This window comes from Aegilops tauschii, chromosome 3, assembly GCF_002575655.3.
Source record: "Aegilops tauschii subsp. strangulata cultivar AL8/78 chromosome 3, Aet v6.0, whole genome shotgun sequence".
Classification (NCBI taxonomy): domain Eukaryota; kingdom Viridiplantae; phylum Streptophyta; class Magnoliopsida; order Poales; family Poaceae; genus Aegilops; species Aegilops tauschii.
The window spans coordinates 413896238-413968326 of record NC_053037.3 but is presented as its reverse complement, the minus strand read 5'-3'; positions in this window follow the sequence as shown (position 1 = coordinate 413968326).

The window sequence follows — 72089 nt, the reverse complement described above, 5'->3', positions numbered from 1 at the left end:
ACATGCACGCACGCAACACTCACGCATCCATGCGGCACATAGCACACGACGCAACACACACGCTCACGCTCAAGTGCTCAACCCACTCCCTCCATCCATGAAAGACTATTCATATAGAGATTTACACATTGACCAGGAGGAACCGGAACTTCATGGCATAATTAACGCCCAAAAGTAGCAGACTTATGTGTGCATGCGACCATTGAGAGAAGAAGATTAAATGAAGGTTGTTGCATGCTGTAATTAAGGATATAAATGTAGCCTATAGCTAGAGCACAAGGTGGTGCATTAGTCAATCAATATCAATTAGATTAAAGGCTAAGTGCATTGGAAGTGTAGATGTACACTCTTTGTTGGAAGACCGAGGGAGTACACGTGCATGCACTCACATACACAGCAAGGGTGGTTCGCACGCAAGGGTTGGACTCCTGTCACGCCTGTGTAAAGTTTTGTTTAACTGATTTCTTTGCTCTGCCAACTGACAGGTGGGACCCAGAAACCAGGTGTCAATTTAACCAGTCAACAAAGTGCCACGTCGACTATGTGGCCGATCAGTAGGGTGCAATATGGTGCTCTAAAGTGAGCTAGTGACCGTATAATCACCACAAAACTATAGTGACCGTAATGAGCGTATTGTTACATACGTTGACCGCCAGTGTATTTTTCTCATTTCAAACTAAGGCATATTAACCGGAAAGGATGCAGTATGGACTACTACTGCTTTGACGTGTCCGTCGACTCACCGAATGAGGAGAAGCTTGCTTACTACGCCCTCTCCCTCGCCCACGCGCGATGGCTCACAGGACATGGGGAAGCTTGCTTACTACGTACGCCTACGCCCTCTCCCTCGCCCACGCGCGCGGTGGCTTGCGGGACGAGGAGAGGGTTTTGACTACAGTGCCATCTCCCTCTCCGTCGTCCTCGCCCTCGCGGTGGACGTGCAACAGTTCATTCGGTGTCAGATTGCGAGAAGCATATTGTACTATAGTATCATCATTGTTGGACCTTCCAAAGAGGCGAAGAGCCAAGTGCAAGGTTCACACGAGTACGAACTATTGAACCTCCCGAAGAGGCAAAGAGCTAAGCGCAAGGTTTTATAGGAGTTGGCTCCTAGTAGGAGTACTAAAACTATAGTGAACGATGCTACTGTATGATGCCGCCATGTCACCTATATCCAAAGTTGTGCCACCTTTTTTTTCTCAAAGAGCGTGTTGGAGCCCGTGCAACAACCACACAAGTTGCACATACACATAACACACTTACTAGTAATAAATTCTAAAGGACAAATGCCAGTATGCCACACAAGTTCATCTCCACTTCATGTGATGAATTTGTGCACGACTATTCTACATATATTCACAGTGCTACCATTCACAATTTACCATGCTCCACTTACACATTATAGATGGGCTCCAATTCCTCCTCCAGGTTCCAGTCCCAGGTGTCCTTTATGGATGGCACGATCCATAGCGGTGGGCAATGGGAATCATTGGTGCAGCTTTCTAGTCTGGTTCCACACGATGGAGACTCATCCAAGCTGAAGCAGCATAAATCAGGGAGCATGTCCCAACATGTCGTTCATCCAGCGGTGCGCACTGAAGACACAACCATGCTTCATGAATGGAAGGCCTTCGGTGTCGTGCACGGAAGGTGGCATCCGCTTCGCAATGGGGTAGCTGTCCCCAATGAAAAGCGAGTACTCTCCAAGAGTGTTCCACGGCACCCACATAGCACCACGGGGGTCGAACTCGACGCCGTTCATCTGGTACACGCGGCATCTCAGATCTGGACACATGGTGACGTACATTGTCAAGGTCCATGCATAATAATGTTGTGCTCAAATATGGCGGTCAGTAATACTGTGCAGCAAATAGTACAACTCCGGTATAGAGGAAGTAAAATAACTGGCTTATTATATATAGCCACTCTTGGCTACATGGATGAGATAGTAAGACATGGAAAAACAAAAATGGTGGGAGCTACTGGGTTCAAGTCTTCAAGGGCCTAGCTAGCTATACGCGTCCTCCAATGTAAAAAGTACTCCTACTAGTAGTACTAGTAAGTAGTACAACAATGAAAGAGAAGGCGAGAGGGTTAAAAAAATATAATACTAAATTGTACTACCAGTGTCGTGTAAAAAACGTTCTTATATTATGGGACGGAGGGAGTAACAAGTACTACTCTACTACTCTAACACACAGCGATGAGAAAATGGAATACCTGGTGTCGGGGGGAAACGACACCTACGGGATCACGAGGAATCCCTTTTGCTACGGTTGGTGGGCGCGGGGCTGTGGAAAGAGCGGGATTGAGAGATCAACGCGGGGGGTGGGGGGGGGATTATCCATGTTCGGGAGCGATGCGTAATACCCTACTCCGGCTGGTTTCTGTTTATATGGTGTTCTTGGACTAGCTACAAGGCGTGCAGGGTCCAAAAAGTCCAAATCCTCCCCCAGTACGCCGCGGGCCTCCTTTTATAGACAAAGGGGCTACCAAAGTGGCACACAAGAGGTGGAAAGCTATACAGTGGTCGAGTCTATCCTCTGGCACCGTAAGACAAACGCATTTAATGCACTGTCGACGTGCCCTTTTTGCTTTATCGGGGACGGCAAGGAAGCTCATCCCAGCTGTCGCCGCCTCGCCTGGCTTCGACGCGCGTCCGAACTGACGAGGCGTGTAGTGCCACACCGGCTGGCTGGCTGCTGAGTTGGTGGGGTGGCTGAGTCTTCACGAAGATCTGCATGCCACCACGCATGTGCTTGCTGAGTTGGCCTAGAGGTTGCATGTCGCCACGCAGGTGCTCGCCTGGTTGTGGGCTGGCAGCTGTATGGGAACGGTGGTGGAGTCCTGGTAGATGTGGGCCTGGCTGCGGCCCCGCGGATATCTTCGGCAAGGGTCTTGTCGTGGCACCGCGGTCGTCCCCGGCAAGGATCTTGCCAGGGGTCTCGTGGGTTTCCTTGGCAAGGATCTTGCCGAGGATCGTCGTCTTCTGGTTCTCATCTGATCTTGTGTGCTTTTTGATCTTCACAAAGATCTGCATGCCACCACGGAGGTGCTTCCCGAGCCTTGGTTCCAATTTGGTTGATGGTGTTGGAACTCTTGGGCTCAAGGGTGGCGGCTCTGCTGGTGTCGGGCAAGTTGCCCCGGCAAGGCTCTTGCCGGGGCTGTGGAGGTCGCCCCGGCAATGGTCTTGCTGGCAGAGTCCACCTCGCCCCTCTGCTCTTTGCGTTTCTGTCTTGGTGTTGGTCTGGTCGTCTTGTGGTTTTGCTTCCTCTGCCCGCCAAGGGTGGCCAGGGGCGTGGGGCTATGACTACCCGCGCACAAGTAAAGGGGTGCAAAAAGGGACCCCTACTTTTGTACACCGACAGGAGCCCCCGGGCCTGGGCCACATATAAGCGTGGGGTGTTATTGGGCCAGGCCCAGAACGGTGCGTGGGCGTGCGTGCGGCGGAGTTTTTACTGCAGTAACTCCCTCGCTCGTTGCGCTTCCCCACGACCCGCGTTGAATGCACGACGTGGGGGTCGTGCGTGACGTGGGGATCATGCGTGGGTCGGTTGCTGCCCTCATGCGTCACATCGTAGTAAAGAGGCGGCTCGCGCCTTCCCCATAAAAAGAGGAAAACACAGGGGCGCGGCTCATTTACTAGGTGGACTCGAGTCATGGCCTTCAAGGAGCCCGTGTCCCACGATCATGGGGTGGAAAACGGTCGCCTCACCCATCCCCTCGATTTTGGCTTGCTCGCCACGTGTCCCCCATGTCTCGAAGATGGCGGGCGGTGGACGCAGAGGCCACAGGCCTTAAATGACGAGGCGGGGAACTGGGTTGTCGCTGATTGGAGCAGCGGGTCGGTCCTGATTCCCTGCGGCCCTGGTGGCCGGATTGGTTAAGTGGGGCGGCCGAGCCCCCGGCCCCGCCCCTTTATAAGAAGGGAGGGGGATGGCACCCCTCAATCTTTCATCATTCAACTCCTTCCACCTTGGCTTCTTTCTTCTGCTATGGCGAGAGGGCGCGCCGGCACTCCGATGACGGCGACGAGGGTCTCTGCTCGACAACGCGCCCCTCCTTCCCAAGAGCTCATGGCGGCGGAGCCGGCCGTGAGAGGAAGGGGGAGGGGGCGAGGCCGAGGCCGCCGTGGCACTCGGGGAAGAGGAGGACGGGGCGGCGCACCGGCCTCGCCTCCGCCAGCGGCCCCTCCCCCAGTGGAGGGCCATGTCAGAGACCAGCCCTGTGAGTTTGTCATCAGGCTATACCGGCCAGTGCGCCGTTCTCTTCGTCTCCCTACTCCGTTCGTTCGGGAGATGGAGCTCGACCCGCCACAGGCTCTCAGGTTGCATATGAGGGGCTGCAGGAATGGCAGCATGCGGGTCGACGTCAACTTCCCCGCCCCTCACGTCATGTATCTTCGTCGCGGATGGAAGACCTTCGCCCGTGCCCACAGCTTGTCGGAGGGGCTCGTTCTCCACTTCAAATTAATGGAGAAAGGCCTGCTCTCCGTCAAGGTCTTTGGGCACTTGGGAACTCGCCTAAGGTGTTGCGTGGAGAGCTCCTCCGATGATGAAGACTCCTCCTCAAGCGGGAGTGACGAGGAGGACAGCGACAACGACGACGAGGGCGTCAAGCGGGAGGACGCCGATTCCGACTCCGACTGACCGCGCCGCCCTCCTCCCTCGGCCACGCGCCCTGCCGAGGATCTTCCTCGTCAAGCTCTCCATCGGCGCGTTCCCCGTGCCTCCTTTTTGCCTTCACCTGCCGCACCTGGGAGGAAAGGGGCAAGAATGGGGATCATGGGGCGCTTAGCTTTTTTAGTTTTTAAGCCTGCGGGCTCCTGTTAGATTAAAACCTTGTAATCCCCTCGCTCACGTTCAGGGCCGGTCCTGAGATTTTGGAGGCTCGGGGCGAAAGTAAAATTTGAGGCCCCTTAATATAAACATCATAGCAATGATAAATAACGATTCTAAAAAAATAAATGATAAATAATATATGCATCTACAAAATGTTATCAATAATTACTTAAATGCATCCAAAAGCCAATATTTATATAAAATAACTTATACTCCCTCCGCCCAAAAAAGCTTGGCCCTCAAATGGATGTATCTAGCACCAAGTTAGTGGTAGATACATCCATTTGACGGACAAGCTTTTTCGGACGGAGGGAGTACAATTTACCTACAAATTTTGTTGTAAAATTCTTCGATGCAAAGCCACTTACGATTGTGTCGATGTCAATCTCATCCATTGATTTCTTCTCGATACATAATTTGTTCATCAATAATTTCAAGTTGGAAAGCATCCTTTTAGCTGATGCAACAATCACCGATACAGTACGTAAATCTGAATAAATCTTTAAACACCATGAGTTTTTTAAATCCTTTCTTGAAAGAAGTGATCAATTAAAACAAACAAATATTTAACATGAAAATCCTTCCAACTTCTAGAATTCCTTCTTGGCTACTGAAAATTGTAGTATCAAACTATTTCTTCCTCTAGCACGTAGTTTTACTGAAAATTGTAAGAAAATTATAGTATGATATACCTTGGATTGATTAGATCGGCGTCAGTGGCTGGACGCTCGGCGACGATGCGATGGCGTTTTCTGGTGGCAGGCGCTCGGCGATGTGCGTGCTGCGTCGTCGCTGCGTTCAGCGCCGGGAGACCGGTCTGCCCTGAGCGACCTGGGATCTGGAGTTTTGAAACCATGGAACAGAGAATAGGAAATTAGGGATGAACTGATGTCGCACGATCGTTTTCTTTTGCTGAAGGAGAGTGTCTCGTAATAATAATAACGGCACGACGTGATTTACGTGCGTACTTGCTCTTTTTTCCGTCCTGATCGTACGCTGATTCAAACGATTTACATGCGTACGCTGCTGCCTGCTGCCCCTTTCTATTTGGATCTGGCTACTTCTTTTCCTACGTGAAGCTATCGCTTATGGGCTGCTTTACATTCACATAATTACCTAGGAGGGGGCCCCTCGATCCTGGGGGCCCGGGGCGGCCGCCCCTGCTGCCCCCCCTCAGGGCCGGCCCTGCTCACGTTTGCATTCCGTACGAACTGTACCTGTTTGGAATGTATTAATGAAAAAGGGTGCTTGCCGGGTTCTTTGTGCGTGAGCGAGGCCCATGCCAAGGAATAAATCCTTGTTATTTTTAAGATAAACATTGTCGCCCGGCAATAGGCCTTGCCGTCCCTTTACTTCATTCACGACCATACTCACGCTCTCGGCGGATGCAGGGGCGAAGTAGGGTTAGGCCCCTCATTTGCTTTCTTGTCACCGCAGCTACAACCATGTACCAGCCCAGCGAATAGTTCTTGGGCATGGGAAAGGGGGAGCATGGTGACCCATGAATAAACAAGGCTTCATACGTCCCAATTCCATACTAAAATGCATAACAGGGGATAAAGGACTTATCTGGATCTGCAACCCCCGGCAACCTTGGCTTGCCGTGGTCGGGTGCTTGAATCTGTAGCCCCCCGGCAATGGCTTGCCGGGGTCGGGGTCGTCGATCCGTCCTCCTGCCCTTAAATGGCTTAGCAGAAACGCCTGTGCAGCCTGCGAACCAAAGAAAAGACTGGAAAGGACGGAAAGACACACACCCGATCTCTATGCTAGGGGTTAGTTGCCGCCGGGTACTATCAACCCTACCAAAGAGAGAACTAACCTAGCATGCATGTTAAAACTTAGGGCGCCAGCGCTTCATTTATTTATGCTCAGGGTCTGCGCCTGGCTTTGTACAAAGGGTTACATGCCTTGTCGGCAAGGCTTGTACAAAAGGTGGCTTGCCGGGAGGCCCGGCAACTGCGCCTCATGGGTAAAACTTATGAAGATGTTCGATGTTCCAGGAGTTGCTCACTGGGATACCTTCTTCGGTCTCCAGGCGGACTGCGCTAGGCCTGGTGACTCGTATTACCCGATAAGGGCCTTCCCACTTCGGCATCAACTTGCTGGAATTCTTGGCCGACTGAACGCGCCGAAGAACAAGGTCGCCTTCCTCAAGACTTCGGGCATGAACCTTGCGGCTATGGTAGCGGCGCAAGGCCTGCTATAGCGTGCAGCTCGCACAGCCGCCCAAAGACGATCTTCCTCAAGGAGCGTCAGGTCATCTTGCCGCAACTGCTCTTGCTCAAGCTCGTCATAAGCGAGCACTCGAGGTGACCCGTATGTGAGTTCCATGGGGAGAACTGCTTCTGCCCCGTATACCAGGGCAAAGGGTGTCTGGCCGGTGGCTCGATTTGGCGTCGTTCTGATCGACCAAAGAACCACCGACAACTCATCAATCCAGTGCCTTCCACACTTGTGCAGCCTGTCAAAAGTCTTTGTCCTCAGGCCTCGCAGTACTTCAGCATTTGCCCTCTCCGCTTGGCCGTTGCTCCGTGGGTGTACCACTGAAGCGAAATAGACCTTGCTACCGAGGTCCTAGATGTATTGCATGAAGGTGCGGCTTGTGAACTGCGTGCCGTTGTCCGTGATGACTCTATTCGGCACACCGAAACGGCAAACTAGCCCCTTGAAGAACTTGACGGCTGACTGTGTTGTCACCTTCCTTACTGCTTCCACTTCGGGCCCCTTCCCCCGTGCTGTCGGGGGCTTTGAGTACTTGTACGTCGCGATCGACAAGTTCACAAATGTCGGGGGAAACGACACCTATGGGATCACGAGGAATCCCTTTTGCTACGGTTGGCGGGCGCGGGGCTGTGGAAAGAGCGGGATTGAGAGATCAATGCGGGACGGGGGGGGTTATCCAGGTTCGGGCCGCAAGCGATGCGTAATACCCTACTCCTATTGGTTTCTATTCATCTGGTGTTCTTGGACTAGCTACAAGGCGTGCAGGGTCCAAAAAGTCTGAATCCTCTACCAGTACGCAGCAGGCCTCCTTTTATAGACAAAGGGGCTGCCACAATGGCACACAGGAGGTGCAAAGCTATACAGTGCTCGAGTCTATCCTCTGGCACCGTAGGACAAACACATTTAATGCACTGCCGACGTACCCTTCTTGCTTTATCGGGGATGGCAACGAAGCTTGTCCTAGCTGTCGCCGCCTTGCCTGGCTTCGACGCGCGTCCAAACTGACGAGGCGTGTAGTGCCACGCCGGCTGGCTGGCTGCTGAGTTGGTGTGGTGGCAGAGTCTTCACGAAGATCTGCATGCCACCACGTAGGTGCTTGTTGAGTTGGCCTAGAGGTCGCATGTCGCCACGCAGGTGCTCGCCTGGTTGGTGGGCTGGCAGCTGTATGGGAACGGTGGTGGAGTCCTGGTAGATGTGGGCCTGGATGCGGCCCCGCGGATGTCTTCGGCAAGGGTCTTGCCGGGGCCCCGGCAAGGGTCTTTTCGTGGCACCGCGGTCGTCCCCGGCAAGGATCTTGCCGGGGGTCTCGTGGGTTTCCTTGGCAAGGATCTTACCGAGGATCGTCGTCTTCTGGTTCTCATCTGATCTTGTGTGCTTCTGATCTTCACAAAGATCTGCATGCCACCACGGAGGTGCTTCCCGAGCCTTGGTTCCAATTTGGTTGATGGTGTTGGAACTCTTGGGCTCAAGGGTGGCGGCTCTGCTGGTGTCGGGCAAGTTGCCCCGGCAAGGCTCTTGCCGGGGCTGCGGAGGTCGCCCCGGCAAGGGTCTTGCCGGTGGAGTCCACCTCGCCCCTCTGCTCTTTGCGTTTCTGTCTTGGCGTTGGTCTGGTCGTCTTGTGGTTTTGCGTCCTCTGCCCCACCAAGGGTGGCCAGGGGCGTGGGGCTGCGACTGCCCGCGCACAAGTAAAGAGGTGCAAAAAAGGGAATCCTACTTTTGTACACCAACACCTGGGTAGATGGTGATGGTCCGATCGTGGTAGATTGTGTGACCATGTTGTACATCAGTGGTACCATGGGTAACGACTGCTAAGATAGTTGATCCCAATATGCCGAAGTCAGCTACAAGGTTCCAGGTTAGACCGAATCGCGGATGCAAATGCACATCGAGGATCGGCGATCTTATTTTGATCGGGGGACGATTGGTCCCTGCAAAATAATGGAGTACCGTTAGGGATGCAAATGATGGTTTCTGCATTCCGTTTGTAATCTCCCGTACCATAGGATGGCAACCAGATGAAACAAGTCCCCTGGCTTGTCACCGCGAAGATGCGGCCTACATGGCGCACAGTGTCTTCGAACGTGTAGGGGTACAAATCTGCCGTGGCCAACATGTGCCATCCTCTGCCGTTACTGTCTCTTGTATTGATGGCAATCCTTATGTCGATCACCGCAATGAGATAGTAATTCATACGTCGTTTACCATGTAAGCTTACTGCCTGGATCATGCGATAACTATCTCTTACTTATGTCCAGCGGAAACCTTTCAGGATGCTGTTCACACTAGGACACAATGTAGAACCCCAGAATCTATTTGTGGAAGCAGTGCGCCATCCATGTTACCAAATGGTAGCAATTCAGAGGCAACACCGCCGGAGAGCAGTCTGAGCACAGATATTATACTTCTTGAGGCTCTACTAGAGGCAAAAAGAGATGGTGTGGCTGCCATGAATGAGGTAATCTTGATCTTGAGAATGGAAATTATGCAATTAGCTGCACGCATTATGCAAGCAACCCAAGAATTGGAGGAAGTAAGAATGTTGCATTTGAAGACGGAGGTGGTCCTGCTGCTTCTGCTATTTGAAGCCTAGGGTAATCCCAGTTCTTCTTTAGATACCACTTGAAATTGTCATTATATTATTATACTTGCATGTTGTGTCATGTCTCTGAATGGATTATGTTGTAAGACCCCCTATGTTGTCCATGTGTTGTAATGATCTGAATTTTTTAGGAGAGGTAATCCTCAGTACTTGTATGATTGACATAAGGCGAACTGTTTTTTGTGTGCGCATATTGTATTGGATGAAATAACTGTTTGACTCAAAGTGTATCCAACCTACTGAATTCGAAGATCACGACATTTCTAAATCATAATCATATATAAAGGTGGAATAAATCTTTGTCGTGGTTTTGAAGAAATAAATAACAAAACATAGAATGATGTATGGATATTCGTAATCGAATACAAATTGGATTTGATTTTAGTTGCCAGGGCCTAGGGTAAACGTGAATGCTAATTCTCCCAAATTTAGAACGAAGTGGCAAAACACCAACTATCATTTGTCGGCTGCCCGAAGCAAGTGTCTGCGAGATGGAAATTACTGTCTACCCCTGACACTTCACATCCTAATCGACCTGATTTCCACTGTTGTCGATAGGGGTAGACTAGTAACTTCAACCAGACGTGAGACGACCGCCTCTGAGCCCATTCAGACACGGTGGGCGCCAAACGTGGGCGGCAAAACACATTTGATTCAAGCTCGTCCGAAAGACATGTGTCTTCTCCCTCCATTTCCCCATTCATACACGGTGGGCGGCAAAACGAACTCTCCTCGTCCGAAATTGATGTAGGCAAATATTTTTAATAGGGGCAGATGTGTAACTTCCCTCAGACGTGACACAACCGCCCTACTTGTCAGCCCCGTTCATATACCGTGGGCGCCAACCGTGGGTGGCAAAACACCCTCTCCTCGCCCGAAATTGCTACCGGCAAATATTGGGGAGATGCGAGATTACCATCCTATCCCCAACCACGTGATGTCCGAAATTTTAAACGGGGGATAAGTTCATAACTTTCCCACATTTCAGACACGCGCGTCCCAAAGTTTGGGATCCCCCTCCCCCTCCATTTCCCCATTCATATACCATCGGCGCCACAACAACCTCCCCATTGCGGCCAGCCTCCTCCGTCCGCCATCCCATCCTCCACCTTGCCGGAGCCGCTACCCCTACCCTGTCGTCACTACAAGAGATGGACATCTCTCATCCACGGCGCCGGACCAGGATCCTTTCATCGCGTCCTCTCGCTTCATCAGCGCGCTGTCCACCTTGCCATTGCCGCTCCTACGACCGCCTCGTCCACGGCAACATGACTTATCCCCGACCCGGCTGTCTACCGTCTAAAGTCTTCTTCCGCGCCGCCGACAGCCATCGCACCCGCAACACCCTCAACGTATCAGCAGGGGCCTACACGGTGTCGCAAGAGGGGTGGTACTCTTTCATATCTGCTTAAGTTATTGATCTCACTCGGAAAATAGATCTAACTTGTTTACTATACTTTTCTTATCCGTACCAAATCGTAGTGGCTATTTGAAAGCAAACATTGGTTGCGAAGTAGCCTTTGTGTGGTTTGCACCTTCAGATCCGCCATGGCACGGTCACTATACTCGTAAAGCTTATGGTGTTCCCCCTTTATATTCACTACCATCATCGTAGGTGCTTCGTGTCGTGCTAGCACTGCTCTTCAAGACCTCAACCCATCAAGCGAAACAATATGCCACTCATAATTCCAAAGCTTAGTTGTTGAAATATGAATATGATATGATGCTCATATTACTAAAACAGAGAACGTTTAATTTGTCACCTAATGTTCCTATATTCGTTTCGAAACGCATGTGCGCCACACACCGGCGGAGCTACAGTTAAAATATTGGGCGGGCCAGATGGCTTAGGCTACAGGGGATCCCAAATTTTGGTACAAATTTACCTTCACTCCTTTGTATATTGGACTAGGGCTGGGCGGGCCATGGCATTTTTTTGTTCTTATGTAGCTCCGCCACTAGCGTCACATATAGAGAGACAGCAGATATTTGCATTTCTCTGTGCGCTCTGGTTCATCATGGGTGGGCAACACACATTGTATTATCTAACTAGCAACATGCATGTGCGTTGCATGGAACATCAAGATGCATTTGTATGAGTAGCTTATCTTGTGGGAGAAAAGGATGAACGAGGGAAGGCCTTATATGCAAATGTGGAGAGGAGTGCGGGTAAATTGTCATAGTTTCCTTCCTATCCGTTAGATATAGATCAGACGGCCTATATTACAGGATGGCAGGCACACCATCATCACCAACTCTGCTTTTTATAAGAGTGGAGAGTAGAGATAGAGAGATAGAGATAGAGTAGAGAAAAAAGTAGAGAAATCTGCTTGCTCTTTGTTATCATGTTCCTCTTATGTTCTTCTTAATAAGTTTATTACTTCCTCCGTTCCTAAACTGCCTTGGGTGCATGCGTGTGTTGTGGTGGCGTGCGTTTGTACCGGGTGTTGTTCATCGTTGCTTTATTTATAAAGCGGGGCGAAAGCCTTTTTCGGTAAAATATTAGTCTTTTTAGATATTCCAATAAGAACTACGTACGGATGTATAGACATATTTTAGAGTATACATTCACTCATTTTTCTCCGTATGTAGTCCGCATTCGAATCTCTAAGATATTTATATTTAGGAACGGAGGGAGTGGTACAGTATATTCCTTGTCGGGAAGTGGAGCAGGGACATTTGCAGTCGACTAGTCTATTGTGTAGCTTTAGATGGATGCTTTCAACGATTCTAGACGGTGTGCCAGAATATCCGGGAAATGCTGGGAGTTATGTCGTCTTTGATAGTCTAGACTGATAGTAACAGTATTGTGCCTTCAGTTGAATAGAGCTGCCCCTTTTGGGGCCGAAGCCTTTCTGAATCCTTTCTTGCCGTACCGACAATACAAGCCCATATGGTCCAGCTAGTCCCGCTTTCCTGATTTTACTCTTGATTCTTAGGGTTTTCCCCTTTTATCTACTCTAATATGATCTGTGTAGGTGCTTTATGTCATACTAGCAGTACTCCACCCTTCAAGCTAAACAACACAACACTCATAATTCCAAAGCTTAGTTGTTCAAACATGATTGTGATATGATACTGATATTAGTTAACAGATACATTTAATTGGTTAGCTAAAGGTCCTACTTGAGTTTCCAAATGCATGTCGCCACATATAGAGAGACAACAGAATTGCATTTCTTTGTCACTTGTTGACTGTACTTTCTTGCCCATACCAAATCTTAGTTGTTATTTCAAAGCAAACATCGGTTGCTAACTACCCTTTGCGCGGTTCGCAGCTTCAGATCTGCCATCCCACTGCCACGGTCAACACTATACTCATCATGCTTATGGTTTCCCCATTTTATGATGACCACGATAAGCCTACGTGGTTCCTGTCGTAATAGCACTGCTCCACCCATCGAGCTAAACAAGCTTAGTTGTACAAATTCGAATCTCATATTATGCTGATATTAGTAAAACTGAGACACGTTTAATTGGTCAGCTAAATGTTCCTACTTTAGTTTCGAAATGCATGTGAGCCACATATGGAGAGACCAGAAGGAATAGTATTTCTCTGTGCGCTCTGGTTCATCATGGGTGGGCAACAGACATGGTATAGATAGACTTGTAATATCTTCAATCTGCTTGCTCTTCTGCTCTTCTTTAACATGATCCACTTCTCTTCTTTAATAAGTGTGTTCCTTGTTGGGAAGAGTAGCAGAGACATTTGCGGTCGACTGGTCAGGTCGAGTTGTTCTCCCTTAGTATATTTTGAATCTGTCAGGTCAGGTCAACTTGTTCTTCTTTACTATATGTTGAAGCTGTCTTCTGCCAAGTATCATCACTTCTGGAGCTCTCATATTTTGAGTAGTAGGCCACATTATATTAATGCACACACCAAATTACAGCATGCATGGCATCTCTCAGAAGAATTGCAGAGATAGCACAATGGGGTTTACACGGAGGCAGTATTGAATTAGAATCACTTCTACATTACAAAGATAATCTCACTTGTTTTATGTTTTCATGCGTGTCAGGTATTGGACATGATCAAAATGAATATGAGAATGACCGCACGAGAGGAATATTGCGGAACAATCCACTGGCTAACAAACTTGGCATGGAGGATGGCCTATCTTATTCACCCATCAAGTTGCTTGCTCTAACTTGGCAAGGTTGTATTGGTCGCACATATTTTGCATATGACCTCTTGCATTACTTCTACTTTGTTACACCACCACCTGCTTCGTTTAAGCATCATATATGAGTATATGCCATACCTATCCATTTTCTGTACCTATTCCATGTGTCATCATACTATGTTTTCCAGTCAAAATGTTGTTCTTTCGTAATAGATGTCTAAAAGGAAGAGGGTGAGTGCAGATCCTCAAGGAGTACAAACTAGGTATTTGGAAAAGGTAGTGATACCTGTTAAATCAGATAGATCAGCAGCCATAGAAAACACAGGCCCAACTGTACCACACTTTACCCCTACTCCACTGGCCAAACCCCTATTAGAACTGCAGAGAGCCCAGCGTGAGGTACTGTCTATGATATCAATTCAAAATTTGAACTCCTAAATTTCTGCGTGTGCCTTACCTTCTCTCTTGTATGAAAAGTAATTTCAGATGAATCTCCTTGGTCAAAGGTGTTGGAAATATGCCCTAGAGGCAATAATAAATGGTTATTATTATATTTCTTTGTTCATGGTAATTGTCTATTATTCATGCTATAATTGTATTGTCCGGAAATCGTAATACATGTGTGAATACATAGACCACAACCTATCCCTAGTAAGCCTCTAGTTGACTAGCTTGTTGATCAACAGATAGTCATGGTTTCCTGACTATGGACATTGGATGTCATTGATAACGGGATCACATCATTAGGAGAATGATGTGATGGACAAGACCCAACTTAAGCATAGCATAAAAGATCGTGTAGTTTCGTTTGCTAGAGCTTTTCCAATGTCAAGTATCTTTTCCTTAGACCATGAGATCGTGCAACTCCCGGATACCGTAGGAGTGCTTTGGGTGTGCCAAACGTCACAACGTAACTGGGTGACTATAAAGGTGCATTACGGGTATCTCCGAAAGTGTCTGTTGGGTTGGCACGGATCGAGACTGGGATTTGTCACTCCGTGTGACGGAGAGGTATCTCTGGGCCCACTCGGTAATGCATCATCATAATGAGCTCAATGTGACTAAGGCTTTAGTCACGGGATCATGCATTGCGGTACGAGTAAAGAGACTTGCCGGTAACGAGATTGAACAAGGTATTGGGATACCGACGATCGAATCTCGGGCAAGTAACATACCGATTGACAAAGGGAATTGCATACGGATTGATTGAATCCTCGACACCGTGGTTCATCCGATGAGATCATCGTGGAGCATATGGGAGCCAACATGGGTATCCAGATCCCGCTGTTGGTTATTGACCGGAGAGGCGTCTCGGTCATGTCTGCATGTCTCCCGAACCCGTAGGGTCTACACACTTAAGGTCCGGTGACGCTAGGGTTGTAGAGATATATGTATGCGGAAACCCGAAAGTTGTTCGGAGTCCCGGATGAGATCCCGGACGTCACGAGGAGTTCCGGAATGGTCCGGAGGTAAAGATTTATATATGGGAAGTCTTATTTTGGTCGCCGGAAAAGTTTCGCACTTTATCGGTATTGTACCGGGAGTGCCGAAAGGGGTCCGGGGGTCCACCAAGGGGGTCCACCAGCCCCGGGCGGCCACATGGGCTGTAAGGGGTGCGCCTTGGTCTATATGGGCCAAGGGCATCAGCCCCAAGAGGCCCATGCGCAAGAGATAAGAAAAAAGGGAGAGTCCTAAAGGGGGAAGGCACCTCCGAGGTGCCTTGGGGGGGAAGGACTCCCCCCTGGCCGCACCCTTCCTTGGAGGAAGGGGCAAGGCTGCGCCCCCCCTCTCCCTTGGCCCTATATATAGTGGGGGGAAGGGAGGGCAGCACGATCTAAGCCTTGGGCGCCTCCCTCCTCCCCTGCAACACCTCTCTCTCTCTCGCAGAAGCTTGCGGAGCCCTGCCGGAGACCCGCTACATCCACCACCACGCCGTCGTGCTGTTGGATCTCCATCAACCTCTCCTCCCCCCTTGCTGGATCAAGAAGGAGGAGACGTCGCTGCACCGTACGTGTGTTGAACGCGGAGGTGCCGTCCGTTCGGCACTCGGTCATCGGTGATTTGGATCACGGCGAGTACGACTCCGTCATCCACGTTCATTGGAACGCTTCCTCTCACGATTTACAAGGGTATGTAGATCCACTACTTTCCCCTCGTTGCTAGTAGACTCCATAGATGCATCTTGGTGAGCGTAGGAAATTATTTAAAATTATGCTACGATTCCCAACAGTGGCATCATGAGCCAGGTCTATGCGTAGTTACTATGCACGAGTAGAACACAAAGTAGTTGTGGGCGTTGAGTTTGCCAATTCTTCTTTCCGCTACTAGTCTTTTCTTGTTTCGGCGGCATTGTAGGATGAAGCGGCCCGGACCGACCTTACACGTACTCTTACGTGAGACAGGTTCCACCGACTGACATGCACTAGATGCATAAGGTGGCTAGCGGGTGTCTGTCTCTCCTACTTTAGTCGGAACAGATTCGATGAAAAGGGTCCTTATGAAGGGTAAATAGAAATTGGCAAATCACGTTGCGGTCATACGTAGGTAAGAAACGTTCTTGCTAGAAACCTACAAACCACGTAAAAACTTGCAACAACAATTAGAGGATGTCTAACTTGTTTTTGCAGCAAGTGCTATGTGATGTGATATGGCCAGAAGATGTGATGAATGATATATGTGATGTATGAGATTGATCCTATTCTTGTAATAGGAATCACGACTTGCATGTCGATGAGTATGACAACCGGCAGGAGCCATAGGAGTTGTCTTTATTATTTTGCATGACCTGCGAGTCATTGAATAACGCCATGTAAATTACTTTACTTTGTTGCTAAACGAGTTGGCCATAGAAGTAGAAGTAATCGTTGGCGTGACAACTTCATGAAGACACAATGATGGAGATCATGATGATGGAGATCATGGTGTCATGCCGGTGACAAAGATGATCATGGTGCCCCGAAGATGGAGATCAAAGGAGCATGATGATATTGGCCATATCATGTCACTATTTGATTGCATGTGATGTTTATCATGTTTTTGCATCTTATTTTCTTAGAACGACGATAGCAAGTAGGATGATCCCTTATAATAATTTCAAGAAAGTGTTCACCCTAACTGTGCACCGTTGCGAAGGTTCGTCGTTTCGAAGCACCACGTGATGATCGGGTGTGATAGATTCTTACGTTCGAATACAACGGGTGTTGACGAGCCTAGCATGTACAGACATGGCCTCGGAACACACGCAATACACTTAGGTTGACTTGACGAGCCTAGCATGTACAGACATGGCCTCGGAACACGGAGGACCGAAAGGTCGAGCATGAGTCGTATAGAAGATACGATCAACATGGAGATGTTCACCGATCTTGACTAGTCCGTCTCACGTGATGATCGGACACGGCCTAGTTGAACTCGGATCATGTTTCACTTAGATGACTAGAGGGATGTCTATCTGAGTGGGAGTTCATAATCAGATGAACTTCATTATCATGAACATAGTCAAAAAGTATTTGCAAATTATGTCATGGCTTGCGCTTTAGTTCTACTGGTTAAGATATGTTCCTAGAGAAAATTTAGTTGAAAGTTGGTAGTAGCAATTATGCGGACTGGGTCCGTAAACTGAGGATTGTGCTCATTGCTGCACAGAAGGCTTATGTCCTTAATGCACCGCTCGGTGTGCTGAACCTCAGCGTCGTCTGTAGATGTTACAAAACATCTGACATACACGTTTTGATAACTACGTGATAGTTCGGTGCGTTTTAGAATTGTGGCACCAAAGACGTTTCTGAAACGTCGCAGAACATGTGAGATGTTCCGAAGACTGAAATTGGGATTTCAGACTAGTGCCCACGTCAAGAGGTATGAGACCTCTGACAAGTTTCTTAAGCCTGCAAACTAAGGGAGAAAAGCTCAATCGTTGAGCGTGTGCTCAGATTGTCTGAGTGCCACAATCGCTTGAATCGAGTGGGAGTTAATCTCCCAGATGAGATAGTGATAGTTCTCCATAGTCACTGCCACCAAGCTAGTAGAGCTTCGTGATGAACTATAACATATCAAGGATAGTTATGATGATCCTTGAGCTATTCGCGATGTTTGACACCGCGAGAGTAGAAATCAAGAAGGAGCATCAATTGTTGATGGTTAGTAAAACCACTAGTTTAAGAAGGGCAAGGGCAAAAGGGATACTTCATGAAACAGCAAGTCGTTTGCTGCTCTAGTGAAGAATCCCAAGGTTGAACCCAAACCCGAGACTAAGTGCTTCTGTAATGAGAGGAACGGTCACTAAAGCAGTACTACCCTAGATACTTGGTAGATGAGAAGGCAGGCAAGGTCGACAAAGTATATTGGATATACGTTATATGAATGTGTACTTTACTAGTACTCCTAGCAGCACTAGGGTATTAGATACTGGTTCGGTTGCTAAGTGTTAGTAACTCGAAATAAAAGCTGCGGAATAAATGGAGACTAGCTAAAGGTGAGATGACGATATGTGTTGGAAGTGTTTCCAAGGTTGATGTGATCAAGCATCGCATGCTCCCTCTACCATCGAGATTTGGTGGTTGCGCTGAACATGATTGGATTATGTTTACCGCAAAACGGTTATTCATTTAAGGAGAATAATGGTTACTCTGTTTATTTGAATAATACCTTCAATGGTCTTGCACCTAAAATGAATCTCGATCGTAGTGATACACATGTTCATGCCAAAAGATATAAGATAGTAATGATAGTACCACATACTTGTGGCACTGCCACTTGAGTCATATTGGTGTAGAACGCATGAAGAAGCTCCATGTAGGTGGATCTTTGGACTCACTCATTTTTGAAAAGATTGAGACATGCGAACCATGTCTATTGGTATATATGCATGAAGAAACTCCATACAGATGGATCGTTTGGACTCACTTGATTATGAATCACTTGAGACATGCAAATCATACCACATGGGCAAGATGACTGAAAGGCCTCGTTTTCAGTGAGATGGAACAAGAGACCAATTTATTGGAAGTAATACATTTTGATGTATGCAGTCCAATGAATGCTGAGGCATGCAGTGGATATCGTTATGTTCTTACTTCACAGATGATTTGAGTAGATGCTGAGTGTATTTACTTGATGAAACACTAGTCTGAATTATTGAAAGGTTCAAGCAATTTCAGAGTGAAGTTGAAGATCGTCGTGACAAGAGGATAAAATGTCTGTGATATGATCATAGAGATGAGTATCTGAGATACGAGTTTGGCACACAATTGAGACATTGTGGAAAGTGTTTCACAATTAATACCGCCTGGAACACCATAGTGTGATGGTGTGTCCGAACATCGTAACTGCACCCTATTGGATATGGTGCATACCATGATGTTTCCTATCAAATTACCACTATCATTTATGGGTTAGGCATTAGAGACAACTGCATTCACTTTAAAAGGGGCACCACGCAATTCCGTTGAGACGACACCGTTTATAGAAACCTAAGTTGTCGTTTCTTAAAAGTTTGGGGCTGCGATGCTTATCTGAAAAATTTTCAGGCTGATAAGCTCGAACCCAAAGCGGATAAATGCATCTTCATAGAATACCCAAAAACAGTTGGGTATACCTCCTATCTGGAAGAAAAAGTAATTGCTTCTAGAAACGAGTCCTTTCTCGAGGAAAAGTTTCTCTCGAAAGAATTGAGTGGGAGGATGGTGGAGACTTGATAAGGTTAATGAACCATCGCTTCAACTAGTGTGTAGCAGGGCACAGGAAGTTGTTCCTGTGGCACCTACACCAATTGAAGTGGAAGCTTATGATAGTGATCATGAAACTTCGGATCAAGTCACTACCAAACCGCGTAGGATGACGAGGATGCGCACTACTTCAGAGTAATGCGTGATCCTGTCTTCGAAGTCATGTTGCTAGACAACAATGAACCTACGAGCTATGGAGAAGCGATGGTAGGCCCATATTCCGATGAATGGCTCGAGGCCATGAAATCCGAGATAGAATCCATGTATCAGAACAAAGCATGGACTTTGGTGAACTTGCCCGATGATCGGCAAGCCATTGAGATAAATGGATCTTTAAGAAGAAGACGGACATGGACGGTAATGTTACCGTCTATGAAGCTCGACTTGTGGCAAAGAGTATTTTCACAAGTTCAAGGAGTTGACTACGATGAGTTTTTCTCATCCGTAGCGATGCTTAGGTCCGTCGGAATCATGTTAGCATTAGCTACATTTATGAAATCTGGCAGATGGATGTCAAAACAAGTTTCCTTACCAGTTTTCGTAAGGAAAGGTTGTATGTGATACAATCAGAAAGGTTTTGTCGATCCTAAGGATGATAAAAGGTATGCTAGCTCCAGCGATCCTTCCATGGATCAGAGCAAGCATCTCGGAGTCAGAATATACGCTTTGATGGGGTGATCAAAGTTTTTGGGTTTATACAAAGTTTGTTAGAAACTTGTATTTACAATAAAGTGAGTGGGAGCGCTACAACATTTCTAATAAGTATATGTGAATGACATATTGATGATCCGAAATGATGTAAAATTTCTGGAAAGCATAAAGGGTTGTTTGAAAGGAGTTTTTCAAAGGAAGACCTGGATAAAGCTACTTACATATTGGGCATCAAGATCCATAGAGATAGATCAAGACGCCTGATGATACTTTCAAAAGACAGCACACCTTGACATGATTTTGAAAGAGTTCAAAATAGATCAGCAAAGAAGGAGTTCTTGGCTGTGTTACAAGGTGTGAGTATTGAGTGAGACTCAAGACCTGACCACAGCAGAAGATAGAGAAAGGACGAAGGTCGTCCCCTATGCTTTAGACATAGGCTCTATAGTATGCTATGCTGTGTACCGCACATGTAGTGCGCCTTGCCATGAGTTGGTCAAGAGGGTACAATGGTGATCCGGGAAAGGATCACATGACAGCGGTCGAACTTATCCTTAGCACCTAGTGGATTAAGGAATTTTCTCGATTATGGAGGTGGAAAGGAGTTCGTCGTAAAGGGTTACGTCGATGCGAACTTTGACACTAATCCGGATGACTCTGAGTAGTAAACCGGATTCGTATAGTAGAGCAATTATTTGAAATGGCTCCAAATAGTGCGTGGTAGCATCCACAAGATGACATAGATATTCGTAAAGCACACGGTTGTGAAAGGTTCAGACCCGTTGACTAATAACCTCTCTCACAAGCATAACATGACCAAACAGAACACATTGAGTGATAATCACATAGTGATGTGAACTAGATCGTTGACTCTAGTAAACTCTTTAGATGTTGGTCACATGGTGATGTGACCAGTGAGTGTTAATCACATGGTGATGTGAACTAGATTATTGACTCTAGTGCAAGTGGGAGACTGTTGGAAATATGCCCTAGAGGCAATAATAAATGGTTATTATTATATTTCTTTGTTCATGGTAATTGTCTATTATTCATGCTATAATTGTATTGTCCGGAAATCGTAATACATGTGTGAATACATAGACCACAACCTGTCCCTAGTAAGCCTCTAGTTGACTAGCTCGTTGATCAACAGATAGTCATGGTTTCCTGACTATGGACATTGGATGTCATTGATAATGGGATCACATCATTAGGAGAGTGATGTGATGGACAAGACCCAACTTAAGCATAGCATAAAAGATCGTGTAGTTTCGTTTGCTAGAGCTTTTCCAATGTCAAGTATCTTTTCCTTAGACCATGAGATCGTGCAACTCCCGGATACCGTAGGAGTGCTTTGGGTGTGCCAAACGTCACAACGTAACTGGGTGACTATAAAGGTGCATTACGGGTATCTCCGAAAGTGTCTGTTGGGTTGGCACGGATCGAGACTGGGATTTGTCACTCCGTGTGACGGAGAGGTATCTCTGGGCCCACTCGGTAATGCATCATCATAATGAGCTCAATGTGACTAAGGCTTTAGTCACGGGATCATGCATTGCGGTACGAGTAAAGAGACTTGCCGGTAACGAGATTGAACAAGGTATTGGGATACCGACGATCGAATCTCGGGCAAGTAACATACCGATTGACAAAGGGAATTGCATACGGATTGATTGAATCCTCGACACCGTGGTTCATCCGATGAGATCATCGTGGAGCATATGGGAGCCAACATGGGTATCCAGATCCCGCTGTTGGTTATTGACCGGAGAGGCGTCTCGGTCATGTCTGCATGTCTCCCGAACCCGTAGGGTCTACACACTTAAGGTCCGGTGACGCTAGGGTTGTAGAGATATATGTATGCGGAAACCCGAAAGTTGTTCGGAGTCCCGGATGAGATCCCGGACGTCACGAGGATTTCCGGAATGGTCCGGAGGTAAAGATTTATATATGGGAAGTCTTATTTTGGTCGCCGGAAAAGTTTCGCACTTTATCGGTATTGTACCGGGAGTGCCGAAAGGGGTCCGGGGGTCCACCAAGGGGGTCCACCAGCCCCGGGCGGCCACATGGGCTGTAAGGGGTGCGCCTTGGTCTATATGGGCCAAGGGCATCAGCCCCAAGAGGCCCATGCGCAAGAGATAAGAAAAAAGGGAGAGTCCTAAAGGGGGAAGGCACCTCCGAGGTGCCTTGGGGGGGAAGGACTCCCCCCTGGCCGCACCCTTCCTTGGAGGAAGGGGCAAGGCTGCGCCCCCCCTCTCCCTTGGCCCTATATATAGTGGGGGGAAGGGAGGGCAGCACGATCTAAGCCTTGGGCGCCTCCCTCCTCCCCTGCAACACCTCTCTCTCTCGCAGAAGCTTGCGAAGCCCTGCCGGAGACCCGCTACATCCACCACCACGCCGTCGTGCTGTTGGATCTCCATCAACCTCTCCTCCCCCCTTGCTGGATCAACAAGGAGGAGACGTCGCTGCATCGTACGTGTGTTGAACGCGGAGGTGCCGTCCGTTCGGCACTCGGTCATCGGTGATTTGGATCACGGCGAGTACGACTCCGTCATCCACGTTCATTGGAACGCTTCCTCTCGCGATTTACAAGGGTATGTAGATCCACTCCTTTCCCCTCGTTGCTAGTAGACTCCATAGATGCATCTTGGTGAGCGTAGGAAATTTTTTAAAATTATGCTACGTTTCCCAACAAAAGGATCATAGGATCTCACAACAATACTGGGCACTGCATTGCTCTTGTCAGTACGTCTTGCCCTTTGTCAGCATACTTACACTCATTGCTGTTTTATTATGTAGCATCACTGTAAATGTTCGCTTCTTTATCCTGCTCAAAATTATAAGATCTATATTTACTCTTGGATAAATGTAGAATTAACACAATGGTTATGAAGTTTTTGATTGCTCATGTAAGTACCTGTTGTCATGTACTCCCTCTATATCGAATTAATTTTTGATCAGTTGGATGTATTTAGAACTTAATAGTGCTAGATACATCCATTAGAGCGACAAGTAATAACGGATGGTGCTGGTATTACTATACTTGCATCGCGAGATACTTGATTGTCTAGCATTACTCTGCGTCTTATCTGCCCTACCCTCCACTTTCTCCAAATTATCAGATCTACATTTACTCTTACCAAAATGTTGAATAAAGCCAATGCCACTACACACGTTGATGTCTGCATTCCTCTTGTCAGTACCTTTTGCCTTATAACATTGTACTTAATTAATTTCTATTTGATTATGTATCATCAGTCTGCACCTGAGCTTCATTATCCTCTGTTTCTTCCAATATTATTTGATCTATATTTACTCTTTGCAAAATGTAGAATAATGGAAACGCTTATAAAGAAGTTTCTTTGGGGAATTTATTGAATTATCCTTCCATTGACATGGAGAAGGCTTTGTCCAGCCCGTGTTAACATGTAATGTAAGTCCATACTTCTCAAGCCTTCAAACTTTGTTCAAGTATAGATTTGGGTAGGCATCATTTCCTCCACTGCTGTTTACATTGCTGTTTACATCTGATTGGATGTTTGCAACAACTACCAGTTTTAAATTGTAGTTGTAAAAACATGTTCCTTATGGAGAACAGATCCATTTATTTGCTTATATAATTGTGAAACCTGTTACGTGTCTCCTTGTTTCTCTTTTAGAGTCGTATCTCTTATGCTGGCGGAACTTTAGGGAAGATAGTGAGCCAAACCATCTTGAAGAGAGCGAGATGACCCCAAGGTCCTGTCTTGATGAAGACAGTGAGTTGAAGCTACTCACCAGAAGCTATGAGACAACCTCTGTGCAGTCGCTACCTCAATCAGTTCGACTTCTTCAGTCTCAACTTAAAGCGGAAAGGCTTGCTTCAGCTCAGCTCCGACTTGATGTCAATGATGCAATGAAGATCTCAGAGGACTGCCTTGCGTGCTTTGAGGCTATACAGCTAGGGATGGAGCATCTATCGTTGACGCAACTGAGGTCTCATCAGCTTGTTCGGCTGCTTGCGGTGCCCGTCCCGGCCAGGCCTAATGCCTTTTGAAGTGTTCTCAGTTTTGTATATTCTTTTGTCGGCGCGTTTATATGCACTGGTGGCGACCTTTGATGCCCAGTGTATGTAATCCGCGGTCATGTTGCGCTTTATTATCACCGGTGGTGAACTTTGATTCCCAGTGGATGTAATATGCCGTAATTTCTTTATTGTATAGTCTAGGTTTATACTTGATCGGTATGCTGTAATTTAGGCCAGAAGGTTCAATGGATCTCAGTGTTGTCGGTCTTCAGGTCGGCCCGTTACTCATATGGGCCAAAACGTGGGACTATAATCATCTTGGGCCATTAGCAGGTCTAAACGTATAGTAGTTTTCCGCCTTTAACATGACGAGTAAAGTTCTGGCCAGTTGGGCCAGAGAATACCATGGTGCTTTAACAGGCTAAAAACTAGCTTGGGCTAGCGTTGAGCCAAAAAAATCACGGGCTAACACAGGCCGAAACTGCCTAAGGCCCATGTTTGGCCCAAATAGGACGAGCCGTTAACAGTAAAAAATATATCTCGGGCCCTGTTTGGCCCAATAAAATTATGGCCTTTAAGCAGGCCGGTATTAACATGGGCCGTAGGCCCAACAGTGTCACGGGCCATTATTAGATGGGTTGTAAGCAGGCCGGATTCAACGCGGGCTGTAATTAAGCCCAACTGCTACACGGGCCATTAACAGGCCGATAGGCCAGTTGGACTGAAATTTATCCACAAAGACTACGGGCCGTTAAGAGGACTAAAGTTACTTCGGAAAATAAATAGCCCAGTTTCTGCATGGGCCGTTAAATGGCCTAAAGTTAAACCGGGCCGACAACGTCCCAGATGCACCACGGGCCGCTAACAGGCCGAAACTATTATCGGGCCGAACTGGTAAATGGGCATTTAACAGCCTGAAATACAGAACTGGCTTAGAATGGGCCCAAAAGAACAATGGCCTGTTAACGGGCCTGGTCCGATATGGGCCAGAAGTTGGCCCAAAACACGGCAGGCTGTGAATGGGCCTGATCTGATATGGGCCTCAGTTTGACCCAAAACATGGCAGGCTATTAACGGGCCAGCCCACTAGTGTCTGAAAAAAATATGGTGGGCCTTTAGCTGGGCTGGCCTTTTTACCTTAAATGGGCCACTGTTGGGCCGTGCCACGTGTCGATATATCATAGGTGTCTTCCGTCCATTGTAGGGATGACATCTGTCCCAACGATGAGCTGACACGTGCATTATCCGGCGAACGAGAATTTTACACGTGGAAAATCCCCATTGGTCGGGGCTGTTAATGGGTTATCGGATCCAAACCGGAACCCGATAGCTTAACGGCGACCCATTACGGTGGATGCCATGTGTCGGTCACCCTTGACGAAAGCACTTCTATGATGCCCGATTTATCGGCGTGGAAGTGGACACTTCCATGATGATAATTTTGGTAATGTCATGGAACACTTCTACGACAGCACAAGTATGACTATCTTGATTCTATCATAAAATCATCATGGATGTACATGCATGACAGAAAATGTGACCTACTAACAAACGCGTATCATCACGGAAGTGTATTTTTTTGTAGTGAAAGTGGGGGGTGCGGCACACTCATGGGGTTGATCGCTTTGGCGCTATCACTAGGGTTTGCATCTGTTGCGAATAGCCACCTCCACTCGCCACTGACCGTGTGATCGGACCTAATAGTCCGCCACCCCAACTCTTCTTCCGCTGCACGACACCGCGCGTCTAGTGGTAACGATCTGTGATCCATCTCCCGTAGCATGTTCTTGGTTGTTCTGCGCGTAGGAATTTTTTATTTGCAGTCGCACCCTACCGTAGATCCCAACAGTGGTATCAGACTCTCTGCTATAGTATTTGGATTCAGATCATATGCATATTAGATATGTGGAGGCGACAAATGAGATCTGTTGTCGTTTTTTGAAATCATCTATGTGCACAGTTGATGAGATCAACTGCACATGGGGATCGATGTGGCTATGTTTTCCGATGGTCGGAATAGATGAGGTCGTGACATAACCTACCCCTACCGGTCGGTATCCGCCATCGGGGTTAATAGTGAAACATAAATCCAAATCGAATTAGCAGGACCACCGTGTGCGTAGCGCCTTGTATTTCATACACGATCACTCAAACCGGTAGAATGCGATTCTATGTAACGTTGTTTTGCAGGTTTGATGTGAATAGTATGGCTCATGTGTATGTGATGCATGTGTATAAATTATACATGGCCTGCATGTCATGTTTGTCAGCCGACGGGAGCCAAAGTGCTGTCATTATAATGTATAACGACTTGCGTGTTGACTTGTGACTCTATGTAAAATTCATGACTAGTTATAGTAGTTGGATAATAGAGATCAGGTTGGTGGCTTGGCGTCCCGGCATGACACACAAGATGGAGTTTCTAGATGGTCATCGGAGTCGGAGCTGACCTGGAAGAACATCCATGAAGGAGCCATACTATTTCACAATATATGTTTATTTGTGATTGTTATGCTTCTTGGTTTCTATGCATGTTAGAATGATAGAAAGATCCCTCGTTAATATCAAGTGAATTGCCATTCCCGGTGTTGCACCTTCGCACATCAAGTACGTCTAGTAGTGGGCTCATAAAATTGGGGTCCTGCTAGGTGTCCTTGAACTGAAGGGTTCATGTCGGACACGGACATGCACTGCATCAGGTTAACTTGATAAGGCTATCGAAACGGTTTTGGGCCTTGTGGCAAAGAAGGTTGGGAGTCAGAGTATAAGATACCTACCGGACCGACAAGAGTCGTATAGAGATACGATTAGCAAGGAGTTGCTTACCGGAGAGGCATGTTGGCTAGTAGTGATGCTAAAGCTCACTAGTCGCATGCGCTAGTCGGATCCTGAATCATTGAGAGTTTGCGGAGGGATGCTGACTTCAGTAGGATTATTTCTGTTTAGACTTGAATTACTCTACATAAACTCATTGCTTAGTGATTGCATATTTTCTGTTGTAGATCAATGGCACCACCTGCTCAACCCAACTTTGCATTGAAATCAAGTCTGGAAAAGGATAAACTGAATGGAACAAACTTTACCGTCTGGTATAGAAATCTGAGAATTGTTCTCAAGCATGGTAAAAAGGAACATGTTCTAGAGGATCCACTTCTAGAGGAACCTGCCGATAATGCTAATGCCACAACCAAGAATGCCTACCATAAACTCATTGATGAATCAATGGAGATCAGCTGTTTGATGCTGGCTTGTATGGAGCCTGATTTGCAACAGCATTTCGAAAATGTTGAGGCTTACGATATGATCGAGAGTCTCAAGAGCATATTTTAGACACAGGCTAGGACCGAAAGTTTCAACGTCTAGCGATCCTTGATGGATTGCAAGCTGAAGGAAGGTGATCCACTGAGCCCACATGTGATCAAGATGATCGGATACATGCAAGCTTTGGATCAGTTGGGCTTCCCGCTCTTGGATGAATTGGCTACTTATGCAGTTCCGGGTTCTCTTCCGCCCAGCTGTGGGACATTCATATCAAACTATCATATGCATGGCATGGATAAGAAGCTCACTGAATTGCATGAGATGCTCAAAGTGGTGGAGCAGGATAATAAGAAAGGCACGCATCAAGTGTTGATGGTGCACAAATCGGCTCAGTTCAAGAAGAGTTGGTCCAAAAAAAAGGCTAAGGCAAAGGGAACGGAGATGGTAACCTCTGCCGCAGAACCGAAGTCGGGACCGGACTCGAAGACCATTTGCTATCATTGTAAGGAGACCAGTCACTGGAAGAGGAACTGTAGCAATAGCTTGCAGAGCATGGCAAGAAGGCTGGAAATTGTACTTCTAGCAAAGGTACACTTGTTGCATATGTTATAGACATTTACATTGCTGACATAACTAGTAGCTCTTGGGTATTTGATACCGGATTGGTTGTTCATATTTGCAACTCGATGTAGGGGCTGGTAAGAACTAGGCATGTCGCACAAGGGGAGATTTACATCAGGGTCGGCAACAAAGCAAGAGTTGTTGCGTTGGAGGTCAGCACGATGCATCTCCAGCTTCCTTCAGGATTTATTTTGGAATTGAATAATTGTTATTACATACTTGCACTTAGTTGAAACATCAGGGTTATGAATTCAATTTAAAGGACAATGGTTGTTCGTTTTATTTGAATGGTATGTTCCACGGCTATGCACCCATTGTTGATGGGCTATTTATATTGAATCTAGAAATGGAACCGGCCTAGCTATAACGTGAATTTCAAGAGGCATAAGCGAAATGACATAAATCCGACATACTTCTCGCATTGCCGGCTTGGACACATTAGTATGAAAGGCATGAAGAAGCTGCATGATGATGGAATCCTAACTTCGTCCGACTTTGGGTCATTCGAGACATGCGAATCATGCTTTCTCGGCAAGATGACGAAGTCTCCTTTTGCAAAGAGTTGCAAGAGGGCGTCCGAGCTGTTGGAGCTTATACACAGTGATGTGTGTGGTCCAATGAGCACAACTGCCAGAGGCGGCTATCAGTACTTCGTGTTTTTACCGACTACTTGAGTAGATATGGATATATCTATTTGATGAGGCACAAGTCGAAAACTTTTGAAAACTTCAAAGAGTTTCAGAAGGAGGTTGAAAATCAGATCGACAAGACTACAAAGCTTCTACCATCAGATTATGGAGGTGAGTACATGAGCTAGGAGTTTGATGATCATTTGAGTCGAGGTATTGTACCTCAGCTCACACCTCCGGGTACGCCACAGAGAAACGGCGTGTCGGAAGAGAGGAATAGGACCTTGTTGGACATGGTATGGTCAATGATGAGCAAATCAGATTTACCCTTGTCATTCTGGGAATACTCTCTAGAAGCTGCAGCTTTCACACTTAACAGGGTACCATCAAATTCCGTAAACAAGACACCACATGAGATGTGGACCGGGAAGAGTCCCAGTTTGTCTTTTCTAAAGATTTGGAGTTGTGAAGCATTTGTCAAGCGACTTATGTCAGACAAGCTTACACCCAAGTCGGATAAATGCATATTCGTGGGATATCCGAGGGAAACCTTGGGATATAGCTTCTACAGCCGGTAAGAGAAAAAAGTGTTTGTTGCTCGGAACGGGGTTTTCCTTGAGAAAGAGTTTCTAAGTCGGGAAGCCAGTGGGAGGAAGTTCCAACTCGAAGAAATTCAAGGACCACTTGGGGACGACTCGGCTGGTGATGAGATCATACCAGAGTCGGCCAGGGAACTCGAAGTGGAAGTGGCAGCGGAACCACGGATGTCGGAAAGATTGCGCAGAGTGTTTGATGTATTGTTGCTAGAAAGCTACGAGCCGACCACGTATGTGGAAGCGATGGTGAGCCCGGATTCCGAGGCATGGCTACAGGCCATGAGATCCAAGTTAAAGTCCATGGATGAGAATCAAGCCTGGGACTTGGTTGATCCGCCGCCTAGCGTGAAGGGCACACTACTGCAGGATACTGCTAACGCGACACTACGATCAGAGACCCTTTGCCGAAACTGTGAAGCGATGCAATAATCACAAACGGTGGTGTAAAAAACCCGTCAAAAAAGGTGCAAAACGTTTGCGATGGCGAAGCCATCAAACATGGTTCAGATTTTAGTTGCATGTGCGATGCAGGACACACGTTTAATCCATTCAAGCTGTCTGCGATGAGGTAGAACAACAGAAACGGGCAGCCTTAACAATGTGTGTGCTATGCAGGACACACAGTTAATCCATTCGAACTATTTGCGATGAGGTAGAACAACAGAAACGGGCAGCCATATCAATGTGTGTGCGATATACGGATACGGTTAAATCAGACGAAATGTTTTTGATTAGGGAACACAATAGAAACGGTTCAACTTAACAAGATGTGAGTGATATGCGGCATACGGTTCACATGGATGAACTGTTTGGGATGAGCCAAAAGAACACAAACGAGTCATGTAAACAAGATGTGTGTGATACATAGCAAACAGCCGACTCGGATGAACTGTTTGCGATGAGAAATTACAACATAGACGGTCAATACAGTTACTTAGTGTGCGATTCTGTGTGTACAAAAAACTTTGAAAAATGCAAACTAGTTACTTGCGGTGGCGGAGTATCGCACACGATGCGTCTGCGAGTACTCGTGTGTAATGATTAGTATGTTACACATACGTTTCCTTATGTTAACATGTGTGTGAATTTGCAATATGGACAGTTAATATGCAAATGCCTTCTGGACATCGGGAACACGCTTAAACTCAATGAACTGTGTACGATACTAATACTTACCATGAAAATTTATGAACTTGGGTAACAACATTTGAGTAACATATATATAGTGGTTACACTATTCGACAACAGGAGGATCTTCGTAACACGGTTTTGACAACCATATCCATATCTACATACTTAAGATAGTAACAACTATCACATTTTAAGAGGCTAAGGGCCAACAACCATATGGTCCATATCTACATACTTAACATATATAGTAACAACTAGCACATTTTAAGAGGCTGGGGGCCAACAACCACAACTATCCACTGGAACAGCTTGATCACGGCGACTCGGCATCTCGTCAATGAAAAGGAAGAGCCCTCATGTGCCTTGGTAGAGCATGAGTAGAACAGTGTCTCCAATTTTCCAATATTGATGCATTGCCACGAGGAGCGAGAACTTGTTAATTTGAATGGTTCCATTTCTGCGGGAAATGCAGAACCTTGCAATCACTTTAGCGTTATTAGCAGGCACAAGTGTAATTCGACCACGCCAGGAAATCGATCCAGGAACTGCTACAAGGGGCAATTTCTATTGACATGTAGAATAAAAATCAATTGTAACATACCATTGAAGATATATATAGTTTATGAGCATCAACATTAAATTAAGACTTTTTACCAGTGTTTTGTGCACACAATTGGTCTTGTTCAGTGTGTGCACCATAGGTCTAATTAATCCCATCAAAAATCCAGCATTCATACGCTGTGCTATCTCTGTCAGATTATCAACAAAGTTTATGACATGCTTCAAGTCCTTCCAGTGAAATTTGGTACGCTTAGTAACATACAGATCATTCACTATGCATCCAACATATCCTTCTTAAAAGGTGGAAAGGTATTATTTATTCAGAACATGGCAGAAGAATATATAGTGCACATAAATTGGTAAATAGAATTTGTTACTGCCTAGGAACGGAGTCAGAATAATATCACAATTGGTTGCTTAAATAGTGATTAATTGGTTGCTTAAATAGTAATATGACAGCATGGAGAAAGTTGAAAGGACACTAACCACGATCAGACTTTGATCAGCTAATGACGTTGGGGAAGTAAACATCCATGTTAATTAGACCAGGCTGTGGTGAACGCACTAGAATTTTATTGCCAGCTTTCAGTTCATAACACTTAGACATTTTTCTCCAAAGGCCCGCATTAAAATAGGAGTGACCATCTTTATCAAGTTTTACGCTAAACGTCATTGTAAATCCATGCTGAGTTGTCAATATGACATCCTGGGAGTCATCAGCAAAGTAAAGCCCAAGATTTCCTTCTACTCCTGTTCTTGCAAAGCAAGGGATGTACTGCTTGAAATGAAAATTAAGATCATAAATTAGATATATTTAAATAACAGAGCAAGATGCAAATTTGGGAGTAACTGATAGAACAGATCCATATATATAGATGAAAGCAAAGTACAAAAATATAGAATTAAAAATAGATAATGTAACAAAGATTTGATGCAAATATATAGATAATGTACCAACAGACGGTATATGTTCACAAATTTAGGCCATGCCAACCGTCGTAGGTTGAGATTGAACATACCGAGCGCTCCCTGAAGTCATCCGGAATGGTGAGATAGAACTTCGTTTCTGACTGTCCACGACCACAGTGGCCCGATTTGTGCTCACACTATGGACATACGAATGAACACCCACGAATCAGCTAGAACAAAAATGTTTCCACGGCGATTTCCGCCAGTTGAATAACAGCGACGGACGGACTGCGATAAGAGATGAGTGAATATTTCATTAATTAAGTTGATTACCTTCTCCATGAGAAAAATCCCCAGCCTAATCCTGCAGAAAACCCCAGTCGACCAGAGTCTAGAATGTCGGTGCAGATAGGCGGCGGAAAGCGGTAGGGGCGAAATCTGGTGCCGTTTGGAGCGCGATCTACGGCCGCCGCCAATAGCCGTCGAGCTTAGGGTGCAGAGTTGCGGAGGAGTCCGCGGCGAGTGAGTGGGGACGAAGTGGGCGAGGGTTTTCTTTTTTCCTTCTGCATGTGTGAGTGAACACACACGGTTCGCGGAGGCGACGGAGATAAATCATGTGCGATAGTAAATCATCGAGATTGAATGGGAATCCAAATTTCCTTTGTCCTTCATCCATGAGTTTTTTTCTACGATGAACATAAACCCTGGTAATCACCGTGTTCAAATTTGACACTTTTCCGGGTTCATTTACAATATTTAGGGGATTATGTGCATTTTGTAGGCATTAATGCACATAATTCAAATTCAAACAATCGGTGCATGAAAGGGTGCACAAGAACAGTCTGGAAAAACCATACTCGTGGTATTTAGTAATTTCTCAAGCCTTTTAAAAGGAATGGGCAGAGATTTCAATGGTGGCAATAGTCAACCACAAACGCGTCATTTATTGGGTTATCAACTATAGAACAATGAAATATGTGCTTGAAAAACATGACGGCTGGCATGGTGCCATGGTATGGCCTCACCCAGCCCTGGTTAAAAGCTGAGAAGGTTTGATTTATGTCATCATGAACGCCCTTCATAAATTGAACCATCACCGAGGAAGTTCAATGCTTTCGAGAGGGAAATCACCAAGATTGAAGGGGAATCCAAATTTCCCTACTAGTTTGTCATTCAGTTTTTTTCCAACGATCAACATACCGCCTCAAATGCAACATGTTCAAATTTGACATTTTTCCGAACTCATTTACCATATTTAGGGGATTATGTGCATTTTCTAGGCATTAATTATGCACATAATTCAAATTCGATCAATCCGTGCATGAAAAGGGGCACAAGAACGGTCTGGAAAACCATGCTCGTGCTATTTAGTACATTCTCATGCCTTTTACAAGGAATGGGCAGATATTTCAAGGAAATGTGTGGCAATAGTCAACCATAAACGCGTCCTTTACTGGGTTAATAACTATACAAAAATGAAATACATGCTTGGAAAACATGACGCCTGGTGTGTTGCCATGGTATGACCTCACCGTGCCCTGGTAAAAATGTCATCATGCACGCCTTTCATAAAACGAACCATCACCGAGGAAGTTTCATGGTTTCGAGGGGGAAATAACCAAGATTGAAGGGGGATCCAAATTTCCTTTGTCCTTTGTCCACGAGTTTTTTTCTATGATGAACATACAACCTGCAAATCACCGTGTTCAAATTTGGCACTTTTCCGGGTTCATTTGCCATATTTAGGGGATTATGTGCATTTCCTAGGCATTAATGCACATAATTCAAGTTCAAACAATCGGTGCATGAAAGGGTCCACAAGAATGGCCTGGAAAAGCATGCTCGTGCCATTTAGTAAATTCTGATGCCTTTTACAAGGAATAATGGACAGATATTTCGATGAAATGTGTGGCAATAGTCAACCACAAATATTTGTTTGTTGGGTTTTCAACTATAGAAAAAATAAAATAAATACTTAAAAAACTTGACGCCCGGCATGGTGCCATGGTATGACCTCACCATGCCCTGGTAAAAATTTGAGAAGGTTTGGCTTATGTCGTCATGCACGCCCTTCATAAATCGAACCATCACCGAGGAAGTTCCATGCTTTCGAGAGGGAATTCACCAAGATTGAAGGGGAACCAAATTTCCGTCCTAGTTTGTCATTCATTTTTTTTCCAATGATCAACATACCGCCTCAAATGCAACGTGTTCAAATTTGACATTTTCCCGGGCTCATTTACCATATTTAGGGGATTATGTGCACTTTCTAGGCATTAATGGATATAATTCAAATTCGAACAATCGGTGCATGAAAAGGTGCACAAGAACGGTCTGGAAAATCATGCTCCTGTTATTTAGTACTCCCTCCGTCCCAAAATAAGTGTCTCAGCTTTGTACTAGCTCTAGTACAAATTTGTACTAAGCTCAAGACACTTATTTTGGGACGGAGGGAGTACATTCTCATGCCTTTTACAAGGAATGGGCAGATATTTCAAGGAAATGTGTGGCAATAGTCAACCATAAACGCATCGTTTACTGGGTTAACAACTATACAAAAAATGAAACACCTGGTTGGAAAACATGACGCCTAGCGTGGTGCCATGGTATGGCCTCACCATGCCCTGGTAAAAATTGGATAATATTTTCCTTATGTCATGATGTGCGCCTTTCATAAATCGAACCATCACCGAGGAAGTTTCATGGTTTCAAGGGGGAAATCACCAAGATTGAAGGGGGTCCAAATTTCCTTTGTCCTTTGTCCACGAGTTTTTTCTATGATGAACATACAACCTGCAGATCACCATGTTCAAATTTGGCACTTTTCTGGGTTCATTTGCCATATTTAGGGGATTATGTGCATTTCCTAGGCATTAGTGTGCATAATTCAAGTTCAAACAATCGGTGCATGAAAGGGTCCACAAGATCGGCCTAGAAAACCATGCTCGTGCCATTTAGTAAATTCTCATGCCTTTTACAAGGAATGGACAAATATTTCGATGAAATGTGTGGCAATAGTCAACCAAAAATGTTTGTTTGTTGGGTTTTCAACTATAGAAAAATGAAATAAATGCTTAAAAAACAGGACGCCTGGCATGGTGCCACGGTATGACCTCACCATGCCTTGGTAAAAATTTGATAAGGTTTGGCTTATGTCGTCATGCACGCCCTTCATAAATCGAACCATCACCGAGGAAGTTCCATGCTTTCGAGCGGGAAATCCCCAAGATTGAAGGGGAATCCAAATTTTCTTTGTTCTTTGCCCTGGAGTTTTTTTCTACGATGAACATACACCCTACAAATCACCGTGTTCAAATTTAGCATTTTTTCCGGGCTCATTTACCATATTTAGGGGATTATGTGCATTTTCTAGGCATTTAGCGCATATAAATCCAATCTAGCTACAGGTGCACGGGTGTGATGTGAGGGACGTGGATTGCCGGTCGATCGCGGTGCATCCTATGGTGCACATGCACGATCCGCGTGGCTGGGGTTTCAGCCAATCATAACGCAACACACAACAGGCTCAACGCACACTATTTCCGGACGCGACGGAGATGAACCGTGTGCGATAATGAACGAGCAAAATTGTAATGGAAGCCAAATTTCTGTTGTCATTTGTCGTTGAGCTCTTGAATACCACCGCACTGTACGGCTGCCCGGCCCCTCTGTCCCAGAGCTCTCTCCAGGCGTCGTCCATGGCACCGTGGCGCACAGTAACTGGTATGGAAGCGATGGCATCCCGCCACGCCGCGTTCTTCGCCGCCCGCGATCGCACACATGGTAAGGAAGCGATGGCATCTCGCCGCGCCGAGTTCATCGCCGGCGGCGGCCAGACAGTTACATGGGCGGACTTTGAGGCTGCCATGGCCGAATGGGTGGTGGATCTAGAGGCGGCCAAAGCTGCACAGAAGGAGCGGAAAAGGCAGAAAGCAGTCAAGAAAAGAGAGTCCCGCCGCTGCAAGAAAAAAGAGGCCGCACGCCGTGGTGAGGAGAGCTTGGCGGAGATCGAAGCACGGTGGTCTGCCGCCTACAAGGCCGAGAAGGAGAACACCGACATCTGGCCAGCATGCCCCAATGGCAGCATGTGAGAAGTAGTTTAAGTTTGTAGTATTAGAGCAAATTACCAGTAGTACTTTAAGTTTGTGGTATTAACGTATAATGTCGGTAAGAGCATACTTTGAGGGCTTTGAGCGTTGATTAGCATGTGTGCCCGTGTGCGTTTTTTTGCGTTAATCATTAGAAGGTCACAAAACACACGGTTTCTATGCCGTACCCGTCTGCGTTTTTTTGCATTAATGACCCATAAGTTAGTTACATGTGCGATCTTTCCTAATAAACCAGGCGTATCATTGACCAAAAAGTCTCAAGTACACGTGTACATTTTTTTGGAGATGGGATCTGCCAACTTTCTTTTTTCTCGCACACAAGTATTTTACGCGCTTCGTCTACGTTTTGTGTTTCCACCGCCCAAGTTTCAAGTTTCGCAGCGAAATTTTCATTAGGCGCGCGATTTCAGAATTTATTCCTCCAACCACATCCCCACCCTCAGTATCCCCCCCCCTCGTGCCTCCCCCTACCGGCATCTCAAACTGCCGCCGCCGCAACCACAGCTTCAACCACATCTACGTTCTGCTCGGATCCAGTCAGGTAACCCACCGATCTCTATCACGTCCCCGGCTTGATTGCTTAAATGGCGCTTGCGAAACATCCTCATGCCTCCAAAGCCCCCCCGCCAGGAGCTAATGGTGGTCCATGGCGTGATGGCCATTGTGTGTGTTGACCCAGAGGAACACCTCGCCTCCGCCGCCGCCGACGACATGGTGCAGGCTCTGGCCCAGATGAAGTCCCCCAGCGACTACCCCCTAGGACTTAACAGGTAAGATCTGACCAGCTAAATCTTACCAGTACCACTTGCAACGGCTATGATTTTTACGGTTGATGCATTAAGCATGTTCGTGCCTTGTTTATTTCAGTACTGCACATTGTGTGATATTCAAATATTACCGTGTACAGCTCAATTTCACCAATACCAGCAACAAACTTACAATACATGACTCAGGATATCACTAGAGATGCTGCCCATTTGCTATTTTTAGTGGATGCTAACCCTGTTGTACTTAACATGCCTGTCCATGTACTTACGCAGGATTATAACGGCTGATGCTTTTGTTTGCCGTCGAGGTGAGCTGCATCCCATGTCTTATAGTATTTCACATAATTTGTGCAATTGCAGTTTACCTTCTACCATTTACTGGTTGCCTGTAGGTACACATGTCAGTGGCACTGATCCCCGCTTCGACCCGGAGGAATAGCTCCTCCGCCATCGCGGACTTTGGGCGGGTTCTGGCCAAGATGAAGTGCCCCAGCAACTACCTCTGAGGACTTACCAAGTATGTACTCACCAGTTCAATCTTACAATACAAGTTGCAATTAATGGTTATGTTCTGTACGGTCGATGTATTAAGCATGTTCTAGTAAACATGCCTAACATGTTTTTGCTACTTTCCCTACCTTTTTATAGACATCTTGGCCATTCTCTACTCTGGCAGCACCTGCCTTGTGATGTTTAACTATGCCAATTGCATTTTTATCAGTACCGGTTTCAATGTCTATTAAGCCTGATGCAATTACCAGTTGAATCCATTTTTAAACAGTTGTATTTAAATGGCTACAAACTTACAAAACATGACTTAGGATGTTGTTGAGCCTGTTGCAATTAACAATTGTATCCATTTTTTAATCTGTCCATTTGCTACCATGCTACTCTCCGCAATGAAGATATACTAGAGATGCTGCCCATTTGCTATTTTTGGTGGATGCTAACCCTGTTGTACTTAACATGCTTATCCATGTACTTACGCAGGGTCATAACGGCCGAGGCTGTTGTTTGCCGTCGAGGTTAGCTGCATCCCATGTCTTACAGTATTTCACATCATTTGTGCAATTCCAGTTTAACTTCTACCATTTACTGGTTGCCTGTAGGTACACATGTCAGTGGCACTGATCCACGCTTCGACCCAGAGGAACAGCTCGCCTCCGCTGCCTCTGACTTTGGGCGGGCTCTGGCCAAGATGAAGTGCCCCAACAACTACCTCTCAGGACTTACCAAGTATTTACTCACCGGTTCAATCTTACCAATACCAGTTGCAATTAATGGCTATGTTTTGTACGGTTGATGTATTAAGCATGTTGTAGTAAACATGCCTAACACGTTTTAGCTATTTTCCCTACATTTTTATAGAAAACTGGGCCATTATCTTCTCTGGCAGCACCTGCCCTGTGATGTTTAACTCTGCCAATTGCATTTTTACCAGTACCGGTTTCAAGGGCCATTAAGCCTGTTGCAATTAACAGTTCTATCCATTTTTAAAGAGTTGTATTTCAATGGCTACAAACTTACAAAACATGAACTAGGATGTTGTTAAGCCTATTGCAACTAACATTTGTATCCATTTTTTAATCCGTCCCTTTGTTACCGTGCTACTTTTTCGAAATGAAGATATCACTACAGATGATGCCGTTTTATTACCATTTGCTATTTTTGGTGGATGTTAACCCTGTTGTAGTTAACATTGGCTTTCCATGTACTTACACAGGGCTACAATGGGTGATGCTGTCGTTTGCCGTCGAGGTTAGCTGCATCCCATGTCTTATACACCATCTATTCCTAAATATAAGTATTTTTAGAGATTCCAATATAGACTACATGAGGAGCAAAATGAGTGAATCTAGATTCTAATCTAAACTATATCTATAATTCTATATACATCCGTATGTAGTTCATATTGAAATCTCAAAAAAAATACTTGTACTTAGGAACATAGGTAGTTGTATTTTACATCGTTTATGCAATCTCAGTTTAGCTTCTAACATTTACTGGTTGCTTGTAGGTACATATATGAGCGGTACTGATCCACACTTCTATCCCTTTTGCGTATGGGGCAATGAGATATTCATGAACAAGCGTCAAGTGAGGAAACTAAGAAAGATTGTTAGGCGAAAGAAACGGGTGATTGGAATTAAGCTCTTTATTTACACTTTGTCGAAGACAACAGTGAACTTTAGGATGGTAAGTAATGTGTTGCCTTTTCCCCCTGCCCACAACAAGTTACTCTATTAGACCTCAGTATCTGATATTTTTCTTTTCTCAGTGGTTTCCGAAGCTATTTACTGATGATTACCTTGCAAACTACATGATCGGAGTGGAGGCAACTAAGGTCAAAGTATATAATTCATGCTACCATGATAATGCTCTAGAAGTCTTCCTGAAGGTGGTGAAGGATGGGCGGGCGATCATCACAAGGGGTTGGACAAAAGTGGTTCGTGCCTATGGCATGCAGGAAGCCACATTATGGGCATTCCGCTTCTTCAACACCGTCGGCAGTCAAAATGATTTACACTTTTCTCTTCACGTTTACCGCCTTTAAATACTGTGGTTTATCATAGTTAATTGCTGCCTAATCCTGTAATTACTGAACATATTGTACAGGCAATTTTATTTATGGATTCGTTGTTGAACCGTTGTGCTGAGAATTTGAATTGCACATTTCATATTTCAAAATTTCCAATTCGAATAATAAATTGCAGGAAAAAATAAAAAGAGAACAGACGGTCATGGAACTTTGCAAACGGTTCTGGCAGTAAGAGCGTTTGTGATGGATAGCCCAATGCCACACAGTTTTCTACATCAAATCGTGTGTGATGTAGTTAATGAAAGCAAACAATTAACCAAGGCAGAGCGTGTGTGATAGTTACACCTTTCACACACGAGCGTATACATAAAATTGTGTGGGATGTACATACGAACGGAAACGTTTTCCCTGGATTGATTGTGTGGGATGTACATAAGAACGAAAACGTATTCCTTGGATTGACTGTGTGTGATATACATACGAACAGAAATGTTTTTTTGGGATTCACCGTGTGGGATGTACATACCTACGGAAATGATTGGGTTTCGATGCCTCGCCCGATCGCACACGGCCCTAGCCTGTGTCCCAGGAGGGCCTATCCCCGACGATTTCTGGGTCGTGTGGGAAGGACCCCCCCTATCGCCCACACTGACTTGGCGACGGTTCCAAATGCCGTCATGGAAAGGGGTTAAAACCGTTTGTATAGCACCGACGCGTACGAGTGCCATTGGCTGCAAATGGGTCTTTAAGAAGAAAACCGATGTGGATGGAAATGTTCAGATCCACAAAGCTCGGCTTGTCGCTAAAGGTTATGGACAAGTTCAAGGAATTGACTACGACGAGACTTACTCGCCGGTAGCGATGCTAAAGTCAGTGAGGATCGTACTAGCTATAGTTGCATATTACGATTACGAGATATGGCAGATGGATGTCAAAACGGCTTTCCTTCACGGAAATTTAACCGAGGACGTGTATATGATACAACCTGAGGGTTTTGTCGATCTGACTAGCGCTAGTAAGGTATGCAAGCTCAAGAGATCCATTTAGGGGTTGAGGCAAGCATCTCAGAGTTGGAAGATTCATTTTGATGATGTCGTCACTGGTCTCGGTTTCATCAAAAGCGATGAGGACATTGTTTATATAAGCAGTTAAGTGGGAGCTCGGTAGTGTTTTTGATCTTGTATGTGGATGACATACTACTGATCGGAAATGATGTTTCGATGCTGAACTCGGTCAAGGAATCATTGAATGGCAAGTTTACATTTTAGGCATCAGGATCTATAGAGATAGATCGAGGAGGCTGCTCGGCTTGAGCCAGAGCACACGTACATAGATAAAGTGTTGAAGTGATTCAACATGAGTGAGGCCTAGAAAGGGTTCTTGCCTGTCTCACATGGTATAAGGTTAAGCGAGACTCAGAGTCCTTCGACATCTGACGAGCGAAGCGGGATGAGTCGGATTCCATATGCCTCGGCAATCGGATCCATCATGTATGCCATGATATGTACACAGCCTGATGTTGCTTTTGCAATATGCCTAACAAGTAGATACTAGGCCAACCCAGGTGAGAGTCACTGGGCAGCGGTAAAGACTATTTTGAAGTACCTGAAAAGGTCTAAAGAGATGTTTCTAGTTTATGGAGGTGAGGAAGAGCTCGCCGTAGAGGGTTACGGCGATGCTAGTTTCCAAACCAATAGAGATGATTCTCGATCACAGTCTGGATTTGTGTACGTCAAGAACGGAGGAGCAGTGAGCTGGATGAGTTCCAAGCAAGATACGGTGGCTGATTCTACAACAGAAGCTGAATACATTGTGGCTTGTGAAGCTGCAAAGAAGGTGTTTGGATACAGAGCTTTCTGGATGATCTTGGTATTTTCCCAGCCTCGGTAAAACCGTTGGAACTTTACTGTGATAATTTGGGTGCCATCGCACAAGCCAAGGAGCCGAGGAATCACCACAAGACCAGACACATAGATTGAAAACATCACCTGATACAAAAGATCATAAAGAATGGTGATGTTGAGTTATGAAAAATTCACACGGATGCAAATGTTGCAGATCCGTTGACTAAGCCGCTTCCACAACCCAAGCATGAGGGCATGTTAGAGCTATGGGCATTCGATGTGTATTTGATTGACTCTAGTGCAAGTGGGAGACTGTTGGAGACATGCCCTAGAGGCAATCATGTATGATGGTATTTCCCTATGTGTCTATGAATAAAGATAGTCCTTGGACATTATCAATGATGTGTATCAACAAGTATGTGACTTGTTTGTGGCACTATGCATTGTATGATGACTGTCCTAAAAGGTCCCTAGTCGAAAGGGCTATGTGGTCACACAGCTGACTAGACTAGCATATGACACAGTCGATGGCTTGGTCTCACTAGCCATGGAGCATTGGATGCTAACCGGATAATATGGACTGGAAGGATCTGGTCGGATTCGACGTAGTCGGATCCGAGTTGAGATAAGGTCCGAGTTGGACAGACCCAACTATGAGACGTAGCGATATGTCATCTGTGAGTCTCTAGTACAACATACGTTCTATGTCCTAAGACCTGAGATGGCGCATGTACTCGGGATGATAACAGACTTGCTTTGGGCCAACCAAACGCTACTCCGTGGCTGGGTAGTTACAAGGTAGGTTTCAGGCTTGTCCAGACCCATGCTGCGAGACATGGTCGAGCAAGATGGGGTTTGCCCCTCCGACCAGGAGAGATATACTCTGCCCGCTTGTGTGATCCGACCAAGATAAGCATGGCCATGCGACAAGGATTATGAGATAATCTGGTTCGTGGTCGGCATCACTGGAACGAGAAAGAGGTCGGGCTAGCACAAGGATGACAGACTCGCCTTGAGCCGGACAACATATATCGTGTGGCAAAGGGAACATAAGTGTGATGTACAAGTTCACCTAACCAGCTTCATCGTACACTTGGAGTTGGCACGTTTTGCTAGAGGCCGCTACCGACTAGCCGAGTCGGATGTGATCTGACTCGCAACCAAGTGAACGAGAAGCTAAGGGGTCGCACGCTTAAGGGAAGGAACCTGTGAGGCCCGGTCCGATTCCATGAGTCAGAAGTGATCCTACTCAGACTCGGATCCAAGCCGAACAGATTTTGGGCTTTAGGTTCCATGCCAGGCCCAAGTGTTGAGCCCGCGATGGATGCCTATATAAAGTGGGGGATGCGGCACACTCATGGGGTTGATCGCTTTGGCGCTATCACTAGGGTTTGCGTGTGTTGCGAATAGCCACCTCCACTCGCCGCCAACTGTGTGATCAGACCTAGTAGTCCACCGCACGGTGTTCCTCCTACATGCGCAGATACCATTAGAGGCGGTGCACCTGCGCCGCTCCAGCGAACTTGTACGTGGGATCTGACGATCGGCTATTCGAGGGAGATCGAACAAGGAGGAGACGATCCACGCAGAAGCGCTGCCCCAACTCTTCTTCCGCTGCACGGCACTACGCGTCTAGTGGTAACGATCCGTGATCCATCTCCCGTAGCATGTTCTTGGTTGTTCTACGCGTAGGAATTTTTCATTTGCAGTCGACGCACCCTACCGTAGATCCCAACACCTACTTGAATAGGTACATAACACCAACGACTTAGGGTTTTGTTATTTGCGCTCTCGTCCATGACAAATGATACATCTCAAGCACATCTATATTTTTTGAGAAATAGTTGCACAAGCACACGAAGATAGACTTTAGCACAATGAAGGAGGGCAAAAGATAAGAAAGTTCATAATGTTGGCACTCACATTTTGAAGCCAGCTCAAGACGGCGACACCATTCCTACGCATGTTCAAGCCCCGTGGCAGTTTGTTGATCGACCTATGCAAAACAATTAAATTCGGGCTCAAACTTCTTCTAGACCTCCCCGTGAGCACCCACTGGTTGCATTCCAAATTGATACAACTACAAGAACATTGACTCTTGAGAATGGGTTTTATTCAATATTACACCCAACACAATTCACACTATGTTAGGAAATCCATATGACGACAGGAAACCGGAGAACACTTGTTCTGAAGAAAATTTCACTTTGGTGCACCAACTCATAAATTGGGAAGGCTCTATTACTTCCGCGAAAGAGTTATGCTCAATGATAAATCTAGATATGCCATTAGATCTGTTGTCAAGGATGTTTTTGCTGTTGTGCCATGGCTTCCTTTCTTTGCCCTTCCTCGCATTGTCTAGCAAGCTTAGATTAATACAGTGGTGTCTTTTTGGTAGAGAAACTAACGCATATCAACCTTTGTTTGTTTGTTCTTGAGTGGCTTGCTATTGAAGTTGAGAAGTTGAAATCATCATCAACAAAAACAGTGAAATCACTGCAGGTGGTTGTGGTTTCGTACTAGTGGTAAGTTATATTTCTAATTTATTCCATACCTTTTCTTAAAAATACTATTAATTACTGATAGGTTCTATTTCATGCATACATCGTACTTTGAATTTCTCTCGAGTTCAGTCAGCATAGAAATTCCTACTATCAATGTTTGGTCTACCAACACAGTCAAATCTTACATAGCGCTTGACTATCAACCTTATTCAAATGTCACATTTGGGAGGTTAGTTGTAGGTAACCATGTTCCTCACACTATTCAAGCTTCAATTTTCCGATCTTTGTCACTTCATGCTTACTAAATTTCTTTCAACTTAAATAGTTTAAAACACATTCCCGCGACGCCTTTTAGAAGGTAGCACCTGCAAAATGGTGATATTTACAATATACCAAGCAACATCCAGAAGTACATTAATGAAAAATGGCAATTGAGCATAGTATCAAGGTGTTGGGGAACGTAGCATGCAATTTCGAAAAAATACCTACACTCACGCAAGATCTATCTAGGAGATGCATAGCACGAGAGGGGGAGAGTGTGTCCATGTACCCTCGTAGATCGAAAGCAGAAGCGTTTGTTAACGCGATTGATGTAGTCGAATTTCTTCTCGTTCCGACCGATCAAGCACCGAACGCACGGCACCTCCGAGTTCTGCACACGTTCAGCTCGATGACGTCCCTCGAACTCTTGATCCATGAAAGTGTTGAGGGAGAGTTCCATCAGCACGAAGGCATGGTGATGGTGATGATGAAGTGATCCGCGCAGGGCTTCGCCTAAGCACTACGTGAATATGATCGGAGGCGTAAACCGTGGAGGGGGGGTGCCGCACACGGCTTGGAACAATTGATGTGTGTTGTAGGTGCCCCCCACGTATATAAAGGAGGGAGGGGGAGGAGGCCGGCCCTAGGCGCGCCCAAGTAGGAGGAATCCTACTTGGGCTCCTAGTTGGATTCGCCCCCCTTTCCTTTTACCGGAGGGGGGAAAGGGGGAAAGAGATAGAGGGGGAGAAGGAAAGGGAAGCGCCGCCCCTCCCCTAGTCCAATTCGGCCTCCTTTCCTGTGGGAGGGCGCGCCACCCCTTTGTGGGCTGGTGTGCCTCCCTCCTATGGCCCATATCTTCCCCCGGGCGGGGTTCCGGTAACCCCCCGGTACTCCGATATGTACCCGATACAATCTGGAACACTTCCAGTGTCCGAATACTATCACCCAATATATCAATCTTTACCTCTCGACCATTTCGAGACTCCTCGTCAGGTCCGTGATCTCATCCGGAACTCTGAACAACATCCGTTCACCAAATCACATAACTCATATAATACAAATCGTCATCAAATGTTAAGCGTGCGGACCCTACGTGTTCGAGAACTATGTAGACATGACCGAGACACCTCTCTGGTCAATAACCAACAGCGCAACCTGGATGCTCATACTGGTTCCCACGTATTCTACGAAGATCTTTATCAGTCGTACCGTAATGACAACATACGTTATTCCCTTTGTCATCGGTATGTTACTTGCCCGAGATTCGATCGTTGGTATCTTCATACCTAGTTCAATCTCGTTACCGGCAAGTCTCTTTACTCGTTCCGTAATGCATCATCCCGTAACTAACTCATTAGTCACATTGCTTGCAAGGCTTATCATGATGTGCATTACCGAGAGGGCCAGAGATACCTCTCCGATACTCGGAGTGACAAATCCTAATCTCGATCTATGCCAACCCAACAAACACCTTCGGAGATACCTGTAGAGCATCTTTATAATCACCCAGTTACGTTGTGACGTTTGATAGCACACAAGGTATTCCTCCGGTATCCGGGAGTTGCATAATATCATACTCAAAGGAATATGTATAAGTCATGAAGAAAGCAATAGCAATAAAACTTAACGATCATTATGCTAAGCTAACAGATGGGTCTTGTCCATCACATCATTCTCCTAATGATGTGATCATGTTCATCAAATGACAACACATGTCTATGGTTAGGAAACTTAACCATCTTTGATTAACGAACTAGTCTAGTAGAGGCTTACTAGGGACACTGTGTTTTGTCTATGTATCCACACATGTATCAAGTTTCCAGTTAATACAATTCTAGCATGAATAATAAACATTTATCATGATATAAGGTAATATAAATAACAACATTATTATTGCCTCTAGGGCATATTTCCTTCACAAGGGACCTTTCTTCATAAATATTGTGTGTTATTCTACTTTGTTGCATCAATATTTCTTAAACTCGTTTCATCATGTGTTGAAATCACTTTATCTGTAAAAATCATCTAATTCTTCTTTTGTTCAAACAACAGGTGAAACTGAACCTCTAAGTATTGTATCAAATTCTTCCAAAGAATGGTTGAGAATTGATTTTTTAGATTAGTTGAGAATTCAATTCTAATTGTGAAAGCGCACGTAGATGACCTTTGCCAGTACTTTGCCACAATAAAACTCTGTCAATCAGTTGGCCATCATGGGACCACCAAAAACCACATTAACTTCTTCTGCATTATATCTTTCCAATATATTTCAGAATTTCTTCTTAGAAACCCCAGTACAACCTATTGTCCAACAACCAATACATCAATCCCACACTCAAGAAGTAATAACACAACTGGTAACCAATTTTACCATATTCGGGATGACAGTCTAGTTTTACCTCGACCATCTGAAACCATGGAGCAACTTCTATGTCCTAAAAGCATAGATCTCCCGTTTGGAAGAAACACTACAATTGGCAACCTTCAGAAATACAAATATTTTGAAAACCATCGCTATAATAGAAGGTATAACTTATCCTCTGTTCTTCTTGCTTTACACAAGTTTTAGCACATCCCTTTATTAGTTTAAGTTACTTTTTATTTTGCTACAATCAGTTGTTCCCAAAAGAACCAAGGGGCGAAAATGTACTTCTGCTGAAATTCTCGTAGACCAACTTTAATTTCGAAACTACCATTGTATCTCCTTGTGGTATGGACATCTACTTACGTACAAGCTTGTGGTTAATCTTTTTTACTGTTGATGCCCTGTTTACAAGTTCAATCTATTAAAAAGATATTAGTTAAACACTTAACATATCGCTATTAGTTATTTTGTTGGAGATAACACATTTCATAACAGGAGTTCCTTTGCAATCAAATGTAGGCACACATCCCGAGTTACAACGAAACCAAGTAAGTTATCAAACCAAGGGAAGCAAGACAAGTATGCCTTAACTGTGTAATAAAAGCCCGAGGAATGATGACCCACAAGTATAGGGGATCAATCATAGTCCTTTCTATAAGTAAGAGTGTCGAACCCAACGAGGAGCAGAAGGAAATGATAGGCGATTTTCAGCAAGGTATTCTCTGCAAGTACTGAAAGTAGCGGTAACCGATACTTTGATAGCAAGGTAATTCGTAACAAGTAGCAATAGTAACAAAGGTGCAAACAAGGTGGCCCAATCCTTTTTATAGCAAAGGACAAGCCGGGAACTTCTCTTGTATAAAGCAAACTGCTCTCGAGGACACATGGGAAATGTCATCTAGTCACGTTCATCAAGTTTAGTTGATTCATGTTCGTTACTTTGATAATTTGATATGTGGGTGGACTGGTGCTTGGGTGCTGTTCTTACTTGAACAAACAACCCACTTATGATTACCCCTTTCGCAAGCATCCACAACTACAAAAGAAGAGCTAAGATCAATCTAACCATAGCATGAAACATATGGATCCAAATCAGCTCCTTACGGAATAACACATAAACTAGGGTTTAAGCTTCTGTCACTCTAGCAACCCTCATCTACTTATTACTCCACAATTCCTTCTCTTAGGCCCAAGTATGGTGAAGTGTCATGTAATCGACGTTCACATGACACCACTAAAGGAAGCAACAACATACATATCATCAAAATATCGAACGAATACCAACTTCACATAATTACTTAACAGGATTTCTCTCGTGTCCTCAAGAACAAAAGTAACAACTCACAAATAATATTCATGTTCAAGATCAGAGGGGTATTGGATATGCTTAAGGATATGAACATTTAATATTCCACCAAATAAACCAACTAGCATCAACTACAAGATGTAATCAACACTACTAGCAACCCACAGGTACCAATCTGAGGTTTTGGGACAAAGATTGAATACAAGAGATGAACTAGGGTTTGAGATGAGATGGTGCTGGTGAAGATTGGTCCTCCCGCGATGAGAGGATCGTTGGTGATTTCGATGGCTTCGGTTTCCCCCTCTCGGAGGGAAGTATCCCCGGCGGAATCGCTCCATCGGAGAGCAAAAGTGCTCCTGACCAGGTTCCGCCTTGAGACGGCGGCGCTTCGTCCCGAAAGTCTTCTCTTATTTTTTTTCTAGGTCAAAACCCCTCATATAGCAGAAGAAGGGCACCAGAGGCCAATTGTAGGCCCCACGATGCATCAGGGCGTGCCTAGGGGGTGGTCACGTCCTGTTGCCTTGTGGGCAACTGGTGGGCCCCCTCTGGTATTCCTTTGCTCCAGTATTTTTTATATATTCAATAAAAAATCTCTGTGAAGTTTCAGGTCATTTGGAGCTCTGTAGAATAGGTATCTCTGTTGTAGCTTTTTCAGGTCCAGAATTACAGTTGTCGGTAATCTCCCTCTCCATGTAAAGCTTGCAAATAAATAAAAGGCATTAGAATTGCATCATGAAGTGGAATAATGACCAAAAAAATACAAATAACAGTAGGAAAAACATGATGCAAAAGGGACGTATCAAGTAACAGAAGCAACTTAACTGAAAAAAGGAACAAGTCTGCATTCTACACTGGAAATAAGTGGGGACTATCTCTCAATGAACACCTTTTTAGTCCTAACACGTACCCTCACCCAATTGGCACATTTTTTGGAGAACCTTCCTTTATATTTTCGAAGATTTTCTTCCAAATACAAATGCTAGGACTTCTCCAAACAACCATCCAAGCTCTTCAAGACAGAAATCAAGCTCTTCATACTCAAGTCCTATTCACAAAATACCACTAACATATGGTTTTGGTAGTATGCAACAATTACCAATAGTGCAATGAGATTCTCCTTTTTCGGATACAATAATGCTTCACGCACTTGACTAGTTCAGAAAAATAATCCCTAATAGATCAATTTTAGTCAACGAAACTACTGAAGGGAGTTCCAAAATGGCCAACTCATTTTGCAACACAATGGGATTGCTTCTACACAATTTTTCTTCTCTACATCCAGTGAGAATGAGTTGTACAGCACTTTTTGGTTTCGTAGATAGATGGGAAAACTTGAATTCAGGCATAAATCTTTGTATTCACAACACGTTCAAATGTAACACTTTTTTTTACAGTTACATAGTGTTCATCTTTTCCCTTCCCCTCTTGTAAAGATTCAATTCATTTCATCCTACTACCCTTGGATGTTTCAACTAGGAAAAGGATAGGTGGATCAAGAACACTACACTATCTTGATGGATGGAGGATAGATGCATAAGTATGTGATGGATTGTTTCTTAGAACACATGTGTGTAATCAATATATGCGAGACAAAAACGGAGAATTCATAACTAATGAAGTCCTCATTTACATACTAGATTCTGACTTGACAATAAGTTCTCTTTTTTTACTTCAACGGTTCTTCTTCTGTTGTATTCCTAGTTTGCATTCTAACAATCTTACAGTCAAACCAAATTCTTGTAGACACTACTAATGAATCCAAGTTTAGACCATTGTCAGCATAAATCTACTTTCATAGAGGGTAATGTTGGTTCTAGGCTAGATAGGACTGATTTGGTGAGCTTTTGAAACACAACCATCACCATAACATACTTGGTTTTGCCCTACTATTTTTTTGTCAATCACACCTTCCCTTAATTCTTTGCATAAACAAGCATGTACTCCTTTCCTAATACAGAAACAATCCACTACGCAAACTACTTGGTTCCTGATTGCGACAAATTTTATTGACAAGAGCTTCGATGTACTAAATCCATATTATAATACAGAAACAAAATTCTATCCACAACTTAAGGTTTAGTATGCAATTTCAAGATTATTTTCCTTGCAAGCTATCCTCATTTTCCTTCTTCAACATTCGAGATATTGGAATAAGACATGTGCAAGCACCAAGTTGGAAACTTAGGTTTAATCTTCTTCTTATTCAGAGACCAATAGTCCCTCACTGTTATTTCAGTTGATTTGTTCATCCAAGTATATATGATTGCTATACTAACATTTATTATTCTACAAAATGGAAATTCAGTTGATTAGGGTATTTATGTCTCAAAATACATGTCAACTTACAATGGAATCCACACATATTTTTTGCAAATGTCTGGACCATCCTTTCTTGTCATTCAATTTCCTACTACAAGTGTTTTGTCGTAAGCTTTTGAAATTATTCCTTCATGTCTTTCTAGTGATAGTTTTACTGGTTCAATTGATTGTTCAAGAAAGGGATTCTCAAATATTTTTGAGAAAGCAAGCAGGTTACTCAAGTTTTCAATTTACTTCTTGCTTCTTCATTCGCATATTTTCTATGGCTGGATTTGCAAGCTTTAGGAGAAAAGTTTGTCTTTCAACTGGTGACAAACAAGTACAACAAACTTGAATTACCATGTGTCTAGGAATTACTAGGTAAATATGTAAGTTTATTGTCTATTCACTCCCTTGTGCATTAAAATTACCAATCAAATATTTTTCAACAAAATTGGTATACCTTTGTACTCATGTTCTTTTCTCGTGAAATACAAACAACGCACCTTAACAACCAAGCAAGAACAATTGATCCAACATGGACCAATCAAACCGACTAAAAAAAGAATTAATAGTTGAATTGAACAAGAACTTAGGATCTTACCAATCACTTCCGCCGTCCTACATTCAAAAACTAAACAAGAATCATGGCCTAGACAATTTAAATGAACTTAGGGTTTCTGGAACGAATGAATTCATTGTTCACTATTTTCTATATTCTCTTTTATGCTCTTACTTTAATGAACTCAAACATCTTAGAAAGGAAACTACATCACGTCATAATAGATGTTTGCAAATAGCTTGTAGCTTTGTTTACTTTTGTAGTTACAACTCTTCAATTACAAAATAAACATTTTTGTATCGAAAAAACTAACATTTCCAAACTACTTGTTGAACAATTTTTCGAATAAGTAATGAACATTTTCCCAACACATTGAATAATTAAAATTTCATAATATTTATTAACCATTTAAAAATTTAGGCAATGAATTTTTTCCACAAACTAATAAGACAGGAAGAAATCCTTAATTGAAGAAATAAGAAGAAAAAGAACGAACGAATGAAGAAAGAACCAAAAAAGAAGAAGTTACAATTTAAAAAGGGATAATCCTATTTGGTGCTTCATGCGCCCGATTAGTTCCTTCAGTAAGCAGTGCTCACGTTCCTTTCATGAGTTTCTAACCAGGCCGGCCCATAGTTCGTTTCTTCCTGCGGTTTTTTTGGCTGGTTCTTAGATTTTTTGGGACTTTGGTTTATTTTTTCTATTTTTTTATTGTTTCCTATTATCATTTTTCTTTTTCTTTTTCCCTTTTCTTTCTTTTTCGTTTTTTTTTCAAATTCATGAATTTTTTTCAAGCGTTACGTCTTTTCAAAATTGTGAACATTTATAAGTCCATGAAGTTAATCCCAAAATTTGAAAATTTTCAAACAATGAACTTTTCAAACTGTGATTTTTTTTCAAACTCATATATATTTAAAAATTCATGAACTTTTTGAAACCATGAATATTTTCAGAACCATGCCCTTTTTTCAAAATCCACGTACATTTTTCAAATTCATGATCTTTTTCAATTTTGTGAACTTTTGCAAACTGTGAACTTTTTCAAATCCGTGAGCGTTTTTCAAATTCATGAAGTTTTTCAAATCCTTGAACGCCTTTCAAATCTGTGAACTTTTTTCAAACTGCAAACTTTTCAAATCCATGAAGATTTTTCAAATCCGTGAACTATGTTCATATTTGTGAACTTTAGATCCGTGAACATTTTTCTAATCTGCGAAGCTTTTTAAATTCATGAACTTTTTCAAATCCGCGGACATTTTTCAAATATGTGAACTTTTTTCAAACCGCAAAGTTTTCAATCTATGAACTTCATATTTGTGAACTTTAAATCCGTGAAGTATATTCAAATTCTTGAACTTTTTTCAAATTCTTGTTTTTTTCCTAGCCACAATTACAAGTCCACAAACATGCTTCATATTTACAAACCTTCTTCAAATACGTAAATTTATTAAATTTCGTGATTTTTTTAAATCAGTGAACTTTTTCAAATCCACAAACTTTTTCTGAAACTGACGAACTTTCTCTCAAATATGTCAATTGTTCACTGGCCAATCGCGAATCGAGGGAACCTAGCGTTGTGTAAGCGAACGAAGGGGCGATTGCCGTGCGAGCGAAATAAGTGGCAAACCAGGAATTAGCGTGTTTACAATGGTTGATAAGATAGTCTTATCTTAAGTCTTGCATGTAATTTAGAGATGACAAAAAAAAGTCTACAATGGATCATCTCTTAGCCTTATCTTCAATAACTAGCTATTACTAAAAACGTGGTGAGACATATTGTGCTAAGAGATCATCTCTTATCTTCTGTTAAACAAAAGAAGACAAGCCTTTTTTTATGAGTTCTCTCTCCTCCACCTCATCATTTATCCTACATGGCACTCTTAAGATACCACCATTGTACATACCCTATCCGGCCCAACTAACCGACTACGTTTGTGCCAGTGTCCGAACGGGCGTTTGAAGCTTAGCGAAGGTAACAACGAAAGAACCCAAAAATGGGCAACTGGTCTTTCCCAATAGAAACTCCCTTGAGGCGAGATGAGATTGTGTCGCACTGAGGATGAGAGACAGCCACACCCATTCATTTGCTCGTATTCGATGGACGCGGCTACATCTCACCAGTAGCAAGACGATAGCTCGCGTCGCCTAGTACTGACATGTTACCTTCAGTATTTTTATTTGCCTTCATTCGTTCCTCTCAAAAATAAGTTACCTTCATTCGTTACCCTTTCATTCATTTTTTTTTCCTTTTTGTTTATATTTTTCAAAAGAAATTAAAACATATATTACAAAAATTATTAACTTAAATTTTAAAAGCGTCGATCACACATTTATAAAATGTTCATGTAGTATAAAAAAATGCTCGTGCAACTTTAAGAAAATGTGCTTTTGATATTTACGGAGAAAGTTTAAACAATGTTAAAAAATGGTTCACGTAATTATAAGAATAGTTTCACACCATTCCAAAAATGTTCATGATTTTTTAAAGTATTCAAACGTTTGAAAAATATGTTTGTGGAATTTTCATAAAATGAAAAAAAGGATATTCTCGTAATTTTAAAAAAATTGTACCATTCATCTTTTTTGCGACCTTTAAAAGAAATGTTCTAATGCTTAAGAAATATCTTGCAACTTCGTGGAATTATGAAAATTGTTCATGGCATGTATGAAAAATGTTTAATGTGTGTTAAAATAATATTCACCATGTATTGCATAAAATATTTAACATGTGTTAGAAAAAGGTTGATCGTGTATCTGAAAACTTTAACATGTATTAAAAAAATGTTCAATGTGTACTAAAAAATGTTCAATGTGTGTCTGGAAAAAGGTTAGACATGAATAAAAATTAATAAAAGATGACATGTAATTGAAATATGGATAAATAATGAAGAACATTAAATTTTGAAAACAAAAACAAAAAATACAACGAAAACTAATAGATAAACACGCACACACACAACCATCACGATAACAGTAAAGAAAAACTATAAAGGAAATATAAAACAACACAAAAGGTTCATTTCTATTAGTATGTAGAACATTTTCAAAACCATTATACTGGACGGTCCAAACGCAAAGCCAAATGCTTTACATGAGCCGGAACTAGACCTCACAATAAGTAAGGCATACCTTCTGCGCTATTCTACGTGTACCACGAGGAATAGGAAATACCGAGAGACCTCCTCATCAAAGCTCAGGGCGGCCCCTAGCTCCCTGGCGCTGAAGGCGCTCAAGGAAGTCCCAAGATACCTCATAGGTAGCGCTCGACATTTCCTATTTAGCGCCGAAGCCGCCCGTTACTTCAATATTTGCTACGGGCGCACAATCCCCCCCCCCCCCCCCCCCCCGCTCTCACCTCCTCCCCCCCCCCCCCCCCCCTCTGCCCTAGGCTAGCCCATTTATATTTTTTCCTTTCTGTAAAACCTTTAAAAATAAGCGCCCGCTGAGATTCGAACTCCTACTAGTATGGCTTAGTATAAGCACGCTAACCAACTTGAAAACTTTCCTCGTTTTCTTAGTTACCTACTTTTTTCTTCCTGATTGAGAGATAACAATAACCAACGTGAATTTGTTTGTTTTCTTTTGTTCTTGTCTGGATGGTTTTTCTTCTGTTTTTTCTCTTTCTTTTTATTTTTTATTTTACTTTTTCAAAATTCGCAACTTTTTTTCAAAAATAGTGAACTTTCTCTTAAATTCCTAAACTTTTCAAATTCGTGAACATTTTCTTAAATTCACGAACTTTGTTTTCAAATCCGTAAACTTATTTCCAAACCCGATAAAAAATCAAATCATTAACTCTTTTCAGCTTATATGAACTTTTTTCTAAACCTGCTAATTTTTTTCTAATCATTATTGTTTTTCAAAATTGGCAAACTTTTTGCTAATTTGTGATTTTTTATTTTAAATTTGATGAACCTTTTTTGAAAATTGATGAACTTTTTTTAATCTTTCTATTCTTTTTTCTCAAAGTTGTTGAACATTTTGCAAAATGGTTGAGCTTTTTTCAAAACTGATGACCTTTTTTTAAAATTCATGGACTTCTTCAAAATTTGATGAAGTTTGTTCCAAATCGCTGAACTTTTTTCAAATTTGTGACCTTTTTTTAGTTTTGTTAAATCCACTAAAATTTTCAAATCCATGTATGTTTTTCAGTTTGTGAACTTTTCGAAAACCCATGAGCTTTTTTTTCAAAATCATGAACTGTTTTCCAATTCGTAACTTTTTAGATCCATATTTCTTTTTCAAAGTCAACTGGTCATGCACCGATCTTACGACGGTCATTGCGCGAGCGAAGGAAAGGGGTGGAACGAGCGACCGAAAGGAGGATCGAGCGACCAACTCGCTTGCTGGTCGGCCCATTCGAGGTGGCTGCGTGAGTGCCAGTTTAGCTAGCTGCCGCCTTAAGTGCCAATTAGGAGGGGAAATTCCTATTTGACACATTTTGCGTCATACTATCGAGGCGCCAAACACCCTTCGACTATAATTCAGGCGACCTTTTTACCTCTTTTGTTGTTTCTCTTCTTGCTTCCTCTTTCTTCCGACTCCACACGGAACCCGACTAGTGCACGGTTGTTTCATCTCCCCCTTCCTTCCTCATGCGACAGATCCTTTCCTTCCGCGTGTGATGGATCCTCTCTATTTCTCTTGATTCCTCTGCTTCTTCCTCTCATTTCTTCTTGCTCTGCTCCTTCATTCGTATCGAGTCGGTAGGGGCCCTGGTTCTTCTTCCTCTTTTCTCGGTTTGGTAGTTAGGGTTTCATGATTTGTTTTAGTTTTGTTGGCAGACGGTGTTCAGCAACCAAAGTTTGATGAATAGCCCATCGTTATAATTCCACCCTCATTGGTGCATCTGTGGGAGGTATGCTATCTGGTTCTTCTTCATCTTCTCACACCTTTTCTGCAAGTCTCGGCTGGTAGTTAGGGTTTTCGTGACCTAAATCTGAGGAATAACACTTAAGTTTTTGTGATACTTGCTTGATCTCATTAGATCCATTTAGTTTCCCGTTTGGTTGAGGTATATAACTTAAGCTGAATATTTTTTTTGCTATTTGTGGTTGTAGATTTGGTTGAGAGCTATCAGATCTTGGTTGTTCGGTAGGGTTGAAGGTAAAGCATTACAGCAAGCACGAGGTCAACTATTTTTTGTTCTGGTGGTTGACAGTTTTCTTCACAATCCTTGTGTGGATATGCTATAAAAAAGTGAACAAGCATGTTCCTTCATTTTCTGTAGATGCTCTTAATTTTTCCATGTATATACTTATGCACCGGTGATGGTTCTCGTGATTTTGTTGTAGTTTAGAACAAGCACTTGTACTTAGATGCTCTTAATTCTTTCATGTACATACTTATGCACTGGTGATAGTTCTGATGATAGACTGATACTGTTGTAATTTAGATCTAGTACTTGTGCTTGAGCTATTATACGATTGATGATCATGTGTGGTGATGTTGTTCTTTCTCATATCTATGGTTCTGGTGCTCACTAGTTTTGTTTTTTGCTCATGGACTAGAGGTTGTAATTGAACTCATATTAGATGTGGTGATTGTAGTTTTGATATAGGACATTAACGCAAGAATTGAACATGAACTTGGGAGATGTGGTGCATATTAGTTTTGTACTGTTTTAAGATGATGGTTGAACTTAAACTTGATCTATGACAAGTAGGGTTAGGAGATCATCTGTTTTTTTGTAGGTGTGGTGTTATCCATGTGTGAGATTTTTGTAGAAGTGCTTTTTTAAAAGGCTGTGTGCAACTAAGATGAAGCACCCAAACCTTTTTTTGGAGATAATCCAGGGAGTGGTAGTTTTCTTTCTTAACCTAAATGGTTGTAGCTTTTTTATGATAATCCACGGTTTTATGTCTCTATTTCATTTTAGGTGTGGTCATAATCCAATGCTAGAAACCTTATTCATTTTGTCCTGTTTTTATTAATGTATTTATGTTTTCACTGTCATGGTACATTTCTTTGAGAATAATACAACTATCCGTGATACTAATTAGTGCTCATGTTCTTGAACTAATGGTTGTTCACCACCTTACTTTTTATTATTATTATACAGTTCTTCCTCAACTATCGAAATGCCTAGAATTTACAAATATCATGTCGGTACTATTAAGCACAAATTCTCTACTATTAGATGGCATAAGGAACTTGCAGATTTAATTGAAAAACAAAAGGAGTATGTTTCCAAATATGAGCTTGACAATCTTCTGAATATTCATCCCCATCTAGTGATCCCTATTCCAATTCTGCAATGGATTGCTGACTGTTTAAATTGTAATGGACCTGGAGTTCTCAAAAGAGACAAAAGATAATCCATCTGAGAAGAGAGATGGTAATTAAAGTTTTTGGCATTCACCCTGGTTCTGTGCCTTTTCCTCTTGACAGTGAAGATGAAGTTGTCGTGGCTAGAGTTTTAGAACTCCGGTCTCAGTACCTTGATATTGGACAGAAGAATATACTAATGGAAAATATAGTAACCATGATGAAGAATGATGAGACTGAGAGAGGTTTTATCCGCAACTTCATGTTTTGTATTCACTAGCCTTGTTTTCTGCCCAACCACTCAGAATTTTGCAAATTGGAAACTTCTTTATGGGATCCATGACATAACCAAGCTAAAAACCTATGTTTTGGCTCAATTTTGCATTGATCACTTGAACAAGGAAATTGAAAATTTCATCACTAATCAGTTAAAAAGAGTGGAAGTTCCCTTGAACAATTCCAATTATGTTGGTGGATGCTTATCTTTAGCTGCTGTAAGTTTTCTAATATTTCCTTCTTTTCACATTTTTATAATGTTAATATGTGTCTTCCCAATTTAATTACTTGTTATATGCCTTTTAATAATGAAGGCGTCTATACGTTCACTTCTACATTTTTTTATAGTCCCTGATTCGTACTTTTGTCTCGTCCTCTGGTCCCGAACCTCCCTAGATTGTTTATCTGGACTTCGTTTACTTCACCAAAAATGAAACAACTATGGAGTGCCTAGAATGCCACATGTTCAGAATGAAGACTTTGCCTATCTAACTTTGGTTGACTTGAACATAGCATCGAAGAAGCCTTTTGCATTGGGATTATTAGTAGTAAGCATGTTCTATTGGTTTTTTATTTTTCAATTTAAATTTAGTAAACTTGTTGTGCTTCTAATCTCAAAAAAATAAGGAACAAATCTTTTATGAAGAATAGTAAAGTACAACTAAAGTTCGCCTTTTGAAACAATAAGAAGCTAGTTTGGTTGAGGACCTATTTACTAGTTGTTGCAATCCAACTAATTTTTACTAGTTGCTGCAATCCTTTTGAAATAATAACAAATCTCAAAACTAGTTGTTGCATTGAATTATTTTCTATTCCATTTCATCTGCATATATGAAGAAGTTACAATACTTTTTAACAATAATTTAATTTGGTTGAGTACCTATTTACTTTTTTCTTGCAAGTATAATGGTTAAGAACAAGCGGAACACTTGTGTTGACTTCGTTTTTTGTTCAGCTGAGAGACATATCAAGACAACCTTATAGTGCACGTGCAATCATATTGGCTGAGGAGAAGTTATCCAAAGCCCCACAGAATATTCACACTGAAGAAAATGCCATTCCCAACTATAATGACATCTTAGATGTTGCATCTACTTCAACCAACGCCTCATAAGTCGGGTTCTGTGCTATTTTTGGTCTTGTTTCTTAATAGATTTTGTTTTGCAAGTTCATTTTGATAACATAACTATGTTTTTGTACATTTGAATATTTCCTACCTTTTTTGGTGAAACTAATATATTTTGCAGATAATATCCCAAGTTGTTGCGAAGGGTGATGAAATCTGGAAAAAGTTACATGAAGAGCATGTCCAGAATATGTTTGCTGAACTTTAAGCAACTATAATGTCATTATAGCCAAATTCAAACAACCAACTCAACAAAACTGGCACTTCAACCAGGAATCCCATTGTTCTTCTTTCAACAGGCAGCAACAGGAATAATCTCATTGAACCAGTTCACACCAACAATCACTTAGTTCAGACAAGCAGTGAGCCTACTAGAGGTTCTATATGTGAAGATCTTTTCGCAGTCACTCCTAGCCCTCATGTTACCTTCAGCCACACCAACAATTACAATCAATTTCAAATTCCTAGTGGAGTTCCAAAGCAAGCTTCAGTTTGTCACCAAGTCCAGGAAACTAAGGAATCAACTTTAGCTGTTAACACTCTTCATACTCATGCTTCTTTGAGTCAGACAAGTGATGGCACTCAAATTGTTGTTACCACTCTTATTGAGATATCAGGTATTGTTTATGAGCCAGTTCAGAAAGAACAGGAGCAACTTACAGATGCAAATCTCACTGCATCAATGTTATTCCCGAAAGCACTAGGCCCCGAGGATAGAACAAAAGATAGTGAGCAAATTCAGATAGAATTTCAACATATCAACACTGCAACAGTACAACTGCAGACAAGTCCTCTTTCTGGACACTCAGTTTCTGTTAGCGAGCAAATTGAGTTAGTAAATGAGCAAGTTCTTGCTATTTTTAGTGTGCTCAATCAAACTCTAAACAAGCAAGTCTTAGATGGATATCCGAGTGCTCCTATGCTAGTTTAGAAAATTCCTATTCTTGAGAACATAGTATCTCCTTCCAGTCACATTCTAATAGAATATGACTCTATAGCAAAGGAATGAGTGCGCAATCAAATGAAAACCTAAGAGATGACATTGAAATTTCCATGAAGCATGCAGATGATATTTTAATGCCACAACTCAACAACTTAGTGCCCAAAGGTATATTCCAACAATTTTGCATCCCTCCATCCCCGCTCGGCCAATTAACTTGGAAATATTTGTTCACTTTGCAATTACCCTTCTATTTATATCTCTTTTGTTTGCTCGCCACAATGCTTATTTTAAACAACTTTTAATTCCTTTATTTGACAATCCTGCTGTGCTTGGTAACAAATCATCTGATGCGGCTGTGACGCCCCCGATTCAATCATACACGCAAATGTGTATGATCAAGATCAGGGACTCACGGGAAGATATCAAACATAACTCTAGACACAAATTAAAATAATACAAGCTTCATATTACAAGCCAGGGTCCTCGAGGGCTTGAATACACAAGAGTCAGCGGAAGCAACAATATCTGAGTACAGACATAAGGTTAAACAAGACTGCCTTAAGAAGGCAAGCACAAACAAGATACAGATCGAAAAGGCAAGGCCTCCTGCCTGGGACCTCCTAACTACTCCTGGTCGTCGGCAGTCTCCACGTAGTAGTAGGCTTCATCGGGGTATTAATAGCCGTCGACGGTGGCATCTGGCTCCTGGGATCCACCATCTGATCGCATCAACCGTGTATAGAGGAAAAATAGGAAGCAAAGCAACCGTGAGTACTCATCCAAAGTACTCGCGAGACTTACGTCAGAACTATGCTAAGTGTGCATCAGTATCAAAGGTATGGGGCTGTATCTGTGGACTGAACTGTAGAATGCCAGAATATAAGGGAAAGTCTAGCCTATAGAAGACTAGCATCTTGCAGCATTCAGAAGAGTACAAAATATTATTTTATAATTAACAAGCATGTTGTAGAATTAGCGCCCAGAGATCCTTCCTCGACTCGCTGCGAGAAAGTGATACGTCCATTTTGCATCATGTTTTCCTACTGTTATTTACACTGTTTTTACGCATAATAATGCTTTATGGAGTAATTCTAATGTCTTCTTCTCTCATAATATGCAAGGTTTACACAAAGAGGGAGAATGCCGGCAGCTGGATTTCTGGACCTGAAAAAGCTATGTCAGAGTTACCTATTCTGCACATCTCCAAATGAGCTAAAAATTTACAGAGAATTGTTTTGGAATATATAAAAAATACTAGAGCAAATAACTACCGGAGGGGGCCCACCTGGTGAGCACAAGACACCAGGGCGCGCCCTGGTGGGTTGTGCTCAGCCTAGCCCACCTCCGGTGCCCATCTTCTAGTATATAAGTCATTTTGACCTAGAAAAATTAAAGAGAGGACTTTCGGAACGGAGCGCCGCCGTCTCGACGCGGAACTTGGGCAAGAGCACTTTTGCCCTCCGGCGGAGTGATTCTGCCGGGGGAACTTCCCTCCCGGAGGGGGAAATCGAAGCCATCGTCATCACCAACAACCCTCTTGTAACACCCCGGGTGTAACTTTCCATATTTGTAACTCCAACTCTTGCCATTTTCGGCTATGTGTTATGATATTCCCTTCGTGGTCGGGTTTTGTTTTTTTGTTTTGCATTTTGTTCATGTCATGCATATCATATCATGTCATCATGTGCATCTCATTTGCATACGTGTTCGTCTCATGCATCCGAGCATTTTCCCCGTTGTCCGTTTTGCTATCCGGCACTCCCACCTCCTCCAGCGCACCCCTCTTGTTTATTTTCGTGAGCGGGTGTTGAACGTTCTCGGAATGGACCGAGTCTTGCCAAGTGGCCTTGGTATACCACCGGCAGACCACCCGTCAAGTTTCATTCCATTTGGAGGTCGTTTGATGCTCCAACGGTTAACCGGGTAACCGCAAAGTCCTTTTGTGTGTTGCAGCAAACCCCCCCCAAACAGCCCACTAACCCAGCAAACTCACCTCCATGCTCTCGGTCGTTCGATCACGATCGTGTGGGCGAAAACCGCACTCCATTTGGAGTCTCCTAGCTCCCTCTACCTATAAAACACCTCCCCCCTCTGTTGAGGATATAGACCTTAGAGTCACCCACCAGGAGGGGCCGGGTTACTCATATGGTCATTGCTAGAAGCTCGGCGCCAAGCTTAAAGACGGTGGGCCAAAGCTGGGCTTAAGACCCGGATATGGCTTAAGGCCCGTAGTTACAATCATTATTATGGTAGAACTTGTAGTGTAAGGCAAGAATAGTTGAGAGTCCGAGCCGGACACTCTTATGAGCCGGCCGGGACTCTGAGAGTTGCTGGGCGTTAGCCTCCCTATATAAAGGGACGACCCGACAGCGGTTTAGGGACAAGAACGATCTCATCGAGAGCCGGGCATAGCAGTTTAGCTCCCTGGTTATCGAAACCCTAATCAATACCACATCAAACTGGACGTAGGCTTTTACCTTCACCGTAAGGGGCCGAACCAGTATAAACCCTCGTGTTCCTTGTCCCACATTAACCCCTTCAAGCTTCCTAGTTGCGATGGCTCCACGACTAAGTCCTAGCTCGAGGACATCTGCCGTGACAATTCCACGACAGTTGGCGCCCACCGTGGGGCCAGCGCACGGTGGATTTGAGTTCTTGAAGGGCAGCTTCGAAGGGCTCAAGGGATACGCTGTGGGCCGGATGACCAAGAGTCGTCGCGGCAAGCTCTACATCGACGATGCAAACTGGGGCCCCGACGCCGGCTCAATTGAGTACGGGTACCGGGTCCCCTTCGGCGGAATTCATGTTTTCATTGGCAAGATTGGTGAGCCGGGCCCTGAGCCGGATCTCTGTGCCGATCTCATCGAGACGGCTCAGCATGCACGATCCGCCCGGGCCCGGCCTGCCTTAAGGCGCGCGTTTGTGGGATGTATCCATGGAGGGCCCTCTGATCTGTCTGGGTCCAGTGATGAGGCGGCCGCCGGCTCTGACGGCGAGTCGACCACCGATGAGTCAAACTCGTTGTATCAACTTCAAGATGGCAGGCTCATGGGTTGTTCTGATGGTGACAGTATTCCGGACCCGTTTGAGCCGCCAAGTCAGGTTGGAGTCTTTATGGCTGGCGCGCGGCCTGTTCAGAACCCCGCTGCTGGAGCGGGAAACCCGGTGCCTTCTCCGGCTCAGGTGCTGATGGATCTCACGGACAAGATGACGGCCCTGTTAACCGCCACGATTGACCCGGCAGATCAAGCTCAGCATGATGCGGAGGTGGCACAGTTAAAATTGGATCTAGTGAAAGCTAAGGAGGACCTTGCAGCAGAAGGGATCAGGATGGCTGCGGAGAGGGCGGCTCTCGAGGCCAAAACTCATTTGATCCAGGCGCGGTCCTTCCAACTCACGATGGATCAGAACGCGTCTAATGAGGTCATGAGAAGGAGGCATCAAAAGACCCAATCTCGGCTCCCTCCGGTTTACGATCCACGCAATCTCTTCAACACGCCAGGTGCAGGGTCTAGTAACCCGCCAGGGGTTATAGTGCCCGGGTCTGGAACCCCTATTCAGCCAATAGTGATGGGGCCTCCCCAGGTGCCCCTGCCCTGCCTCGGTACGTGTCAATACCCCCGGGTCATTATAATAACCCGCTGGAGAACATGGTCGCCGCGGTAGCACGGCTGGCGGCTCTCCCAGTTGACGGCGACTCTCCGACGGCTATTGAAACTCGCCGGGTCAGGGAACTCCTTCAGACAGCACTGGCGCAGCAAGAGGCATACTCCTACAGCCGGGACAGGATCCACTCGACCCCTCGTCCAGGCCAGAGCCCGAGTTACAGCCGGCACATGGTCTCAGCAACCGGCTCAAGTAACGTCCGACGCCATGACCCGCCCCCTGGCCACGGCCCGGCTCATAATGGAGCCTTTCACACAGCAGACCAGGACAGAGCGCGGCAAGAGGCGGAGCAAGTGCCTCAATTGACGGCTTACCAGACCCCCCCGGCTTATCCGACGACTTCCGTCGACGTGGGTATCCCCACCAGGACTGGGGGTGTCCCTTGTTTAGTACCAGCTATCCGCAATGAGCGTCTACCCAAGGACTTCAAAGGCCCTAGGAAGGTGCCTAATTACACAGCAGACTTACAGCCTGCAGCCTGGATCGAGAGTTATGAGATGGCTATGGAGCTGCTGGAGGTCAGTGAGGCGGCCATGGCTAAGTATTTCACCATGATGTTAGATGGGACTGCCCGCACTTGGTTGAAAGGGCTACCACCGAATTCCATTGGGTCTTGGGCTGAGCTGAAAGCCCGGTTCATCCAAAACTTCAAAGATACCTGTAGGCAGTCTATGTCAATTGTGGATTTGACTAACTGTAAGCAGCAGGAGGGTGAGTCTACGACACATTGGGTCCGCCGGGTTAAGGAGATCATACACTCGTCAGACAAGATGGATGCCGGCTCAGCGGTTTTAATGCTGGAGAAAAATTGTCGTTTTGTGCCCCTGAAGATGAAACTCGGGCGGCTTAAGCGCGACTGCAGTGATATGGGTACACTAATGGCGGCTCTTGTCAAGTACGCCGATTCTGATGGTACCAAGGATCCCCCTTCAGATGATGAAAGGACAGGGAAGGGAAAGAAGAACGGCAATGGCAAGGGTCCTCAGTTTAACCCGGGGAACCAAGGAGGAGGCAAGCGCAAGGCCGATGGCAGCCTAGAGTTTGTAGCCAACGCCAGCTCACAAGGTAATAACCAGCGACGCAAAGGGAGGCCCCCTCCCCAAGGCGGCGGGTCAGGTCCGACGCTAGAGCAACTGTTAAATGAACCTTGTCCAAGGCATGGCTCTAGAGAGAAGCCAGCGACTCATCTGTGGAAGGATTGTGCAATCATGAAGGCCTTTAAGAATTACAATGGCCCGGGCGGCGGCTCAGGCGCCGGCGGCTTTCATGGCCCGGGCGGCGGCTCAAATTCCGGTCCTCAGAATGGTCAAGGGGGCTTTAATCAGCAGTCTGGCCAGGGTCATCAACAGCAGCAGAGAGGTTATCAGACCAATCCAAAGCAGCTTAGCGGTGGACAGTATCATGTGTTTACCACCAGTCTGTGTAAGCGAGATCAGAAGCTTCATAAGAGGGCAGTGAATGCTGTTGAGCCGGCGGTCCCACGCTACTTGCGGTGGTCTGAGCAGCCTATAGTGTGGAGTAGGGAGGATCACCCTCCCCGGGTGGATAACCCGGGCCACCTGGCCTTAGTGGTGGCTCCTCAAGTGGGAGGATATAAGTTCACAAAGGTACTCATGGATGGAGGCAGCAGCATCAACATCCTCTATTATGAGACTTTTCGTCGTATGGGGTTGGTTGATAAGAATCTCAGCCAGTCAAACACTATCTTCCACGGTGTGGTACCTGGTAAGTCGGCTTATCCAGTCGGCAAGATTGAGTTGGAAGTGGCCTTTGGTGATGAGAACAACTACAGGGTGGAGAAATTGACCTTTGAGGTCGTCAAGATAAGAAGTCCATACCATGCTATATTTGGACGGCCGGCTTACGCCAAGTTCATGGCACGGCCGTGTTATGTGTACTTACAGCTCAAGATGCCGGGTCACAATGGGACCATTATGGTTCACGGCAGCCGGAAAGTGGCTCTAGAGTGTGAGGAAGGCGATGCGGCTTATGCAGAATCTGTTTGTGCTACAGAGGAGTTGAAGTTTTACAAAGACAATGTTGACCCAACAGATATGACCTCCCTGAAAAAGCCGACTACGGAGAATGAGCCGGCGATGAAATTTAAGTCGGCTGATGAAACTAAGCTTGTTGACTTTGTTCCAGGGGATTCATCTCAGCAGTTTAGCATCAGTGCCAATCTGGATCCAAAATAGGAAAGCGCGCTCATCGAGTTCATCGGTGAGAATAGGGACATCTTCGCATGGAAACCTTCTGACATGCCAGGTGTACCTAGAGAACTCGCTAAGCACACTCTCAATGTTGATCCGAAATTTAAGCCGGTCAGGCAGTTCCTTCGACGGTTTAATGAAGAGAGGCGGAAAGCTATTGGTGAAGAAGTGGCCCGGCTCTTGGCAGCCGGGTTTATTGTTGAAGTCTTCCACCCAGAGTGGTTAGCTAACCCGGTGCTCGTACTTAAGAAGAACGGCACTTGGCGGATGTGTGTGGACTACACGGACTTAAACAAGGCGTGTCCGGCTGATCCTTTTGCCCTCCCCCGTATTGATCAAATCATTGATGCTACGGCAGGTTGTGCACGTTTAAGTTTCTTGGATGCTTACTCCGGATATCATCAGATTAAGATGGCAGTTAAGGACCAGGAGAAGACGGCGTTCATTACTCCCTTTGGAGCCTTCTGCTATGTGTCTATGCCCTTTGGACTCAAGTGTGCACAGGCGACTTACCAGCGTTGTGTACAGAACTGTCTTCATAAACAGATTGGGCGCAATGTTCACGCTTATGTGGACGATATCGTGGTTAAGTCCATAAAAGAGGAAACCCTGATAGATGATTTGAGAGAAACCTTTGATAATCTCCGGGTCTACAAGATGATGCTTAACCTGGCCAAGTGTGTTTTTGGTGTTCCTGCAGGCAAACTCTTGGGTTTTTTGGTTTCTGACAGAGGCATTGAAGCTAACCCGGAGAAGATCAAGGCCATCACCTCCCTGGCTAAGCCGGCGTGTATAAATGACGTTCAGCGCTTGGCGGGTCGCATCGCTGCTTTAAGCCGGTTCATAAGCCGTTTGGGTGAGAAGGCCATGCCTTTATATCAGTTGATGAAGAAAACTGATAACTTTGTCTGGAATGATGCAGCTAATACTGCCTTTGAGGATTTGAAGAAGCAGCTGGCAGAGCCTCCAGTCCTTGCTGCTCCGGTGGATAAGGAGCCCTTATTATTATACGTGGCGGTGAACACACGAGCCGTCAGTGTGGCTATGGTGGTGGAGCGCAAGGAGGAGGGTAAGGAGCATCCGGTTCAACGGCCGGTTTATTATGTCAGCGAAGTGCTCATTGAGTCCAAGCAGAGGTATCCGCATTGGCAGAAGCTTGTTTACGGTGTGTTCATGGCGAGCCGGAAACTTAAGCATTATTTTCAAGGTCATCCCATCACTGTGGTCATTTCTTCCCCTCTTGGTGATATCATTCAAAACAGAGAGGCCACAGGGAGAGTAGCTAAGTGGGCTATAGAGCTTGGACCTCATGGTCTCAAGTACGTGCCACGCACTGCTGTTAAGTCTCAGGCCTTGGTGGATTTCATCAATGACTGGACAGAGTCACAAGTGCCTGAGCAGAAGCCGGATAACACATATTGGACTATCCACTTTGATGGGTCCAGGCAGTTGGAGGGCTCGGGGGCTGGAGTCGTGTTGGCTTCCCCTAAAGGTGACAAGTTTCATTATGTGCTACAGTTGCTGTTTCCTTGCACTAACAACGCGGCTGAGTACGAGGCCTTGCTCCATGGTCTTCGGATGGCTAAAGAGATGAGCTTAAGCCGGGTAAGGTGCTTCGGCGACTCAGACTTGGTGGCTCAACAAGTCTCAGGAAAGTGGGATTCCAAGGACCCTCTCATGGCGGCTTATCGCCGCGAGGTTGATGCTATTGCTGGGCACTTTCAGGGTTATCAAGTGGAACACATCGATCGCAGGAAGAACGAGGCGGCGGATGCTTTAAGCCGGCTGGGCTCTCAGCGAAAACCGGTGCCGCCCAACACTTTCCTGGACGTCCTGTATAGCCCTTCTGTTAAGTTGCCCACAGAGGAAGACTTGGCTGTGCCTGACCCGGAGGCACGACTGGTGGCGGCTCTCCATATCATACCAGACTGGACAATGCCATATCTGGCTTACATGACCCGGGGCGAGTTGCCTGAGGATGAAACTTTGGCCAGGCAAGTAACCCGGCGGGCTAAGTCAATGATTGTTATCAATGGGGAGTTGCATCACCGCAGTGTTACGGGGGCGTTTCAGCGTTGTGTTCCCCCTGAGGAAGGTCAAGAGATCTTGCGTGAGATCCATGAAGGGGATTGTGGCCATCACGCCGGCTCAAAGTCCCTTGTGGCCAAGGCTTTTCGCCATGGTTTTTATTGGCTGACGGCTCATGCTGATGCGGAGGACTTGGTCAGTAATTGTGATGGTTGCCAGAGGTTCTCACGACGGGCTCATGTGCCGGCTCAGGAGCTGAGGATGATCCCAATCACTTGGCCCTTTGCGGTCTGGGGGCTTGATATGGTTGGGCCTTTTAAAAGGTCCAAGGATAAGAAGACCCACCTCTTGGTGGCAGTTGACAAGTTTACCAAGTGGGTTGAAGCGGAGCCAGTTAGCAAGTGTGATGCAGCCACGGCGGTTCAGTTTATGAAAAAGGTGATATTTCGCTTTAGTTTTCCACACAACATTATAACTGACAATGGCACCAATCTCTCCAAAGGCGCCATGGAGGAGTTTTGTCAACGAGAGCATATTCGACTTGATGTTTCATCAGTGGCTCATCCTCAATCCAATGGTCAAGCTGAGAGAACTAATCAGGAGATTCTGAAGGGTATCAAGCCCCGGCTTTTGGTCCCTTTGCAACGGACGCCGGGTTGTTGGGTGGAGGAGCTGCCCACCGTGTTATGGAGCATTAACACTACTCCTAACAGGTCTACCGGCTTCACGCCTTTCTTCATGGTTTATGGGGCAGAAGCAGTCCTCCCAAGTGACATCCGTCATGACTCACCTCGCGTGGCGGCTTATGTTGAGACGGATAATGAACAGGCGCGCCAAGATGCTCTTGACTTGTTGGACGAACAGCGTGATGCGGCAGCAGCCCGTTCAGCGATTTACCAACAAGACCTGCGCCGTTATCATAGCCGCCGGGTCAAATCCCGGGTCTTCCAGGAAGGCGATCTCGTGCTCCGGCTCATCCAGGATCAAACAGATGCACACAAGTTATCCCCGCCTTGGGAAGGGCCCTTTGTGGTCAGCAAGAACTTGCACAATGGGTCATATTACCTCATTGACATTCGGGAGCACAAAGATTCACGTAAGTCGGAGGAAGAGACCCGTCGGCCGTGGAACATAGCTCAGCTTCGGCCTTACTACACTTGAGCCACTGGCTCTCGTGGTGTACATATTTCTCTCAGCCATGTATATATTATGATAAGCAATAAAGCAGGACCTCTGTCCTTTTTTCTCCTCCAAATATGCACGTGTTGTTTTCATTGCAAGATTACATGATGACTTAAAGGAGGATCCGGCTTATGATCGTATTCGAATTTAGCCGTAAGCAATAAGGTCACTTGGGGGCTTCCTGTTCAAACATGGGTCGTATTCGAACCAAAGAGACATAGCTGTCGATACCCATTTGATTGGCAAAGTGCCGAGCTCATTGGGAGGTTACCTTTGGTCATATTTGAATCATAGTTTAACCCCTCTGAGAACCGACGTGGATCGTATTCGAATCAGCGTCGTTAAACAATTCTTAAAATCACTTGGGGGCTTCCTGTTCAAACATGGGTCGTATTCGAACCAAAGAGAACATAGCTGTCGGTACCCTCTTGATTGGCATCGCCACACCCACTGGGGGCTATATGATCGTATCCGAATCTTAGCTTAACCCCTTTGGGCCGGGTCTCTGGTCGTATTCGAACCGGAAGCCCCTAAGTTCTTCTGCTTTATCACAAGTTTTCTCTGATTATGTCAAGGTGTGTACAGCCGGGTTTCACCTTGCCGTCTTAACTTGGGTTTACAGTATTGCTGAACACAATGGGTGTTATAAGACAGGTAAACCGGAGTTGCGGTACCAATCTTCTTATCCGGGTTATCTAAACCGGAAGTATGCTTGCCGGCCGTTAAGTATGTTCTTACGGCTGTATTCAGGATATAATTGAAGACAAGTCCTTTTTTTTGATTCATATTCCGGGTTATCTAAGCTTATGATTCTCAGGGCGGTAAGCCGCCTCGAGACTTGTGATTTGCCCTTCTATGTAGGATAATTAAAGGCACCTCTTTTGAGGTTAAGAAAAACAAATGATTGATTATGACTCGGAGAAATATCAAAGAGACAACTTCAAAAGACTTTAGCATTCAATACGTGCACGATGGCACGGCAGAGATAAACTGTTGCACCTACTCTATTACAAAACTCATCAAGTCTAAAAGGGTGGAGCATTGTTTGGTAAACCGCCAGCCGAGTTATGATGCTTGCTGAGTTGAAGTCTCCGGCTCGTTCCTATCCTCTCCTCCGGCTGATCCCAAGACCTGGAAAGTTGATGACTTCCAGTCGATGCCGCTGAGAGCTTCGAATTGGGCTTCCTCGTCAATTAACCTGGCCGGGTCAATCTCCGGGGCGAAAGTGTGCTGACGAGCCGGCGGGATCAAGTTGAGGGCTTCATAGCGAGGGGTTGGAATCCTCTGATTCTCCGCATTGTAACCCGGCTGGTACTTGGTTAGATCTGTGTCGTTCGCGATAAGGGTGGCCACCGGGCGTACAGCCTTCACGCAAGCTGCGAAGTCCTTCTGATCGAAAGCTGAGCCGTCTTCCTTCAGGCTGGGATAGCCAAGGGCGATGTCCGCCGGGTCTAACTCCGGCAGGAATGCCTTGGCCCGGCTCAGCGCGACGATCGCTCCGGCTCTCGCAGAGGCCCGTCGCAGTTCTTGGATCCGCTGAGGCAGAACGGCGAGCCGGCGCAAGACTTCTGCCAGGTGAGTCGGCACCTCGTTGGATAGGGCCACCATAGCTAAGGCACGCTGTGACCCGGTGTAGAGCTGCTCCACCAGGGTATACACGGCCTTCATCTTGGTGACCACGCTCTGGTTGAGGTTGGCACTTCTGGGACCTGTTTAACAAAATCAGATAAGCCGGTGATAAGGATGAATTATGAGGTATCAACATTTTAAACTTGACGAAAGCCGGGGAGGCGACTTACCGAAGATGGCGGCCACCATCTGGGAAACCTGGCGCTTTAGGCCGGAGAGCTCAGCGGTCTTCTCGGAGAGAGTCTTCTCCGCCTGTTCAGCCCGGGTCACCAATGTGGCCTTTTCTTCGGCCCATGCCTTACGCTCAGCGTCGAACTCCGTCTTCAGCTTCTCTTGCGCGGCGATGCTGGACACGAACTTGGCGTTTGCCTTCCGGGTCTTCATCTCTTGCATCTTCAGCCGGCTCGTGAGATCAGCAAGGTCAGTCTCCAGCTTCTTGCCAGCAGCCTGTATAAGTTTCCGGGTTACGGCATAAACAATTACTCTACAAATTTAAAGTCCCAAGCGTTTTCCAAGCAAAGACACTTGGCACTTGGGGGCTAATGCATATTGAACGTTTCCTATCTACATATTGCCGGTTCAAATGGAGTAAGCCGGAACCTAAGTCTACAACGTACTCAGTCATAAGTCGTCGACTTGGGGGCTAGCATGGTACAGGTAACTAAGCAGTAAATACGAGGACAAAAGAATGTTACCTCAGACTTCTGCTGGATCTGGGTCACCATGGCAACCTCGGCGTCCCGGCTCTTGTGCACTTGGCTGATGTAGCCAGAGACGAGCTCTCCAATGCTCAGGTTGGTGTAGTCGGAGAGGTCCAGGTTCACCCGGTGGGGCTGCAGCAACTCCCCCTTAGCGGAGCACTTGGCCAGCACGGTAGGTCTCCCCGGCTCAACGAACTCCGTCCGGGTGATTACCACGTCCGGGTCATTTGTTGGTTGGGCCGAGCCGGAGGCCACCGGGTCAGCAGAAGCTTCTGCAGGCGCCGTGTCCATTGGAGTGGTGGCTTCGGGGGCGGAGGCAGCTGGCGGGTCTTGGACCGTCACCTCCGGCTCAGGCAAATCCGGCACTCCGGTCGACTTGGTTTTCTTCATCCTCTTGGTGAGCTTTGCCTGGGCACTGAAAGAACAACAAAGGTTAGTACAAAAAATATGAGTAAAGATCAGAACAACATGAGATGATTATCGTTACCCGGGCGCGGTCTTGAAAGCCGGCAGATTCGACTGCATAGAGTCGCCGGAAGAAGGGGAAGTCTCCTGATAATTTGAGTCAGAAGAATTAAGCGGTTGGCGTATAACACCCGCAAAAGAATGAAAAGGGTACAATTCTGCGATCACCTCGGTCCGGCGTTTCCTTGATGCATCAGGTAACCCGGAGGAGAGGTCAGTGTCCTTGCTGGTCCGGGTGTGCCGCCGGCTCTCATGAACCTGTTGCTTCAAAATAAATTGAGGATCTTGGTAAGCTAAGGGATGGGAAAAGCTTACTTTCCGGGTTACTCTTCTGGTTTTCAGCCTTGGCAAGGGCTCCGAGTCGGCGGAAAGTATTGTTACCTCTTCAACCACCGGGTTACTGGCTCCGGTGTCCTCCTGTTGATAAACAGCATTGATAAGGCGGATAGAAATAAACGACAAGTATAACAAGAGCTTACAGGTTTAGGAATTACCTCAGACTCGGAGCTGTCACTTAGCTGCAACAGCTCCGAAGCAGTGGGCCTACTTCCCTTCTTACGGGGAGCGGCTTTCTTGGCGGCTTTCTTCACCTTTCTGGCCTTCTTGGCCGCCTCATGGTCATATTTGACCCGCCAGAACTTGTCATCATCCTGAAAAATACAATGATGATTTCTTCAAACGATTCAGAGGAAGGTTATATACAGAAGAAGATAGGATGATCAGATTGGCGGCTTACCGCTGGGGCTGGGTTGGTCTTGCAGAAGGGGGCTAACCCGGTCCTTCCGCAGTCTGCCAGGCTCTCGTTTAAAAGAGCCTTGGTCATCTCTTCTGCAACGTCTTCTGGAAGATCATTGCGGCTGTGTCTCTGAGGGTCATCCTTTCGTCCCGTATACTCACACATTAAGCCGGGGCGGCGGCTCAATGGGATCACCCGCCATGAGATCCAGACCCGGACCAGATCGATTCCATTTAGACCATTGCCCAGGAGAGCCTTGATCTTGTTGATGGTGGGAAGCAGAGGCTGGCGCTCTGCCGGAGTCAGTTTGTCTGACAATGGGTGTGTTGACTCCAGACGTGATGGGCGAAAGCCGGGCAGCGGACTTTCATCAGCCGGTGACGTATCTTGGCAATAGAACCAAGTCATGTTCCAGTCCTTTGGGTGG